This window comes from Chlamydotis macqueenii, chromosome W (assembly GCF_036417535.1).
Source record: "Chlamydotis macqueenii isolate bChlMac1 chromosome W, bChlMac1.mat, whole genome shotgun sequence".
In the NCBI taxonomy this organism is placed as follows: domain Eukaryota; kingdom Metazoa; phylum Chordata; class Aves; order Otidiformes; family Otididae; genus Chlamydotis; species Chlamydotis macqueenii.
Window position 1 is genome coordinate 19,162,582 of NC_141592.1, and position 70,781 is coordinate 19,233,362.

Below are 70,781 nucleotides of genomic sequence, written 5' to 3' on the forward strand. Positions count from 1 at the left end.
GTCTTGGTTCCCTTTTTCCTTATCCTGCTTTGGTTTTAGTGATGGTCTGTTTTGCTTGTAGCGGTGGCTTTAAGGATCCCTCCCTATTCTTGTCTTAAACCTCGGATTTTAGTTTTCTTTCCTCTTATATGCCTGGGGCCATGGCAGCCGCCAGGTGCCCCCACCCCCCCGCCCCTGACATGGTTAACAGATACTCCTGTCTGAGTCAAGCTTTGTATAAGTGGAAGGACCGTTCCCTCTTATAACATGGGGGAAGGGATACGCTCATGTCTTTACAGCAGCAGTAAACAAGTGGATCCCTGACTGTATCATCTGCGGGTATTTCAGAACATGTTTGGTTGACCTGCCAGATACCGGTAGGATGGCAACTCTGTGTAAAACAGCAGCAATCACGAGTGCTGAGTGCTAAAACTACAAAAGATGGAACTTTTTGGGTTTTTTTTTTTAACTATTCAAGAGCTAATATTTCTAGAGGGGTAATGATTGTAAATGCTTTAAGATCTATACATTGCAAAGACACAGCTTGACGTAATCATGCGAGCACATATCAAAATCCAGACAGCATAGAAGACCTAAACGAAGCATACATAGCATTGAATCTGATTGCCAAGATAATACAGAGTTTTGGAAACAAAGTAAAATTATTGCTGCTTCAGTCTTTACACCTGGTGTGGCAAGTGCCTAGGCATTAACTACACTAAATAAATTGGACTGTTGGCTTGCTAAGCAAATAAATACAACTGCATCAGCATTATTAACGCTGTTAACTGATGTAGATTCTATATACTATGCTACTTTACAAAACAGAACCGCTGTTAGCCTGCAGAGCACATATTTTGACAGGCCTTGTTGCATGTGCTGACCACACGTGCAGCAACACCTGGTCAGTACTCTTTCACTGAATCTGCTGAGGGTATCAACAGAGGTGGCTCGGAGCGGAGGGGAGAGGACGGACCCAGAGCACACTTTATTTACAACAGGGGACGCCCTGAAGGTGCTGCGCCTGCCTCCCTTCTCTGCTCTGACCCGGCTGATAACCATCCTCTTGCTCAGCAGTGTCTTTGGCGTAGTTGGGTTAGTAACCGAACAGATCAGCAATATATTTTTTATTATTAGCACAAAATCATGATTGTCAAGATTTTGATGGGCTTTGCTGCATAAATCTGTCTGATCATTTGGAATCTATTCACAAAAGTATTCAAAACTTGCAAAAAGGAGTACAAAAACAGCAACAAAGTGATGGTTTTGATATATTCCGAAATCTTTTGGTGACTTGATATAAGCTTGTTACTAATAGCTGTAGGATGCTTATTCATTCCTTTTATATATGTATTTTGATCCATAATTCTGTGTCTTAAAATGTGTGCAGACTTTAATAGATAAAGCGTTGAAACAAGCCTCTTCTCATAAACAAAGAAGGGGGAGATGTGTTATTTTGCTGAGCCAGTACGGTGTCAGTGAAAGCACATCGACCTTGGGGGAGGAATGCAATCATGCTCTCAGGAAGAAAGCCATGGAATGAGAAGGGAAGCTTTAAGATCCAAAACATTGTTAGCAGAATTTATGGCTTGTTTGAACAGAGGCTTGCAAAAAACTAGTCATTGCTCTTGTAGATAAGAAAGTTACTGGAGTTGTTATGTCTGTAATAGGAGAAGAATGCTGTAGTAGAAAATTACTAGAAAGTAGTGAAACTTAGTTTTGCTTAGCAATCATGAATATGTATAATGTGTGATCAGTAATTTTATTGGCTAAGGTTGTGTGTGGCATAACTGGGTGGTTGCTGTCATTGGCTAAAATCAGAATTGTGATACTAGGCATCATACTAGATATAATCATTAACATTCCGTGCTTGGTCACCTTCCTACAAAGGTGATACAGAGAATACTACATCAGGGCGCGCACGCCATACGGCATCAGTTCCGACTGCCCATCTCACACGCTCGGGCTGTAGTGGCAGCCTGTCCAGCATGTCAAGCAGCAAAGCCGAACCAGGCCTTACACTACCCAGGCATTAACCCCGGGCATATCACAGACTATGCGCTATTTGGCTGTCTGTTCTGGTTTTGTTAGTGAGGGGGGGCCTAAGGTGGTAGCTTCTGTAGGAAACTGCTAGAAGTTGCTCCCCTTTGTTCAGTGGACTCGGCCGGGCCTAGGGCGGACCCACTGCTGGCCAAGGCCGAGCCAATTGGTAGCGGAATGTCCCATGATAACGCCTCTGTGATAACGTATTTAAGACGGGGAAAACAGGAAAAGAAGAGAAGATGTGAAGCAGCTGAGCAGGGGGCAGAGAGGGGGAGGCGCGAGCCTCGTGGACCTTGCAGGCCTCACCCTCTGGCCTCCCGCTGGGCAGCAGACTGGGCCCAACTCAGCCCGGCCTGGCTGCAAGAAGTGGAGAGGAGATGAGAAGTGAATAAGATGTAAAAAGGATCCTGAGAGGCGTCTGCCAGCCTGTTGGGAGGAACGGCTGCAGATGCCAAGGTCAGTTCAGATGTGAGGGGGAGGAGTAACGCAGCTCCTGGCCAAGATTCCTCTGCAACTCGTGGTGAAGACCATGGTGGAGCGGGTTGTCCCCCTGCAGCCCATGGAGGTCCACGGAGGGGCAGAGATCCACCTGCAGCCCGTGGAGGACCCCACGCCGGAGCAGGTGGAGGCCTGAAGGAGGCTGTGGCCCGTGGAGGGCCTGCTGGGACAGCTGTTCTAGAGGGACTGCACCCCGTGGAAGAGATGACCCACGCCGGAGCAGTTTCACAAAGGACTGTGGCCCGTGGGAGGGACCCCACGCTGGAGCAGAGGAGGAATGCGAGGAGTTCTTCCCCCGACGATGACACAGCAGCGTAAAACAACGCGTGATGAACTGACCACGACCCCCATTCCCTTTCCCCACCCTGTGCCGCTTGGGAGGGGAGGTAGTATAGATAATGTTAAGCCCAGGAAGCGGGTGGAGGGGGAGGTTATCTTGTTCCCTGTCTGATTCTCTTGCTAATTTTAGAAATAAATGAGTGTTTTTCCCCAAGTTGAGTCTGTTTTGCCCATAACGGTAACTTTAAGGATTCTCTCCCTGTCCTTATCTCACACCTTGAGCCGTTTTTTTTATATCATCTCCCCCTGTTCTCTCGGAGGGTGGGGGGAGCCTGCATAGTCTGGTCCCGATCGGGGCTGAACTACAACACTGTCTCAAATACATTCATGTTGTGGTTGACACTTGCTCCTGAGCTCTCTTCGTGTGTCCATTCACGACGTCCACGACACAGATGCACCAGAACCGGGCTTTTGCCTGCCTAGGAGTACCTCGAAAGATAAAGACCGACAATGGGCCAAATTATTGATCATTGGTATTCTGCCACTTCCTGCAGACGTGGGGAGACCACCATACATTTGGCATTCCTCTGAACCGCACCGGGCAAGCGATTGTAGAACACGCACACAAAACCCTGAAAGCACAGCTAACGCGCTTAAGAGAGGGGTTCGCCAGAGGTCTTAGTCGATAAAGCACTTGTAGTACTGAATCATATATACTTTGCTGACCCCCAATCCATTTCCCCTATCCAGAACCATTTTTCCTCGTGTCAGCCGCTGTTTGGGGGCAAGGCACTCCTGGGGGACCGGTACCACCTGCCAGAAAACCCATGTTGGGAAGGTCCCGCTGATTTGCTAATATAGGGACGAGGGTATGCTTGTATCTCCACAGGTGCAGGGACCTGATGGATCCCGGCCCGGTTGGTACAGCCATGGCTGGAGGATCGCCAGGGTAACCGAGCAGCGCGGCGCCCTCCAGCTCACCCTAGTGGGATTGATCCTGATTGTGAGTCTTCCAATGCCAGTGATAATGACTAATTTCTGGGAGTGGTTCACGAACTGCGCCGACTCTACTCAGGTTTGCATAGCGCGTGGCCTGTTGGGCTCTTGGGAATGCCAACCGCACAGCCCTCGCCATATCTGAACTGGCGACTGCTTTAGCAGCAGACGACGAAGGACTGACACAAATGAAGATGGCATTAGATTATGCCCTTGCGAGGCCTGGCATCGGTTGCAGCGACCTAGAGGGAGTCCTAGGTCTCCAGGGTTACTGCTGTGTGGACTTCAGCAAGAACGCCTCCTTGGCCTTGGAGAAGACGCGTGTGCATGCTGCCCAGTCGGTATTCAACGTCAAAGTCCTAAAGGACGGGGGGTAGTTTCCAGACCTGTTCGGTTTACCTAGATGGCTAAGAAATATTGTGTCTATAGCTCTGATGATCCTAGCAGTTGCTTTCATAATGCTTTGTTTGTTTCTGTTACTGTTACGTTTCTTGCATGCTGTGATTGAGGGGTCACTAGGCGACTATTCGTGATCAACTATGTTATTGTGGCATCCGCCCCAGGGTACCAGCCATTAGACCAGGATGATTTAGCATAGAGCGGGGAATTGTGGGGTAACGTTAGCAGGGCTGCATGTATGCAGGAGGGGCGGTCCATGGCGATTCGCGCGCTACGTGCGGGTAGGTCCATGGGCGCATGGGCAGGTGCGTGGCAGGCATGGATAGATTCATGGGTGCAGGGGGCAGGTGCCTTCACGTGCGTAGCGGGTGTACGGGTATTTAACCCTGTGTTGTGCAGCATTAAATTGAAGGCTTGGTTTGACGGTATCCGTGTGATGCCCTGCTTTCCCCGGGGTGGGCCTCCGGTGCGTGCGGGGTAGGTTAGCTGGCAAGAGAGCCAGCAATTTAAAGAGGGAAGCAAAGGCTTTGTGTGCAAGCAAAGCAAAATAAGGAATTCAGTCCATGCTTTCCATTGACAGACAGACATTCAGCTATTTCTAGAAAAGCAGGGCTTCATCACAAGTGTCAATGACTTGAGATCACAGTGATCATGACTGTTCCTCTGTCTTTCCTTGAGGTTTTTGTGAAACATGACATCATACAGAATGAAATATCCCTTTGGTTATTTTGGGTCAGCTTTCCCAGCTGTGCCCTTGCCAACTTCTTGGCCAACTTCTTGTGTACCTCCAGCCTACCTGCTGTGGGGGCAGAGTGTGAGAAAGAGGAAGTCTTTGTGCTCTGCAAGGACCATTCAGCAACAGCCAGAACGCTACTGTGTTATCAGAGCTGGATCAGTTACAGATCCAAAGCACTGCTGTGAGGGAATTAACTCCATCCCAGCCAGGTCCAGGACAGAGTTACAGGTCACAGAGTCAGGGTGAGGAATGAACGATGCCTTTTAAATGACGTGAGGAGATCAGTGGATCACAGACCCTGGCTCTGATGGGGGACAAAATCTCCCCAGCATTCACTGGCCAAGTGAGACAGCAGCAGGATGCAAACAGTCCAGGAGGTTTCTTGTGGTGCTTCTGGAACATTTCTTAGCACAGCTGCCAAACCAGGCATCCAGTCTTCTGCTCCCCTGGACATGGTACTGCCAAAAGAGGAAGAGCTTGTGAGGGACGTGAACACCAGTGTCCACCTTGGCTGTAGTGACCATGAAATTGTTTTGTCCCAGATCCACAGGGACAGAGGGAAGGAATCTGGGATTCAGCAAATAGAAAGCTCCTATAGTTTTACAAGAAGTGGGAGTTCCTTTACTGGAGGCAAAATAACTCCATTTCCAAGGGAAGACCGAGGCCTGAACAGCTGAGGAGGGACTCTGAGGAGAAGGGACTGGGCATTAAGAGGGATGCCACATGAGCCAGTGATGCATGCTCACTGTGAATCAGGCCAATGGCACATGGGGATGCATGAGGGGGACTGTGGGCACCCAAACAGGGAGTTATCATCCACTTTCACCCAGCATTGCTGTGACCACACCTGGACTAGCGTATCTGCCTGTGGGGCTCACTGTTCTGAAGGAATGAGGAGGAACTGGAGAGGGTGCAGAGGACATCTGCTAGGATGAGGTTTGGGGCCTTTGTGGAGAGGCTGAGAAACCTGGGCTTCTTTAGCCTGGTGAAGTGGAGGCCAAGGGCTCCATAGCAGCAGCCTGCAATTGCTTGAAGGATGGTTTCAGAGGTGCTGAAACTTTTCTTGGTAGCGGGAAGAGAAGGAAGCTTCCAGAAAGTGCAGCTTGGAAGGTTCAGACTGCAAGGGAGGAATAAGAAATCTCCATCAAAGGGTAACATTGTGGTGCAGGAGGTCTCCCAGAGGGAATCTGGATCAGCCCATGGCTTTGTGTTTCAAGGAATGGCCAATGAGAATGGAGACATCAGTGAAGATATAGAAATGCTGAGGTGAGAGCTAGGTAGGAAAGCAAGATGGATGTCAACAGCCTGAAGGGAAAAAGGTGCATGAAGGGGACAGTATGGGTAAACCTGCAGAACAGATGATCAAGGGCTCTGGCAAGGCTGAAAGACCAAGCTCTTTGTCCTGCTGAATATGCAGTTGCCTCTGCCGCTGAGGCCTACTAGGATGAACCTTATTTTGAGGTTCTGGACTTTGTTTCCTCCTCATCTCTTCTTGGTGAAGCCAGGATGTGCTGTACAGCTTTCCTACACTGGGCATTGCTCACCCTCACACCCCACTGCCCCCAGAGTCACATGTGAGGGACAAGATCAGCCTTCCTAGGGCCTGGGGGTCATGGCTTGGCCCCTCTGCTTCATGAAACAAACCAAGGGTCTTCTCAGCATTACAGCCACCTGCACGGTGCTTTTTTTTTGCCTACTTGCAATCACAGCCTCCAATTATCTGCTCTAATGAGTCCATGGGGAGGCTTTGTCAGTAATAACCCTCAGTGGGGCCCATTAATGCTTCAAGGTACTTTGAGTTTTTCTCCTGACTTCAACATCTTGCGCAATTTGTTCAGTCTCCTCTGAGTATCTGAGGTTCATGTAATGAGCCCCAAAAGCACTGTGGGGCTCATTCAAACACAGAAAGTTCTAACGAGCCATGTCTCTTCCTGTAATTTTCTTCAAGTCTTCAAGACAGCTAATTGGAGAGGTTTCATAGTGTAGTTAAGGAGGAAGATGTCCTAGTGCACCTAAAAAAATGTTCTTGACTTCAAAGGATATTTTTTTGTTACTTTTCAGTTGAAAGAAGAGGTGATAGCGGCAATCTCCAATTGATATTGTTCCAGAGTGTCTCCTCAGGAGGTCTGGACAGGTAGGAATAGCAGTCCCTTGAAGTTCAACACCGTATGGACAGCCTTCCTCCTCACCTCCCTTACCCCACCATTTCTCTTGTTGGCCACCTGGGACTTGCATCACTTTTCCTGACATCAGACTTCTCCACTGAAGTCTGTAGCTGGATGTTACAGCTCCTTTGCACCAACTCCCACCTGCTCTCCTTAGAGAGCTGGCTGCACACAGGCACAGAAGGGTTTGTCCTCTTTGCAAGCAAAGAAAAGTGAAGCCAGATAAAGCTTCATAAAGAGTGAAACACACTCCTCAAGCATATGCTAAGGATGGGATATCTGTAATGAGGCTGCCTTTCTACAAGGGATCTCTTATGAGAAATATGAGAGAGAGAGGTACAGAAAGGTAGATGTAAACACAATGACAGAGTTGGCTAAAGAGACAGCTAGGCCACTGACAGTCAGGTACGATTTAACTCCCTGAAGCTCAGAGCAGCAGCACAGGTGGCACTGTCTGAATGACAAGGAGTAAGGGGAGGAGAAAACTGGACACTAATGAAAAGGGCCTTGGGCTCGACACTCTGCTGAAAAGATGACTTCAGAAATGGTAAATGTATCAGGAAAGGTGACAATATATGAAATATGAGAGAAATTAAATGCAGTGTACAAAAGGCAGAATGGTGGTAATGAAAGGACAGGAGAAGATGGATATTTCTGTGGAATATCCCTTTTGAAAGGTGATAGCATTGGTAGAGGTGTCTTGTGAGTGAGGACAAGCAAATGTTGCATCTTTCTCTGAAAGAAGCCAAAAGTGCAACCCAGGGAACCACAGGCTGTACAAGCTCACATTGGTGAGCTGTAAGCCACTGATATCTCTTGGGTGATATTTCTGGGCACCTAGCAGAGAAAAATGTGTCCAAATGCAGTCAGCATGGACTCACCAATCTGACTGCCTTCACAATGAAGCAACAACTTTTGTGCATGAGGGGAGAATAGTGGATGTTGTTCACCTGAACTTCAGCAAGATTTTTTATATGGTCTCCCTCAATATTCTTGTACCCAAGAGAGGACATTACAGTCTGGAAGGGCAGAGAAACAGGTGAGTCAAACAGCAGTTGGACCCTCTCAGGCTGAGGGAGCAATGCTGAAGGGGTCATACCCTACCTGGAGGCCACTGGGACATAGTGGGACATTATGGGGCAGCATAGAAAACTCTCCTGGGCCCTGTGCAGTTTAACATCTGTATCCATGGCCCAGAGGAGGCAACTCTCACCGTGTTTAACAAGAACAAATGCCGGATTCTGTACCTGGGATGAAATAGTGCAAGGCACAAGAATAGACTGGAATAGGAGTGTCTGGGCACAAGCCCTGCAGAAAGGGATCTGGGGGTGCCGGTCGACAGCAGGCTCAATGTGAGTGAGCAGTGTGCCCTGGCAGCCAAGAGGGGAAACTGCATCCTGGGGTGCAGGAAACACAGTATGGCCAGCCAGTCCAAAGGGGTGACTATCCCGCTGTGTTCAGCATTGGTGCCACCTGTAAGAAACGTTGGTGCTACTGTGTGCAGGGCTGGCCCTCACAATTTTAAAAGGAGGTTAAAGTCCTTGGATGCGTCCAGAGGAGGTCAAGAAAAGTGTTGAAAGGACTGGAAGGCATGTCCTGTGAGGAGTGGCTGAGGACTCTGGACTCTTCGAGTTTTGAGAAAATGAGGCTGTGGAGCTACCTCATCACTCTCTACAGCTTCATGATGACAGGAAGTCAAGAGGGAGGTGCTGAGTTTTTTCATAGTAATCTGTGATAGGACATGTGAGGATGGTTCAAAGCTGTGTCAGTGGAGGTAGAAACTGGTCATTTTGAAGCATTTGTTTACTGAGAGAGTGCTCAAACCTTGGATCAGACATCCTAGAGAGGTTGTCAATGCCCCAAGCCCATCAGAGGCATTCAAACAATGCCCTTGATAACAGGCTTTGTCTCTTAGCCAGCTCTGAATTAGTTAGCCCCCTCCCCTCCCCTCCCCTCCCCTCCCCTCCCCTCCCCTCCCCTCTCCTCTCCTCCCCTCCCCTCCCCTCCCCTCCCCTCCCCTCCCCTCCCCTCCCCTCCCCTCCCCTCCCCTCTCCTCTCCTCCCCTCCCCTCCCCTCCCCTCCCCTCCCCTCCCCTCCCCTCCCCTCTCCTCCCCTCCCCTCCCCTCCCCTCCCCTCCCCTCCCCTCCCCTCCCCTCTCCTCTCCTCCCCTCCCCTCCCCTCCCCTCCCCTCCCCTCCCCTCCCCTCCCCTCCCCTCCCCTCTCGTCCCCTCTCCTCTCCTCCCCTCTCCTCCCCTCCCTTCCCCTCCCCTCCCCTCTCCTCTGCTCTCCAGGGTCCTGTATGTGGGTCAGGGCAATCCCAGACAAAATCCAGGCTGGGCAGAGAGTGGATTGAGAGCAGCTCTGAGGAGAAGGGCTTAGGGGTGCTGGTGGATGAGAAGCTCAACATGAGCTGACAGTGCGCTCTTGCAGCCCAGAAGGCCAACCGCATCCTGGGCTGCATCAAAAGGAGCGTGGCCAGCAGGTCGAGGGAAGGGATTCAGCCCCTCTACTCCACTCTGGAGAGGCCCCACCTACAGTACTGCATCCCGCTCTGGAGCCCTCAACATAAGTAGGATATGGCACTGTTGGAGAGAGTCCAGAGGAGGCCACAAAGATGATGAGAGGGCTGGAGCACCTCTCCTGTGAGGACATGCTGAGAGAGGTGTGGCTATTCAGCCTGGAGAAGAGAGGGCTCTGGGGAGATCTTACAGTAGTCTTACAGTACCTGAAGGAAGGTACCTATAGGCCCTAAAGGGCCTATAGGAAAGAGGGGGAGAAATATTATTGCAGGGCTTGTTGTGAAAGGATGAGGGGTAATAGTTTTAAAGTAGAAGGAGGTAGATTCAGAACTGATATAAAGAAAAAAAATTTGCACTGAGGTTGGTGAAACACTAGAACAGGTTGCCCACAGAGGTGGTGGATGCCCCATCCCTGGAAACATTCAAGGCCAGGTTGGATGAGGCTCTGAGCAACCTGATGTAGTCGGGGATGTTCCTGGCGCTGGCAGGGGGGCTGGACTAGATGACCTTTAAGATCCCTTCCAACCCAAACTATTCTACGATTCTATGATTCAGTTCAATACTATTCTATATATACACCTGTACAGGGAGGACTCCTCCAGCAGCTGGACTCAGGCACTCAGTCACCTCAGCAGCTGCCCCTGGATATCAGCTTCCTCAGTTGAAGGCACCTGGAAATAAGTCTCCGAGGCCACAGCCACTTTCCAGATACTGGTACACACCACCCCAGTCACACATACACTCTTAAGTCCACTCACTCCAGACTCTCAGTTGCTGGCACTAATGACATACTAGTGATCCCCTGGTCCTGCTCCAGTTGCTGCACTCACACTTGTGTACTCATTCATGCAGAAGATAAATTCTCTCACACAGGAATGAGTTAGAAATTAAGTTTAATGAGAGTACAGGACAGACTGCACAGGTCAGTGTCCTCCCATAAACATCCCATAATAAGTCCTCTCCAATCCAAAAATGCTCTTTCCCTGCATCCCATGATATGTCCTACACTCCAGGCAACAAGGCCCTCAGTCCAAATGGTGATCCAGAGAGCTGCTCTCAGAGACTCATCCCAACGGCTTTCCCTCCTGGACCACGGGGCTGACGGCTCTCACAGGGCAGCCCTGGAAGGAGCTGGGACAAGATGTTCATTCCTCAGGAGCCTGTAATTTGGGTTCCCACCTGCCACTGTACCTCTGTGCTCCTCTTGGTTTGTGGAGATGGGCTCTTGATGCACAGGTGGTTCTCCTGTGATGTGCCTGGGAGCAGCCAGGGCAGGGCATTAACTGAGTTACTCCTCCTGTCATTGTTTGTGCCTTCTTCTTGTGTGCAGATGAGCTTCTTATCACTTAACACAATACAGCAAGAACATCTATCACCTGAGGCATCTCAGGTGTTCGGACATTACATACATCTGCACTGGTATTATTCAACACGTGACAGCAGCTCATTGGAATTGCTGTCCAGAAATGCATCACTATCAGGGAAAAAGCTGTGGTGTAGCACAGGCAATGGCTTCCTTCAGGGCCAGTCTCACAGCCTTGTTTCTAAGACTGTAGATGAACGGGTTTAAGAATGGATACAAGACAGTGTTCAGCAAAGCTACAACTGTGTTTGTCTCCAAGGAAACATCTTTGGAAGGACGCACGTAGAAAGCAATGCAGCTCCCATATGCAATGGCCAAGGTGGTGAGATGGGAAGAACATGTCATAAAAGCTTTCTTCCTCCCAGAGGCTGCTGGCAGGTGTAGAACAGAGAAAAGGATGCCCGAGTAAAATGCCAGAGTTAAACATAAGGAACCCAGTATGAAAAATGAAAACAAAACAGAGTCTGTTTTCCAAAGCAGGCTGGTGTCAGAGCAGGACAATTTGAATAAGGGGGAGTTGTCACAAAAGAAATGGTGGATCTTGTTTGAGCCACAGAAAGTCAGCTTGGAGAGGAGGACCAGGTGGTAACTCACGAGTGTGATGCCTAAGACCCAAGCAGCAACAACCAGGCGGATGCAGAGCTGAGGCTTCATGATGGCAGCGTAACGCAAAGGCTGGCAGATGGCAACATAGCGGTCAAAGGACATGACAACAAGTACAACGAGCTCTGTACAGCCCAGCGCAAAATAGAAATAGGATTGGGCAAAGCAGCCGCTTAGTGAGATTGTTCTCCTGCCAAAACCCAGGATCAGCAACAATTTGACACTTGTGGAGGACGTAAACCAGATTTCCAAGAAGGACAGATTGCTGATGAAAAAGTACATGGGAGTTTGCAGGTGGGGATCCACACACACAAGGAAAATGATGGTTGCGTTCCCCATCACTGTTGTCAGGTATACGAGCAGAAGGAGCAGAGACAGAAACAGTTGCAGTCTTTGATCAAGCCCTGAGAAACCCTCCAGGATGAACTCAGTAACTGCAGTTCCGTTTTCTGGTCCCGTGCTGAATTTCAGTTCATCCTGCTGGAACAGGAACATGGCAATGAACAAGCGTGGTGCTTTCACAGTCTGGATGAAAAGTTCTGTCCTTTCTTTTCTGCTTCTTTACCTTCCTGCTGTCTTCCTCTGTAACACAGGCAGAGACAGTCCTTCAAGCATTTGTCATTTCTTAATTTTCCTGGTTTACATTTTAGTTACGGTCCTCAGATAAGCTGTTCTTTCTACCTTTTTCAAACAGTCACAAAGGATTATTTCTCCAGAAGAGAGGACTTAAAAGTGGCTGTTAACTATTTCACCCCATTCCTGGGAAATTCCAAATTTGCTCAGACCCCTTGCAAACATCTATCACACTTACATGCAAAATTTTTCTATTGAAAAAATGTTAAACCATCAAATCAAATCTGATCAAATATATGTCATGAAACCTGTTCCTTCTACTTCTCAGTACTTGCCTTTTTGGACTTGTAATCTCGGAGAATCTGTTGATTTCAAAGTAAGATCAAGTATCTTTTTTGGAATCCCTGGCTTTCTTCCACAACTTCCTGCCCTCTGTTTCTTCAGGAAAGGGAAAGAGGGTGGATGAGGGACCAAGTACGTCTTGCCTTCTTCAGTATTCTAAAGAATGACTGAAATGTGTTGTGGTTCCACTCTGTCCGTCACACAGCCTCATCTGCCTGCACCGAAATGCAGCTGTTTCCAAACACTTGCTCAGTGCTATTCCTGTGAAATGTCCTGACCTCAGTGCAGAGCAAGAGAAGAGTGTCTGGAAGAGATCTGTAACCTTTCTTTTCCATGCCAGTTATAGGCTGGGAGGACCCAGCCTCTGGCGTTTTCTCTTGTCTCTACTGACTACAGAGGGAACCTGGGGAAAACAAGTTCTCGCAGGCACCTGCAGGGAAGTAGGTGAAACTCACCAGTCAAGTCTCCAATCTCTGATTATTATTTGTTTTTAAATTCAAATACACATCTAACAGCAGGAAGCACAAGAAAAATACACACAATAAAGGCTGATGTTTTCTTTTCATCTTTAGATTTCTTTTTAGGCATAGGAAGGAGCAGAGCGGATGACTCCAAAAAGAGGATGATTCAACATGCAATAGGAGGAGAGGGAGGAGAGGAAATGATAGGCTAGCAGCAGAGAAACAAAGCTTCACAGACTGTGTTGCCCCCTCAGGCTCTGTCCCAGGGCAGGATGGGTAGCCTTTGCACAAGGAGTAAAATGGAAGTATCGGGCAGTGCTCCATGTTTGAGGTGATGTTTCAGCCTGGGGCTCAGGCTGGTCTTAGGACCCAAATGCCCAGCTTGATTTTGTCTCTGCTCTGGCATAGGGCAATCTCTGCACTGGCTTCGTCTGGAAAACTTTCTGAGATTAAACCACTGGCTGATTGGAGCAAAAGCTCAAGCTCAGCCACCCACAGCAGTACGAGCGCAGTGAACCAGTGAATCAGAGGGGACAGTCCCCGTTTCCATTTTCTGGGTCCATTCAAATGCTCAAAGGGCTGTATCTTCTCACTCTGTTGGGTGACACCTACATTGCCTAAAATTATTCTTCTCCTGAATGCACTTTCCTAGAGGAATCTGCAAATTTGCAGACAGCTTAGGACAAAGCAGCTTCTCCTAAGGCCTGGCATTGTCAAACCTGCAGCTAGCCTGTGCAATAGTGAGTGAAGAAATACAGGATGTGCAGGTGAAGGATATCCAGGTGAAGAAGGCCTTATTGTGGCTTTGCAGAGAGGTTACCCTCAGCATGGTGCATATCACGTCGGCACAAACCCCAGCTGTCAGTGTGAAGGAGCTCAGCAACACAACGGAGGAGGGAGCAACGCTCATGTTTCACAGCAGCTGGTGCCCATGCGTGCTGCTCTCAGCAAGGGGATGATCCTGCAGAAGAAGCAGTCTCTACACTGGGCACAGAGGGTCTAATGGTGTACAAGATGGTGGGGCTGAGCACGGACAGAGATGCCATTCCCCAGCAGCTAAAGATGAGCCTGGAGCACATCCAAGAGTTCGTAAGGACGGAGCAGCGTGAGGGGTTGCAAATGGTCCTGCAGCAACTCAAAGAAGGTCAGAGAAGGCAGCAGAGAAGGAGGTCTGGCACTTGCAAGCAGCTGCAAAGACACCTTAATCTCCAACAAGAGACTGAGAAACATGTGAGGGGGAATGACCAAAGTGAACTAAATATCCAAGAAGGACAAGGTGCTGAGGAAGTGTGGTACTTGTGATGGAGCCAAACCACGGCAATGGTGACTGCATTCCCCATGACATCCAGCACATAAATCACCAGCAGCAGTGTAAAAAAGGGTTTTCAACTCTTAACTCTTGAATGACTGTCAAGGCCTTTAGGGAAAATATTCTTGTTATGGTACGATTGTGAGGATCCATTTCAGTACCTAGTCGGTTGAAGGTGTGACAAGAGTAACTCATATATACACCTGGTGCAATTCACCTTGTTATCTTTGTCAACCTTCCCTTCTCTTTTCTTAGTCTTCTTTTTCCTTCTTCAAATGGGTGATCAGAACTTCTGCCTTCTTGTGGCCTATCAACTGATGAAACAAAAGTAAAATCATTGTGATCTTCCAAGACATGTGTCTTTCAACTTCTCCAGTAGACACAACCAAACCATGTTCCTGCTGCTGACCTGTCCTGTACTCTAGTGGAAGGGACTTGCCAACTCATATTCAAGGCCTCTTCCCAGAAGGACTCACCAGGAACTTGGGCAGAGAGGACCTCACAATCAGTGTGCCAGCCAGGCACCTTCTGCTGGCCTGTCAGTTTGCTGACAGATGTGAGCTTAGAAGTACCTATCCCAGCCATGAGCTGACCTATCAGCTCCTTCAGAAAGAAGTGACCTCACAGCCCCTTTCCCAGCCATGTTCCTGCTGCTGGCTTCTCAACTCCAAAGAGAGAAGTGACCTCACAGCCTCCCTCACAGCCATGTGCCTCCTGCTGGTCCATGAGATCCTGAGGCACAGCTGACCACACCACAGCACGCTCACCCATCTCCTCCTTGTGGCCTATGAGCTGATCAGATGCAGGTCACCTCACATTCCTCTTCCAACACCATGACATTGCTCTTGGTCCTCACGATCCCTGCCCTGCCCCAAGGGACCACACAGCTGAAGGCAGGGTGAGGAGAGAGGATGATTATGAGCACGTTAGAGTGTGGGAAAGAGGGCTTCAGCAGTTAGGGTAGGGCTGTGGGATTAGAGCTCACCTTTCAGAGTTAGGGATTAGGCAAAGGCTTAGGGGCAAGGTCTCTTGTTCTGCTAAGGGTTCCTGGTTAGTGTTTAAGGCATGGGCTAGCTTTGTGGGCTAGGGTTTTGGTTAGGGCTGGAGCCAGGGCTAAGATTAAGGCTAGAATTTAAATACCAGAGACAAAAGCTAGGGGCTAGGGTGAGCAATAGGGTAAGAGTGCGGGTAAGGGATTGTGGGTTTGAGATTTGGCTTAGATGTAAGGTTTGAGGTTAGGGACAGCTTAACCTCAGTTAGGTTAGTACTGGTGGATTGCTGTCAGGGTGAGGAGTGGCCTTTAGGAACAGGTTAGGGCTTAAGGTTCCTGGTTAGAGATAGTGTCTGGGATTCACATGAATGTTTCACAGCAACATCACTATAACCCTAATCTTTTGGCCAAGTCTCTCCTCCCTTCCTCACATCTCTCATCTCTCTTGCCCAGCCTTCTACTAACCTCCCACAGTGTGTCATCTTGTTGGTGGCAGCTTTCTGATGACCTTCATGACCTCACAGTATCTCTCTCCCTGCTGCTGACTAGTGACCTCACAGCCAGTGTCTGAGGGGAAACGTTGTGCTGCTGTGCTTGAAATTCCTCTTTACAGCCTCTTCATGGCCCACCCAGCAGTGCTGGGGGAAGGTGATGCCCTGCACCATTGCTGAGGTACCCTGCCTGCAACCCAGCTCATGCACCAGAAGGGTTCCTGGGCTCCCTTTCCCACACGGGTGCTCCAGTCAGCCCAGGGTATCTTGGATGCAGTGGCCACCTCTGTGTAAACAACTGAATCTAGCCCAGAATGGGAGTTTTTGAAAAACATTGAAAGCTATGCAGAGAAAGCACTCTGAAATAGCTTCTTTTCTGGCAGCATTAGGCTTTTAATGTGTCGTAGTTCAGCCCCAACGAGGACCAGACTACGCAGTCTCTCTCTCACTCCCCCCCCACTCTCCAAGAGAATAGGAGGAGATTTGACAAACAAAAGAAAACCAGGAGAAAAAAAAAAACCAAACACGCGGGTTGAGATTGAACAAAAAGTAAATTTAACAGTAATGACAGAAGAAAACAATAGAGTGATGGAACACAAATACAGTACAATAGCTCACAACAGATGTCCACATCCAATCTCTTCCAAGTAGCAGGGGGCCTCCCTTCAGCACCCTCCTCACTTATATACTGAGCATGATGTCAGATGGGATGGAATAGCCCTTTGGCTAATTTGGGTAAATTAACCCCAGCTGTTAGCTAATTAGTTAACTATCCCAGCCATAGGGGCTACCAGCTTCAGTTCTCCACCCAGCTCAGGTAAATATTAACTCTATCCTGGCCAGAACCAGGACATAATGATTTTTAAATGAAATTTTGCTGATCTCAGAGGGATGCTGCTAGTATCTGGCTCCTTGGAGGACTGTCTACTACTGACAGCATTTACTCCTGATCATCCAACCACCTTCCTACCAAGCACGTCATCCACCTCTTCAGGCCGCATGTTAACAATCTGCTCTAAGGAGACTAAAGGAGATCACTTTCAAGGACTTGGAAAAGTTCAGGTACACAACACACCCTTCTCTCCCCTCCCACATGGATTCAGCAATCTCTTTCTTGTCCTTCAGATGCCACCAGCACCCTTCTGCTCCTTCCCACACCACAAGCCTTCTCCATATCACACATTTCCAGAGGAGAGCACACAAGGCAGTGCACATCAGTCCAGGTCCTTGGGGCCTGTTCAGGAGAGAACCAGAAGACATTTCTCCCAGCAGGCCCATGACTCCAATGGGTTCTCGGTGTGGCGCAGAGCTTTCCTGAGCATTTTGCTCAGGGTTCCCCTTCCCCCCAGGCTTTCTAGTCTAAAGGCTGTAGATGAAGGGGTTGACAAGGGGTGTGAGGAACATGTAGAGAAAGGACTTTGTCAAATGATCGCAGGAAGACTGTTCTGGGCATGACACACACAAGGTACAGGCGTCATGGAAAACAGTGGCACAAGTGAGGTGAGAGGAGCATGTGGAAAAGGTCTCTACTTGCCTGGGCACGCTAGATGGGAGATCTGCCCCAGGGTGACAGCTCTGATGCACACAGGATGGCCACGTGAACAGAAAGGGGGGGATGGGATCTAAAAAGCAGGTTATGAATGGGAAGAGGATGAGTGTCACGGTGTCATTGTGTGAGAGCTCCACCAATGGGGTGAATTCACAGGAGAAGTGGTCAGCTCTGCCTGGGCCACAGAAATATATCTGGGACGTGACTGAAATGATTAATGTTGATGACAGAAATCGCCCTAGGGAAGGTGCAGTTGTCCTCTGGAGACAGATGTCCCAGTTCATGAGACTTGTAGACAGCAGAGGGTGGCACACAGCCCAGTACTGACCATAGGATATGGTCCCACTCAGCAAGAACAACAAACACAAAACCTAATAAAGGCTGGGGCAGTAAGGAGTTCCACTATGAGTCATACATTGAAGAAGATGGACACACGATCGCATCTCGAAAACATTCAGTCATCATTTTCCACACTGCTTCCTTGAGCTCCTGGTTCCTCATGCTATAGATGAGGGGGTTCACTGCTGGAGGCACCAATCAGTACGAAGCAGCAACCAGTAAATTCAAAGATGGGGAGGAGATGGAGGCAAATATGGCAGTGCTGAGAAACAGGGAAACCATGGCCAGGTGAGGGAGGCACGTGGAAAAGGCTTTGTGCTGTCCCTGCTCACAGAGGATCCTCAGCACAGCCCTGAAGATCTGCACATAGGACACCACAATTAACACAAAACAGCACTGCAGGGAGAAACTGTGGGTGGAAAAGGGACCCTTCGCATGGTCCCTGTGGTGTTGAGAGAGTTCTGTGTTGGTCCGGGCTGCTCACAGCTCCAGGTCACTGCAGGACATTGCCAGAAGCAGCTTTCCAATAAGCACATCAAAGCAGGTGCCACCTGGAAGGAAAGGTGCTTCCTGAAGTCTGTGCTTTCAGTTTCTTGCTGTGTTTGTGGGGGAAAAGAGCAATGGAGCTGTCAGGGTGTCACAAGTGACTGACACTCCCACGACATTGGACTGAAAGGTCAGTGGGTCTGTGAGGAGGCTGATAACGTCCCTTCACCTCTTCCATTGCCTGCTGAGAGCTCCATCACGTGTGTGGTATCACCATGGTTCATCTGAGCTGCTCCTTAGCCCCTGCCAACACAGGGATGCTCCCGGGCAGTGCCCTGCTGCCAGGAGGGGTCTGCAGGGCAGGCTGGAGCACACAGCATGTGGAACAGGGTCTGTGGGCACTGACAGGTAGCAGACACGGGGACAGAGAAGCAGCTCCTGGCAGGGAACCATCCAGGCCCTGGAGCCACAGACCGGGAGGGAGAGAAAAGTGCTGACAGCAAAGGCTGGGAGTGGGGATTTGGGCATCTCCCTGTCAGCCCTGCACTGAACATGTTTTTTCCCCTGACAAGTCTCTCTGTCTCCTCTCACACCTATTACAGCCTCGGCCCTCCGAGCCCTGGGATCCAGGGCAGGAGCTGCCTCCTCTGCACTCAGAGCTCCAGCACAGGAGACTCCTGAGTGCCCCTCTGTCCCTCCATGGCCCTGTTGCCATGGGCAGAAGCATTGGGGCGTTTCTCCTACTTTCTCCACCTGCCCCTGCTGATGCTCTTCTCGTTTTTGGGCTCTCTGGGGGTGGGGGATCAGCAGCAGCTCAGCCACTGACCCTGCAGGACTTGCCTGCTGTAATGCCAGTGTCACCTCTGGAGCTTTCCCAGGAATTTCCTGCTTCCTCAAGCTTCTCTCCTGAATATCTCTTCTTCTTTTCCTGACTGTTGGTGCAGACGGTCTTGGACTTGAAAAGCGCTGTCCTTGAAGACCAGCTCTACTGAGCTCTGCTGCCCTTCTGTGCTGCTCACATGGGCTCCCCCACTACAGATCACAAGACTAGGCCAAAGCCTCCTCCTCGGAGGTCGCACATCTGCACTTTTCTATTTTCCTTCATCATTCTCCTTGGGAGGTGAGACCCTGTTACCTAATGATCGTGACGACTAAGGCTGACTCTGGCTTTCACATCCCTCACCAGATCTTCCCTCTTGGTGAGTAACAGATGCAAATGAGTTTCACCATTGTTGGCCCATCTGACACCCCATCTACAGAGACCTGTTTCCCAAAGTGTCCCAAGACACTCCAGCAACCTCCACAATATTTGGCATGCTGTTTTGCTCCCCTTCCAGGTACTCCCAGGGTCACTGGTCGTGAAATTCTCCATGAGGACTTGAATGGGTTCTTTGTCTCCCACAGCAGTGTGCTCCTCAGCCTGAGGACATTGGTGCATGTTTGGCCTGGAGGTGAAGCCCATCCCAGCAAAGAAAGAGGATTTTGAAAGCGGTTTTGGGTGAGGACATCCTGTGATACAGGAACATTATGAAACCTGTTGGATTAATCCATGATGGTATCATCAATGGGAAGGTTAACCGATGGGGAGAGAAGAACCAGGAGGGTTTGAGAGTGACGGAACACTTGCAGAGACCTCCGTGGGAGATGTTTTGTGTTCATGTGCTGTCATACGTCTACTGGATGGAGAAGGGACAGACCTTGTGTCTCTGCAGTGGTCGGATTCAGTCACTGGCCAAAGGCACTGAATTGGTCTGAGACGCCCTGGCTGGTGCCCGTCACACCGCGGCTCTGAAGGGGGCTGGGGTTCCTGCACAGGGCCGCTGCTGTCTGTGCCAGCTGCATGCAGCTGTGCTGCAGAGCCCTGGCGTCTCGCGTAGCACTACAAGCCCATGCTTGGCCATCAAACCCACATTCAACTGCCCTGATTGAGGTCAGGCAGAGGAAGGACGTATGTGGGACAAGTGCCATTCTACCCAAAGGACAGGTGGAAAATACAGCTGCTGGTGAAGAGAAAGGGAAACTGAGCTCTCCCTGTGCTACTCCACGTGCTCAGCTGAACACCTCTGCACTCTGCCCCGAACAACATGAGTAGGGAAAAGTTCGCTTGTCCTGCATGTGGGCTTCTGCTGTCCTTTCACCTCCTCAAAGGGTTTCCCCACCAGCCCCCAAGAGACACCTTCAGGCGCTGGCCTGTCTCTCAGCACTGCCTCATGACAGCTTGCAGCCAGCTCCATGCAGAGGGATGCAAGATTTGCTTCTTGCTTCCTCCACTCATTATGACATCACAAAATGTCTTGGAACAGCCTTGCTATGACATCATCCTGCTCTCAGAGCATCCTAAGTTCCATCCCATCTGGTGCAATGGACTCTTAAGGCTTGACCTTACCTAAGTAACCTCTGACTCCATCTCCATGCAATGCTGTGTTTTGGCTGGGCTCTGCCTTTTAGGCACACGCAACTGAGAGACCTTGCTGGAGAAGACAAAGGCCGAGAGTACTTCAAACCTATCTATTCCTCCTCTTGCTAAACCCAGCAGTGGCCACACATTCTCTTCATTTCTTCTTGACCTTTTCCTCAAGTAGGAACAGCTGATTGTTGTGCCCCTGAACTCCCTTGCAAGTCTCAACTCTGCAGCTTTCCTAAAACCAACCCTATTTTTGAATTCCTTCTTTGTTTCAAGTCTCCGCATCCATCTCCTGTATGCTTCCTTTTCTCCGTGGAGTTTTCCCAGGATTTTCCTGCTTCCTCAAGCTTCTCTCCTGGATATCACTTCTTGTTTTCCTGACTGCTGGTGCAGACGGTCTTGGACTTAAAAAGCGCTGTCCTGGTGTCCTGTTTCTGGCTAGGATAGAGTTAATATTCACCTGAGCTGGGTGGAGAACTGAAGCTGGTAGCCCCTATGGCTGGGATAGTTAATTTACCCAAATTAGTCAAAGGGCTATTCCATCCCATCTGACATCATGCTCAGTATAAAAGTGAGGATGGTGACAACAGGAGTTTCTTGCTACCTGGAAGAAACTGGGTGTGGAGGTTTGTTGTAAGGCATTATACTGTATTTGTATTCCATCACTGTTTTGTTTTCTTCTGTCATTTTTGTTAAATTTTATTTTTTGCTTAATCTCAACCTATATGGGGGTTTTTTGGTTTTTTTTTTTGGTGTTTTGTTTTGGTTTTTTTTTTCCTGGTTTTCTTTTGTTTACCAGTTCTCTCCCTGTTCTCTCAGAGGGTGGGGGGAGTGAGAGAGAGACTGCATAGTCTGGTCCTGATCGGGGCTGAACTATGACAGTTATTTTTGGTGCCCAATGTGGGGCTCAAACAGTGGTGATAATATCAGTTCTGGCTTTTTTTTTTATTGAAACAAATTTGTTTATACTTGCTCATTGTATTGCTTGTCCGTTATTGGTCATGATGTTGCAGTTGTTGTTTATGTTGTTGTACTGTCTACGCTGCTGTATGTACTGTGTGTTCCCAGTGGTGGTGTTTATTTCCTCAGGAAAATGATGAGAGTTATCCTTCTGTTATACTACACCAAATCCATCTATGACATGGTGTCATCAATGGCCTTAGAGATAAATTGGTATTCCTATGTGGACAGCTTCCCGAATTCTTTCACTTCCAGGGTAGTTAAACCACTTTTTGAGAACTTTGAAGATCTGGGGGATATTCAAGCCACTCTGATGTTTTTGTTACGTATCTTGAATGTGTGCCAAGTCTTGTCTAGGGCTGCAAACCCACTTTTTGGGAATCTCCTCCCGAGATTTACCCTAAGGCAAGATACTAATACGTGGCATGGTATGAGGGAGAACAAACTGACCTGCAATGTAGGGACTCAAACCCCAGCAACAGGCATTGCAGCTGAATCAGAGGGTGAACCCGTGCTGGTATCAGTTGCCCCTGTATCCAAGAAGACTTGGAAGCGGAAGTCAGCTCGTTTAGTGAGGGATGAAGAAGCCCCTTCTAGGAGGGAGCAGGAGGAAGAAGAGGAAGGTTTATTTGCTTCATGCCAAGAAAGAACTTGGCAGGCAGGCTCTTCCTCAGAGGAAGAACTCCTAAAAGAGACAGTGAGCACCCGATTTCTATCGCTGAGCGAGCTGTGAGACATGCGAAGAGATTTTAGCTGTCATCCTGGGGAGCACATTATCAGCTGGCTGCTGCGGTGCTGGGATAATGGGGCCAATAGCTTGGAATTAGAGGGCAGAGAAGCTAGGCAACTGGGATCCATTTCTAGAGAAGTGAGCTTTGACAAAGCAGTTGGAAAAGGGACACAAGCCCTCAGCCTCTGGAGGCGACTCCTGTCAGGTGTGAAGGAGAGGTGTCCTTTCAAGGAGGATGTAATGTGTCACCCAGGCAAGTGGGCCACCATGAAGAAGGGTATCCAGTACCTGAGGGAATTAGCTGTGCTCGACATTATTTATGATGACCTGGACAATGATCAGTTACCTAAGGATCCAGATGAAGTCAGGTGCACATGACAAATGTGGTGGAAGTTTGTTTGAAGTTCACCGTCATCATATGCCAACTCATTGGCAGTTATGACCTGGAAAGATGGAGAGGAAGAAACAGTGGATGAACTGGCTGGCTGACTCCAGCAGTACGAGGAAAGCCCGTCTTCCTCCCTACGGGCCTGTGTCTCGGCTGTGGAGAAACTGTCCCAGGAGTTCCAGCAATTCAAAGCAGATATGTCCCATTCCCCACTGGTGTGGGCCAATATTTCAGCTATTAGGAGTAAACGTTTCCCAGCTCAAGAGAGATGGTATATGTGGCGGGGTACCCTGTGGTTTACCTTGCGTGACCAAGGACAGGACATGACGGAGTGGGATGGGAAGCCTACTTCTGCCCTAGATGCACGTGAACGTGAGTTGCGTGGAAAAACCATTGCAAATATAAGTTCTTTACCTGGAGTACTGTGTCCAGTTCTGGAGCCCCCAACACAAGAAGGACATGGACCAGTTGGAGAAGGTCCAGAGGAGGGCCACAAAGATGATAAAAGGGCTGGAGCACCTCTCTTATGAGGACAAGCTGAGAGAGTTGGGGCTGTTCAGCCTGGAGAACAGAAGGCTCCAGGGAGACCTGATAGCGGTCTTCCAGTACCTCAAGAAGGCCTACAAGAAGGATGGGGAGAGGCTGTTCAGTAGGGCCTGTTGTGATAGGACAAGGAGTAATGGTTTTAAAATAGAGGGGGGTAGATTTAGATTGGAAATTAGGAAAAAAATTTTTACGATGCGAGTTATAGAACACTGGAACAGGTTGCCCAGAAAGGTGGTAGAAGCCCGATCCCTGGAGACGTTCAAGGCCAGGCTGGATGAGGCTCTGAGCAACCTGATCTAGTCAGGGATGTCCCTGCTCCTTGCAGGGGGGTTGGACTAGATGACCTTTGAAGGTCCCTTCCAACCCTAACCATTCTATGATTCTATGATTCTTCCCAGAAAATTGTTGCACTAGTCTCCAATAGGCAGAGTAGAAGGAATAGCTTTGGTTCTGACCCTCTTGAAGGGACCTCTCGTGCATATTTAAAAGAAACGAAAAATGAATACTGTGGCCAGGATTAGAGAGGCCCTGCCTCCAGCCAGGTGGAGAAGAGGGACAACAGAGTTTATTGGACTGTGTGGATCCGATGGCCTGGCACATCAGACCCACAAGAGTACAAAGCTCTAGTGGATACTGGTGCACAATGTACCTTGATGCCATCAAGATATAATGGGTCAGAACCCATCTGTATTTCTGGAGTGACAGGAGGATCCCAAGAGCTGTCTGTTTTGGAGGCTGAAGTGAGCCTGACAGGGAATGAGTGGCAAAAGCACCCCATAGTGACTGGCCCAGATGCTCCATGCATTCTTGGTATAGATTAGGGGGTATTTCAAGGACCCAAAAGGTGGGCTTTTGGTGGAGGTGCTTTGGAGATGCAGGAAATTATACAGTTGTCCACCTTGCCTGGTCTGTCAGAGGATCCTTCTGTTGTGGGGTTGCTGAAGGTTGAAGAACAACAGGTGCCAATTGCTACCACAACTGTGCACCGGTGGCAGTATCGCACCAACCGAGACTCCCTGATCCCCATCCATAAGCTGATTCATCAGCTGGAGAGCCAGGGAGTGATCAGCAAGTCCCGCTCACCTTTTAACAGTCCCATATGGCCAGTGAGAAAATCAAGTGGAGAGTGGAGGTTAACAGTGGACTATCGTGGCCTGAATGAGGTAACACCACCACTGAGTGCTGCTGTGCCAGACATGTTAGAACTTCAGTATGAACTGGAATCCAAGGCAGCCAAGCGGTGCGCCACCATTGATATTGCCGACGCGTTTTTTTCAATCCCATTGGCAGCAGAATGCAGGCCACAGTTTGCTTTCACTTGGAGGGGGGTCCAGTACACTTGGAATCGACTGCCCCAGGGGTGGAAACACAGCCCCACTGTCTGCCATGGGCTGATCCAGAGTGCACTGGAAAAGGGTGGCTCTCCAGAGCACCTGCAGTACATTGATGACATTGTCGTATGGGGCAACACAGCAGCAGAAGCTTTTCAAAAAGGGGAGAAAATAATTAAAATCCTCCTGAAAGCTGGGTTTGCCATAAAATGATGTAAGGTGAAAGGACCTGCAAGAGAGATACGGTTTTTGGGGATAAAATGGCAAGGTGGGCGTCGTCAGATTCCAATAGATATAGTCAACAAAATAACAGCTATGGCTGCACCGACTGACAAAAAGGAAACGCAAGCTTTCCTGGGTGTTGTGGGTTTCTGGAGGATGCATATTCCAAATTATAGTATGATTGTAAGCCCTCTGTATAAAGTCACCTGAAAGAAGAATGATTTTAAGTGGGGCCCTGAACGACAGCAGGCTTTTGAACAAATTAAACAAGAAATTGTTCACCCAGTGGCTCTCAGGCCAGTCCAGACAGGGCAAGAGGTAAGAAATGTGCTCTACACCGCAGCTGGGGAGGATGGCCCTACCTGGAGTCTCTGGCAGAAAGTGCCAGGGGAAACCCGTGGTCAACCCCCTGGGTTTTGGAGCCAGGGATATGAAGGATCTGAGGCCTGCTATACTCCAACCGAAAAATAAATTCTGTCAGCATACGAAGGAGTTTGAGCTGCTTCAGAAGTGATTGGTACTGAAGCGCAGCTCCTCCTGGCACCCCGACTGCCAGTGCTGGGCTGGATGTTCAAAGGAAGGGTCCCCTCTGCGCATCATGCAACGGATGCTACGTGGAGCAAGTGGGTTGCACTGCTCACACAGCAGGCCCGAATAGGAAACCCCAATCACCCAGGCATATTAGAAGTAATTACAGACTGGCCAGAAGGCAAAGATTTTGGAAAGCCACCAGAGGAAGAGGTGCTGAAGAGGCCCCACCATATAACAACCTCCCAGAAAATGAGCAGCAGTGTGCCCTATTTACTGATGGGTCCTGTCGTATTGTAGGAAAACATGGGAAGTGGAAAGCTGCTGTGTGGAGTCCTACACGACGAGTTGCAGAAGCTGCTGAAGGCCAAGGTGAATCGAGTCAGTTTGTGGAGGTGAAGGCCATCCAGCTGGCTTTAAACATTGCTGAACGGGAAAAATGGCCAGTGCTCTATCTCTACACCGACTCATGGATGGTGGCAAACGCTCTGTGGGGGTGGTAAAAGCAAAGGAAGCAGAGCAACTGGCAGCGTAGGGGCAAACCTATCTGGGCTGCCACTTTGTGGCAAGATACTGCTGCCTGGTTAGAGCACCTGGTTGTAAAAGTACGTCACGTAGACGCCCACGTACCCAAAAGTCGGGCCACTGAAGAACACCAAAACAACCAGCAAGTGGATCAAGGTGCTAAAATTGAAGTGGCTCAGGTGGATCTGGACTGGCAGCATGAGGGTGAACTATTTTTAGCTCAGTGGGCCCATGACACCTCAGGCCATCAGGGAAGAGACGCAACGTACAAATGGGCTCGTGATCAAGGGGTGGATTTAACCATGGACACTATTGCACAGGTTATCCTTGAATGTGAAATATGTGCTGCAATCAAACAAGCCAAGCGGTTAAAGCCTCTGTGGTATGGAGGTCGATGGCTGAAGTATAAATATGGAGAGGCCTGGCAAATTGATTACATCACACTCCCACAAACTCACCAAGGCAAGGGCTATGTACTTACAATGGTGGAAGCAACCACTGGATGGCTGGAAACATATCCTGTACCCCATGCCACTGCCCGAAACACCATCCTGGGCCTTGAGAAACAAGTCTTATGGCAACATGGCACTCCAGAAAGAATTGAATCAGACAACGGTACCCACTTCCGAAACAACCTCCTAGACACCTGGGCCATAGAGCACTGCATCGAGTGGGTATACCACATCCCCTATCATGCACCAGCCTCTGGAAAAATTGAAAGGTATAATGGGCTGCTGAAAACAACTCTGAAAGCAATGGGTGGTGGAACCTTCAAAAATTGGGATAAACATTTAGCAAAAGCCACTTGGCTAGTCAACACTCGGGGGTCCACCAATCGAGCTGGCCCTGCCCAATCTGAACTTCTACATACTGTGGAAGGGGATAAAGTCCCTGTGGTGCACGTAAGGAATATACTGGGGAAGACAGTCTGGGTCATTTCTCCCTTGGGCAGAGGCAAACCCATGCATGGGATTGCTTTTGCTCAAGGACCTGGGTGTACTTGGTGGATAATGCAGGAGGATGGGAAAGTCCGATGTGTACCTCAAGGAGATCTAATTTTAGGTGAAAAGAGCCAATAATTTGAAGTGCTTGATGTCGGTTACTATACAGTACTGTATGTCATTATCTAGCTATTAAATGTCCCTCCTTGCTTTTTCCTGCTCCACACCCTGAGAGACTTGTGTCATAGAATCATAGAATCATAGAATGGTTAGGGTTGGAAGGGACCTTCAAAGGTCATCTAGTCCAACCCTCCTGCAAGGAGCAGGGACATCCCTGACTAGGTCAGGTTGCTCAGAGCCTCATCCAGCCTGGCCTTGAACGTTTCCAGAGATGGGGCCTCCACCACCTTTCTGGGCAACCTGTTCCAGTGTTCTATAACTCACATCGTAAAAATTTTTTCCTAATTTCTAATCTAAATCTACCCCCCTCTATTTTAAAACCATTACTCCTTGTCCTATCACAACAGGCCCTACTAAACAGCCTCTCCCCATCTTTCTTGTAGGCCCCCTTCAGGTACTGGAAGACCACTATCAGGTCTCCCCGGAGCCTCCTCTTCTGCAGGCTGAACAGCCCCAACTCTCTCAGCCTGTCCTCATAGGAGAGGTGCTCCAGCCCTTTTATCATCTTTGTGGCCCTCCTCTGGACCTTCTCCAACTGGTCCATGTCCTTCTTGTGCTGGGGGCTCCAGAACTGGACACAGTACTCCAGGTGGGGTCTCACCAGGGCAGAGTAGAGGGGGAGAATCACCTCCCTCAACCTGCTGGTCACACTCCTCTTGATGCAGCCCAGGATGCGGTTGGCCTTCTGGGCCGCAAGGGTGCATTGCCTGCTCATGTTAAGCTTCTCATCCACCAGCACTCCCAAGTCCTTCTCCTCAGGGCTGCTCTCAATCCATTCCCCGCCCAGCCTGGATTTGTGCCTGGGATTGCCGTGACCCAGGTGCAGGACCTTGCACTTAGCCTGGTTGAACTTCATGAGGTTGGCACGGGCCCACCTCTCCAGCCTGTCAACGTCCCTCTGGATGGCTTCCCTCCCTTCCAGCGTGTCAACGGCACCACACAACTTGGTGTCGTCGGCGAACTTGCTGAGGGTGCACTCTATCCCAGTGTCCATGTCGCCGACAAAGATGTGGAACAAGGCCGGGCCCAGCACGGACCCCTGAGGGACGCCACTCATGACCGGTCTCCACATGAACATTGAGCCGTTGACCACCACTCTCTGAGTGCGGCCATCCAGCCAACTCCTTATCCACCGAGTGGTCTGTCCATCAAACCCATGTCTCTCTAGTTTAGAGAGAAGGATGTCATGCGGGACAGTGTCAAATGCCTTGCACAAGTCCAGGTAGATTATGTCAGTTGCTCGTCCCTTGTCCACCAATGCCGTCACCCTGTCATAGAAGGCCACCAAATTGGTCAGGCACGATCTGCCCTTGGTGAAGCCATGTTGGCTGTCACCAACCACCTCCTTGCTCTCCATGTGCCTTAGCATGGTTTCCAGGAGAATCTGCTCCATGACCTTGCCAGGCACAGAGGTGAGGCTGACCGGCCTGTAGCTACCCGGGTCTTCCTTATTCCCCTTTTTAAAAATTGGGGTTATGTTCCCTCTCTTCCAGTCATCGGGGACCTCACCAGACCACCACGACTTCTCAAATATGATGGCCAGTGGCTTGGCAACTTCATCCGCCAGTTCCCTCAGGGCCCGAGGATGGATCTCATCAGGACCCATGGACTTGTGCACCTTCAGGTTCCTTAGATGATCCCGAACCTGCTCTTTGAGTACAATGGGCAGTTCTTCATTCTCGCAGTCCCTGCTTGCACCTTCTACAGCTTGGGCGGTGGGACAGGAACTCTTGTCAGTGAAGACTGAAGCAAAAAAGTCATTGAGAACCTCAGCCTTCTCCATGTCCTGGGTAACCAGGACACCAGTTCCCTTCTGGAGGGGGCCTACATTTACCCTGGACTTTCTTTTGTCCCCTACGTACCTATAAAAGCTCTTCCTGTTACATTTTATATCCCTGGCCAGATTCAGTTCTGCCAGGGCTTTGGCCTTCCTTACCTTATCCCTGGCCACTCGCGCAGCCTCTTTGTAGTCCTCCCAGGCTACCTGTCCCCACTTCCACCCTCTATAGGCTTCCTTTTTCACTTTCAGTTGGTCCAGGAGCTCCTTGCTCATCCACGCCGGCCTCCTGGCCTTTTTGCCCGACTTGTTTTTCATAGGGATGCACCTCTGCTGAGCTTGGAGGAGGTGCTGCTTGAATATGGACCAACTTTCCTGGGCCCCTCTTCCCTCCAGGGCTGCCTCCCATGGCACTTGGCCCATCAGGTCCCTGAAGAGGCTGAAGTCCGACTTCCTGAAGTCTAGGGCAGAGAGCTTGCCGTGTATTTTCCTTGCTGCCCCGTGGATCTTGAACTCCACCATGTCATGGTCGCTGCAGCCAAGGCTGTCCTTTAGTTTCACATCCCCCACCAGTCCCTCCCTGTTGGTGACCACAAGGTCGAGCACGGCACCCCTCCTTGTCGGCTCCTCTATCGCCTGCAGGAGGAAGTTGTCATCCACGCATTCCAGGAACCTCCTGGACTGCCTGTGCCCTGCCGTGTTGTCTCTCCAACAGATGTCAGGGTGGTTGAAGTCCCCCATGAGGACCAGGGCCTGTGACTGTGAGGCTGCTCCTATCTGCCTATAGAGCACTTTGTCTGCTCTATCCTCCTGGCAAGGCGGCCTGTAACAGACCCCTACCGTGATGTCCCCTGTCTGTCCCCATCCTCTAATCTTGACCCATAAGCTCTCTGTCAGCTCCTCCTCCATCCCCAGGTGGAGCTCCACACACTCCAGCCGGTTGCTGATGTAGAGAGCGACACCCCGTCCTCGTCTCCCCTTCCTGTCTTCTCTAAAAAGCCTATACCCCTCCATGTTGACGCTCCAGTCGTATGTGTCATCCCACCACGTCTCCGTGATGCCAATGAGGTCGTAGCCCTGCTCGTGTGCAAGCATCTCCAGCTCTTCCTGTTTATTCCCCATGCTGCGTGCATTGGTATAGAGACACTTCCGCTGGGCCCCCGACAAAGCTGACTTGCTGGCTGGAGCGACAGGGGTGCTATTGCACCGCAGTTTAGGTTTATTTGCACTTATCTGTGATCCCTCCTCAGCTTCTGGACCCTCGGTGCTGGCACTGGCGCCATGCTGACCACAGTGGGCTGAACTGTGCTCCCCCTCCCCCAGCAACACTAGTTTAAAGCCCTCCGGACGAGCCTGGCAAGTCTTTGTCCAAGCACACTCTTCCCCTTCTTGGTTAGGTGCACGAGAAGGACCATGCAAGGACCACCGTAACCAAAGGGGTTCTTCAGGGCAAGGCCAGAAGACTGGATGCCTCTTCCAAAGCCAGTGTCAGGAATAGATCCAAGGAGCAGCTCCCTCAAAAACAATTTTCCTCTTCTGGGGTTCGTGATGGTTTCAGGGAGACAAGCTCGGAGCCACAATTGGACATGTTAGGGACCCAGGGCTGGAGAGAGACCTCCCTTCTTAGCTGCGCATGTTCAAGCAGACAGCAACTGGTCTTTGATTTATCTGCCTGGCACTGTCCCACCTGCAGTGGGGCTGATGGCAGATGCCATCCTGGAGAGGAACTGGGAGCTGCCAGGAGAGCTCAGGGGATCTCCAGGGACAGTATGTGAGTCTGGGTGGGCAGTGAGTGGCACCCCATAAAATAAACAGCCAACCAAGGCAGAGTCTTCTGGAGGATGAGGTGAACCTGAGGACACCATGGGCTGATGAGGGCCCTGCAATGCCAGGAGAGGCTGTGAGGAGCCAGAAGGCAAAGGGACACAAGACTGGAGAGTGGTTCAGGGCACCCTTTTGGAAACCCCGTGGGCTGGATCTAGTGAATCCCTCCCTTGCCCTTAGTGCCATTGGAGACACTCCATAGTCCTGCTAAGCCTTGTCTTTGGCTCTTGGTCCATCAAGGGAAGATGGAAAGGGCCTCAGCAGCACTGAACTCTGTCTGTCTGGATCTACTTCCCACCCTCATCAGCACGGTTAGGGGACAGTAACTCTGTGGCCCCAGGGCATCATAGTCCTCTTGCTCTGCAGAGCAGCACTGCAGAATCAGGGTCCTGCACAGAGCATGAGGAGGGAGCCAGGCACAGCTGACCAGGCCAGCACAGACACGCTCAGCAGGGAAAGGCTCTTGGGGAGCAGGGATGACTCTGGAGAAGAGCAAGGGAGCATTTCTGTGCCTGCAGGGAGGAATCAATGAAAAGGAGAAACCTCCTTCTGCAGACACAAGGGCAGGACATGCTGCTCTGTCACCTGCCCAGGACTCTTGTGCTGGCCTGGGGAGAGGAGTCGACACTGAAGAGGGACAGTCAGTCTGTGGTGGATATCTCCTGGTCCCGAGACCAAGGGTACTGGAGTTTCACTGGCATCCATTTCCTCATCCCATGGTGAACCTCCATCCCTGGGCCTGAGACCCCTCCCTGCCCCGCAGGAACTGCTGTGCACTTCAGAGGAGCTGGGGGGTTTATGGCCAGAGCTCTGCAGCACCTTGCAGCAAGCACTGCCATGGGGCCAGCCCAGACTGGGCTGCTCTGTGGGGCTGGGCTGGGGAGCAGGCAGGGGAGGTGGGAAGAGCTGGAGAGGGGCTAGACTGGGCTGGAAAGTGCCTGGGAGAGGCCAGCACCAATGTTCACGTAGATGTTTGACCATGCAGAGCGAGGACACACTGCAGTGGGTGTGTGGTGCAGAGCCCAGTCTCCTGGAAGGCAGCTGAGACAGACAAGTGCAGGAAAGAGGAGGCTGGTCCGTTCCCTTGGTGGCATGGACAGTCCCAGAAGGTGCCCCAGGGCACCCATCACCACCCAGCCTCCTTTGTTACATATTTCTAGCACTGGCCACTCACACCAGTTTGTGGGTGGTTTTGCTCTGTGGCCATCTCCATCCTCCTGCTGGTCTCAGCACCTGTGCTGGGGGAAGATCCAGCCCTGCCCAGCCGCTCTTCTCACCCAGACCTTGGCAGACCCTAGAGCAGGGCTGTTGGTGAGCCCTTGCATGGACACAGCTGGGGCTTGGCTGGATCTGGGCACTGGGGGACTACAAAAGAAGGAGGGCTGATGGGGATGGACACTGAGGTCTGGCATGGGGGCTCTGGTGACAGCAGTTTCCCCACCCCAAACACACCCTGTCCTGTGCAGTGTCTGATGAAGGGACGGTGGGGGTGTGTGTTGGGCAGTGGGGCTGGGCTGGCTCCGGAACGGGTCACAGATTGGAGCCACAAGACAACAGTCAGGAGGTGGAAGCAAGAACAGGCCATGAAGCAGAAATTTGGAAGTGTGACCTCAGCGTACAGGCACGTGTTTAGGAAAGCTGACAATCACCTGGAGCTGATGGGGGCTGCAGGAAAGGTCAAGAGAAAAATGAAGAGCTTCAGTCACTGAGTTTGCAGTGAAGGCTGAGCAAGGAACAAGCTGCTGAGTGATGGGGTGGAGGGGGCATAACTGCAGAAACAGGCGGGGCTGAGGCACTCGATGCCTTCTTTGCCTCAGGCTTTGCTGATAAGGTCTCCCAGGCCTCTCCTTAGTGACAGGGCTCAAGGAGGAGGAGAGGGTGTATTGAGAGGAACCTGGGCAGATCCCACAAGGACAAGTGCCCATTCCTGCCCCTGCAGGGCACTCACCCTGGCCGTGGCACAGGCTGGGAAGCAGCTCTGAGGGAAAGGACTTGGTGGGCAGGGAGCTGGACAGGAGGCAGCCATGTGCCCTGGTAGCAAGACAGGAGAGCGGTGCCCTGGGCTGTACAACCAGGAGCATGGCCAGGAGATGGGGGGAAAGCACTCCCCCTCTATGTGGAGGTTGTTAGGCCACATCCAGAACACTGTGTCCAGTTTTGGGAACCCCAGCACTGGAAAGGTGTTGGCAAGCTGGAGCAGGTTTAGTGAAGGGCCCTGAAGATGATCAGGGGGCTGGATCACTTTCCCTGTGAGGAAAAGCTGATGAAGCTGGGCTTGTTCTGCCTGCAGAAGGGATGGCTGAGGGGAACCTCACAGCAAGGGGGAGGGCTCATCTTTTTTACCATGAGGCTAGCCAGACATTGGAACAAGCTTTGGTCACCACGAGATATTGTGAAGTCCTCCATCCTTGGAGATTTTCAAGACCCAGAGGGACCAAGCCCTGAGCAACCAGGTGTGACCATATATCTGACGCTGCTTTGAGGTTCTACAGATGTCCCAAGGTCTGCTCCGAATCTCAATGTTTTTATCATCCTAGGATCTCTTGTCTGATATCTATTCAGCAGGTGAGAGAACAGATGTATATGGAGCACAAATCCTCCTCTGTTTTATGTGACCATGTAAACCAAGTCAGGTGAACTTCTCCTCCACTCCATTGACTGCAAGGGGAGCCTGGGAGGCACTGCCTCAGACAGCTCCACATTACCCCTGAAGCTCATAGCATCCAGTTTTAGCACCCTCAAAGGCCATGGTCTGGACCCTGAAGCTCTTACCTGTTGATTTTGGTGGGTGCTCAGAGAAGGTCTCCCAAGATGGGATTCAGAGCTTCAAGCTTATGATCTATGTATAGAGAAGGAGAGACCTGGGCATCTTTGGCCCAGTGGCAGACAGGCTCAGAGCAGTGTAGGAGTAGCCTGAGAGTGCTTGAAGGGTGGTTTCAGAGACGGTGGGCCTTTTCTTCACAGTGAAAAACAACATGAGATAAAAAGAAAAGGAGAAAGTACAGCTTAGGAGGCCGAGATTTGACACGAAGAGAAAGAAATGTCTCTCCAAATGCTGTTCTGTGCTACAACAGGTCACTCTGAGGGAATTGAGCTTAGTCCGTGTCTTTGTGTTTTGAGGAACAATCCGGGAGCACAGAGATCAGTAATATTAGGGATATGGTCTGGTGAGATCAGGAGAGGGAAGCAAGGAAGGTTTTGACAGTGTGCAGGGAAAGAGCCGCAGATGTGAGACTCTGTAGGACAGGCTGTAGTGGAGATGGTCAAGGGCTGTGGCAAGGCTAGAAGCTCCCAACAGAGCCAAGGTCTTTACCCCTGTTGCCTGGACCACCAAGGCCTGTCATGAGACACCAAAACTTGATGGCACCAGGACATGAAGGCCTCCTCATCCTACCAAGGAGAGATGCATAAGCATCGCACCGTACTCCTGCACATGGCACCACCCATTCCCACATCACACTGCCCCAGGAAAAGCCCTGAGCAATGTGTGACCCACAGGATCTCCCTTCCCAGGGGCTGGGGGTCAGGCCATGGCCCTTTGTCTTCATGCAACACATTGAGGTTCACTCAGCATCAGAGCCACCTTTACATCGCATTTGCCTGCCTCTCATCTCTGCCTCCAGTTTTCTCCTGTAACCAGCCCCCAGGGAGGCTTTGTTGGTAACGATCCTCAGTGGGACCCATTAATATTCCCTGAGACTGTAGGGATTGCTTCTGACATTGACTTCTTCAGGGGTTTGTCCAGGCTCTTCTCAGTGTCTGAGCTTCATGGTCTCAGCAACAGGTACACCCTGGGGCTCATTAAAATGCAAAAAGCCATGTCTCTTCCAATTATTTCCTACAGTCTTCAAGTCTTGGACAACTACTTGGAGAAGTCTCCAGAGTGTAGGTAAAGGGGAAGTTTTCACTGAGTATTCAACACAAAAGCATTTTTTACTTTTTAGTTTCTTAATTTTCTTTCAATTTTATTATTTTTTTCAGTGGTCAGAAGGAGTGATTGCAGCATTGTCCAGTCAATATGGATGCAGGGCATTTGCTAATGGTATCAGGATGGGTAGGACCAGCTCCTCCTGGAGGTCAGACACTGCATGGACAACCTGATTCCTCACCACTCCAGCCCCACCATTTCTCTCATCACCCCCCTGGGACTTGCATCACTTTTCCTGATATCAGACTTCTCCACCCAGGTCTGCAGCTGGAGGTGACAGCTCCTCTGCACCAACTCCCACCTGCTTTCCTGAGAGACCTGGCTGCACACAGGCACAGCAGGGTTTCCTTCATTGCAAACCAACAGAAGGAGAGGATGGTAAAGTTTAATAAACAAGAACCCACACTCCTCATCTGTATGCTAAGTCTAAGGTGCCTCCAATGAGGTTCACCACCCACAGGGGATAACCACACTGGAGATGCTTTTCACAGGTAGATACAAACACAGTGAGGGAGCTGGCCGAAGAGATAATCCTATTGCTGACAGACGAGGCGAGGCTTCTGACTCCTTGAAGCTCAAAGCAGCACCTGGGTACTTGAGAGGGATCTGATTCTGATCAAGGTGCAAGGGCAGGAGGAAACTGGAGAGCAATGGAAAGGCCGTAGGTCCCCTCATGGCATCTGGGCTCTTGGCTCCTGAACCCCTCCTGCATGCTGCAGCTGCACCTTGCTCCGGAAAAGTTCAATAGAGATGGGAGCTTGGAAAAACAATTTTGAACTGGTTTCTTTATTGTGTCTCTCTACACAAGGAGTCTAGCTCCATTTGTACATGAGGTGTTTGGATCAAAAAAACTCAGGAATCGAATGCCAAGAATAATATTATTTAAGCAGAAATTTTAGAATCATAGAATATTTAGGTTTGGAAGGAACCTTTAAATGTTGTCTAGTCTAACACCTCTGCAGGGAGCAGGGACATCTTCAACCAGATCAGGTTCCTCAGAGCCTCATCCAACCTGGCCTTGAATTTTACCAGGTACGGGACATTCACCACCTCTCTGGGCAACCTGGGCCAGTGTTCCACCACCCTCAGTTTAAAAAAATTTTTCCTAATATCTAATCTAAATCTCCCTCCCTTGTCAGAGACTGAAAAGGTTAATTAATGTCTCAACATAGCTAAACGGTGGATGGAACCGAGCAAAATGTCGATAAACCATAATACTAAAAACTTCAATAACTGTGAAAGAATGTCTAGACAAATATCCTGTTTTTGTAGCTGAAGCAGCAACACGTGCTTAAAAACTCCAAGAACTGCAAAATGGGGTATCTTGTTTTTGTACCCTTCTCCCAGAACAGAGCCAAACCCTGTGCATGAGCTCAGGCCCTGGATGATACCAAACATGCACAGCATTGCCAAGTGACTGCACAATGGAGGCCCGCTCTGGGGGATGCAAAATGACTTTGTGGACACCGTCTTGCTGGACATCAGGTAACAATATGCTTCAGGTAACCTCACGGCTTACAAAGAACAAGCGGGCCTTGCATTTGCAGAGAGCTAACACCCACCACCACAGAGACAGATCAGCATGATGCAGCAATCACAAGCTAAACCACAGGCAGGAAGCACCTGACCTCCTAAGATGGAAAGACTGGTAAAGGCCCCCAAAATATCAAGAAGGGAGGGCTGATACAGAGGACTATAAAAAGGGTCGCCACATGAACCCATGTGTGGACCTCCACCCCACTCAGACGGACCTTTGGGATGCCGATTCTCAGTGGTGGCATTGTCATCCTCTTGAGGCGCCCACCCCACCCACTATATAACACGGACTTTCAGGAGGCTGACTCTCCATGATGGTATATTCTCCACTCTTTTTTTCTCTTTTCCTCTCACTCCTGTCTTTCTCGTTCTCTCCCCGTGGTTACCGTTTGTGTGTGAATGAAAAAAAAACCAACATATGCGTATGACACCGTTGTGTCTTAATTCTGTACCCGAGAAATTCGTACCTTTCACAACCGGATATTTATCGGTTCGTGACAGGAAGGAAAATAGAAAAGTACAGATGCCCGACCTCAGAGGAAGAGGCTTTGGCCTAGTCTTGTGATCTGTAGTGGGGGAGCCCATGTGAGCAGCACAGAAGGGCAGCAGAGCTCAGTAGAGCTGGTCTTCAAGGACAGCGCTTTTCAAGTCCAAGATCGTCTGCACCAACAGTCAGGAAAACAAGAAGAGATATTCAGGAGAGAAGCTGGAGGAAGCAGGAAATTCCTGGGAAAGCTCCATGGCAAAAAGGAAGCATACAGGAGATGGATGCAGAGACTTGAAAGAAAGAAGGAATTGAGAAATAGGGTTGGTTTTAGGAAAGCTGCAGAGCTGAGACTTGCAAGGGAGTTCAGGGGCACAACAATCAGCTGTTCCTACTTGAGGAAAAGGTCAAGAAGAAATGAAGAGAATGTGTGGCCACTGCTGGGTTTAGTAGGACAAGGACTAGATAGGTTTGAGGTACTCTCAGCCTTTGTCTTCTCCAGCAAGGTCTCTGAGTTGCGTGTGCCTAAAAGGCAGAGCCCAGCCGGAACACAGCAGTGGATGGAGATGGAGTCATAGGTTACTTAGGTAAGGTCAGTCCTTAAGAGTCCGTTGCACCAGATGGGATGGATCTTAGGATGCTGAGAGACCAGGATGATGTCATAGCAAGGCTGTTCCGAGACATTTTGTGATGTCATAATGAGTGGAGGAAGCAAGAAGCAAATCTTGCATCCCTCTCCATGGAGCTGGCTGCAAGCTGTCATGAGGCAGTGCTGAGAGACAGGGCAGCACCTGAAGGTGTCTCTTGGAGGCTGGTGGGGAATCCCTTTGAGGAGGTGAAAGGACAGCAGAAGCCCACATGCAGGACAAGCGAACTTTTCCCTAGTCATGATGTTCAGGACAGAGGGCAGAGGTGTTCAGCTGAGCACGTGGAATAGAACAGGGAGAGCTCAGTTTCCCTTTCTCTTCACCATCAGCTGTATTTTCCACCTGTCCTTTGGGTAGAATGGCACTTGTCCCACATACGTCCTTCCTCTGCCTGACCTAAATCGGGGCAGTTGAATGTAGGTTTGATGGCCAAGCATGGGCTTGTAGTGCTATGCGAGACGCCAGGGCTCTGCAGCACAGCTGCATGCAGCTGGCACAGACAGCGGCGGCCCTGTGCAGGAACCTCAGCCCCATTCAGAGCAGCGGTGTGACGGGCACCAGCCAGGGCACCTCAGGCCAATTCAGTGCCTTTGGCCAGTGACTGAATCCCACCGCTGCAGAGACACAAGGTCTGTCCCTTCTCCATCCAGTAGACGTATGACAGCACATGAACACAAAACATCTCCCACGGAGGTCTCTGCAAGTGTTCCGTCACTCTCAAACCCTCCTGGTTCTTCTCTCCCCATCGTTTAACCTTCCCATTGATGATACCATCATGGATTCATCCAACAGGTTTCATGATGTTCCTCTATTACAGGATGTCCTCACCCAAAACCACTTTCAAAATCCTCTCTTTCTTGGCTGGGATGGGCTTCACCTCCAGGCCACACATGCACCAATGTCCTCAGGCTGAGGAGCACACTGTTGTGGGAGACAAAGAACCCATTCAAGTCCTCATGGAGAATTTCACGACCATTGACCCTGGGAGTACCTGGAAGGGGAGCAAAACAGCATGCCAAATATTGTGGAGGTTGCTGGAGGGTCTTGGGACACTTTGGGAAACAGGTCTCTGTAGATCGGGGGTCAGATGGGCCAACAATGGTGAAAGTCATTTGCATCTGTTACTCACCAAGAGGGAAGATCTGGTGAGGGATGTGAAAGCCAGAGTCAGCCTTAGTCGTCACGATCATTAGGTAACAGGGTCTCACCTCCCAAGGAGAATGAGGAAATAAAATAGAAAAGTGCAGATGCACGACCTCCGAGGAGGAGGCTTTGGCCTACTGTTGTGATTTGTAGTGGGGGAGCCCATGTGAGCAGCACAGAAGGGCAGCAGAGCTCAGTAGAGCTGGTCTTCAAGGACAGCGCTTTTCAAGTCCAAGACCGTCTGCACCAACAGTCAGGAAAACAAGAAGAGATATTCAGGAGAGAAGTTTGAGGAAGCAGGAAATTCCTGGGAAAGCTCCAAGGCAAAAAGGAAGCATACAGGAGATGGATGCGGAGACTTGAAAGAAAGAAGGAATTGAGAAATAGGGTTGGTTTTAGGAAAGCTGCAGAGCTGAGACTTGCAAGGGAGTTCAGGGGCACAACAATCAGCTGTTCCTACTTGAGGAAAAGGTGAAGAAGAAATGAAGAGAATGTGTGGCCACGGCTGGGTTTAGTAAGAGGAGGACTAGATAGGTTTGAGGTACTCTCAGCCTTTGTCTTCTCCAGCAAGGTCTCTCAGTTGCGTGTGCCTAAAAGGCAGAGCCCAGCCAAAACACAGCAGTGGATGGCAATGGAGTCAGAGGTTACTTAGGTAAGGTCAGTCCTTAAGAGTCCATTGCACCAGATGGGATGGATCTTAGGATGTTAAGAGACCAGGATGATGTCATAGCAAGGCCGCTCCGAGACATTTTGTGATGTCATAATTAGTGGAGGAAGCAAAATACAGGTCTTCTGTCTATCTTCTAAAAAGACCCAAGGACTGACCAGGGGAATTGCAGGCTGCAGTGGCAGAGGCCAGGAGTTGTGTGGCTGGGCAACAGCTCTGTGGGAAAAGGCTGTGGTGGTCCTTCATTTTCATGAGGGAAAATATGACCCAGCAGAGAAGGTGGCCAACAGCATCCAGGGCTTCATGAGAGCACCACAGCCAGAAGAAGTGATTGTCTCCTTCTGCTCAGCACTTTTTACACTACATCCAAAATTGTTCAGGTTTAGACGCTGTGCAATGGTGGTGAGACCTTGCTGTGATGAGGAGGTTGGCTTAGAGACCTCCTGAGCTGCCTTGCAGCACCAGTGATGGTGCATTTCCTTCCACCACAGGTCTTCCCTTGACCATGCTAGGGAAAGCACTCTGGTTCCTCATGGCCATGGAAGTGAGCAAACATGACTTTGGTCAGATCATCTGTCTTGTCTTCTGCAAGTCACCGCTGGTCATATGCAGAGCTGCTTGGCAGGTACTTCCATACATCCTTGATCATGCCCTTTGCTTCATCTGCTGTTTCCTTTTCCCCTCTTTTCCCCCACCAGAGATCTTCCCTTAGATCATCCTTAGCTCCTCCCATACAAACAGCCCTCCTTTGTTTGCTCTTTCCACACTGGTCTTGGCTTGGCTTGCTTTGTAGCTCTTTCTGAGGTGGTCAGCAGGGATAATTCTATATTTGAAAACAATTTCATTGAATTAATACCTTAATTTAGTATTTGTAGTGCCCTGCAACTCATAATGTTTTCTTGCGAGAGACACCAATATCAGGGCGAGCCAGCTGCCTGCAAGATTAACAGCTGTCGCAATGGAGCATCAGTCTGGGAGAACCCTGAGAATCTCTGGGATTCGGTCAACAGAAACATCCTGAAGTTCACAAGGAGAAGCAACAAGTCCTGCATTGAGGGGAAAGAATAACCTTGTACCTCAGGGCAGGCTAGGGCCTGGCTGGCTGAGCAGGGACCCTAAGGAGGAGGGCCTGGGCCCAAGGAGGGATGCCATATGAGCCAGTAGAACATGCTCACCATAAGTGAGATCAGCTGGGTAGGCTGATGGTAGGAACCATGTGGCCACTCAGAAAAGGGGAGTTACCATCCCCCCTCAACTGAGAACTGTTGTGGCCACATTTTGACTGATGCATTCCTCTGTTGGGTTTCCTGCTCTAGAGAACGTGGCAGGAACTGGAGAGTGCCCAGAAGAGGTCTTCCAAGGTGGAATCTGGTTACATGCCCTCTGTGGGGATGCTGAGGCACTTGGGCTTTCACCTGCTGAGACAGAGGCTCAGAGCAGCACAATCAGAGACTTCAGCTCCTTGAACAATGGACTGAGAGTGGATGGATTTGTGTGTGTGTGTCCACCGAGAGGGATTTTGGACCAGCCCAAGTCTTTGTGTGTTGAGGCACAGCCAGGGACGGTGGAGAGAAATCAGTAATGGTAGTGAGATACTCAGATGAGAACAAGAAGAGGATTAGGTGTCCACAGCTTTCAAGGAAACAGGTGCAGGCGTAGGGCAGCAGAGGACAGGCTGTGTTGGAGATTGTTGAGGGAGCTGACAATGCTGAATACCCTCATCAGAGCTGACATCTTTCTCCCCTTGGCCATGGCTGTTGTCTGTGCCGCCTAGGAGAAACTTTATCATGACAGCACCAGGGCCTCATGGACTCCTCTTCCCCACTCAGGAGCAGGGAGGTGTCACAGCCTCTTTTTGCACTTGGCATTGCACATCATCCCCACATCACACTGCCCCAAGAAAGAGTCTCAAGGAACGTGTGAGGGACAGGATCTCCCTTTCCAGTGGCTAGGGGTCAGGGCTTGGCCCTCTGGCTTAATATAACACATCCAGGTTTACTCAGCATCTGTTCCACCTCTACATTTCCTTTCCCTTCCTCCAGGTTTCTGCTCTCACCAGCCCCAGGGAGGCTTTGTCAGTAATGTCCCTCAGTGGGACCCATTAAGGCTCCAGGAAACTTTGGAGTTTGCATCTGACTTTGACTTCTGGATGGGTTTCTTCAACTTCCTCGCAGTGTCTGAGGTTCATGGACTTGGCCCCAAAACCACCAGAGAGGTCATTACAATGCCTTGGTCTGGTCCTCTGCTGCTGAGCTGATCCAGGCTCCTGGAACGAAGGGAGCTGATAGCAAGGAGGCAGAACGGCAGAGAGACAGCTCTGCCCAGGAGCAGCTGCTCTGCAAAGCGCAGCAGGGCTGAGGGCACTGCTGCAGGCACTGGACAGGCAGGGCAGAGAGAGGTTAAAGGCAGCCTGGGCTGAGACCTCACTGGAGGAGAAACCTTCACAGCCCTCTGCACGGTAAGTCTCTGGCTGCAGGGCAATGAACAGGAGCTTCCTGGAGGGGTCTCATCAAGCTGCTACAGCCCACAGAGATCTCTCTGCAGTGTAGAGGAGGAGGAGGAGATGCTCCAGAGCAGGGCTTCCCTGCTGCACTCTGAGAGGGACAGGGCACGACGGCTGCCTTCTCCCACGGACGGCTGCAGGGTGTGAATGTGTGTGTGCAGCCAGGGGTGCCCAGGGCTGTCCTTCAGAGCAGGGTCCCTGCGCCCCAGGGGCTGTGTGCTGGGGCAGGGACTCTGCCTCTGCCAGGCTCAGCACTCAGCCTGCCCGGGGAGCTCCCCATGGTGTTTGGGGAGAAGCCAAAGGAGACTCCTATAGCGTTACACTGATAAATCAGCAGGTCTGCAAGGAACTTGATAAAGCTCCTTCATCCATTCCTTTGCCTACAGAAAGCTCAGTCATCTCTTCAGTGGTTTTCTGACCTGCTCCTTAGGGCTGGCCAACAGAAAGATGGGCCTGGGCAGTGTCCTCCTGCCAGGAGGTTTCTTGAGGGGAGAGGTGAGCACACGATGGGTGGGATGGGCTCTGTGAGTTGTAGAATCTGCAGCCAGAGCTCCAGCACAGGAGACTCTCCCCAGTGCCCCTCTGTCCCTCCCTGGCCTTGCCTCCCTGGGCAGAAGCACTGGGGCATTTCTCCTCCTTTTTCCACCTGCCCCTGCTGCTGCCTCTCTTGTTTTCGGGCTCTCTGGGGCTGGGGGTTCAGCAGCAGCTCAGCCACTGACCCTGCAGGCCTTGCCGTGCAGATGTGTCCATGGGAGCAAGGTGCCCAAGCCCTCTTCTGGCCTGTGGGTCTCTGGGCAATGCAGTCCAGAGGGTGGGGACGAAGCCAGCTCTTTTTGCCAGGCACCCCATCTTCAAAGGGTCACAAAGCTCACAAACTTTTACTGAGGGGTGTTTTAAACTGAATTCCTCTGCTCTCTGCAGTATTCAATTTTCTTTTCAAGGCAACAGCTGGGTGTGATCATCCTCCAGAATAAAGAGGTGCAAGGCCAGGGCAGCTGGGAGAAAGTCTGATGGACTCCTTCTCCACTAAGTGTCTGCCTGTTTGCATCTCAGCTCTCTCAATGTAGCACTTGTACTGTGTCAGAAATTTCAAGGCTGTCTGCCTTCAAAAAGTAAAACAAACACAACCAACTTCCACAGCTCTGCTCTGCAGTCAGGTGAGTTGGGAGGGACAGTGCTGAAATGTCATTGATTTCATGAGGGATTTAAACAGAGATCACTGCTGGTTCCTACCTGCCTGTTGGTGCACAGCAGCACTGACTCCTCAGGAGCCCACAGCTGAATCCTCTGCTCCCCATTGCACCCTCAGCCAGCAGAACCCAGAGCTCAGCCAGGGAGCTGCATGACGGTCTTTCTGGAAGGACCAGAGTCTTTGGGAGGGGGGGTGATGGTTCTATGAGAAATTGAATAAGTTTTTCTCAGATAATTCAGTCCTAACCCTTTACTGTTTTGTCTTGCTTCAACAGGCCCCCATGTTCAGAGAAAGGAAACGTTCAACAGCAGCTCCATTATTAAATTTCAACCCCTGGCATTCACAGACACATGGGAGATGCAGCTCTTGCACTTCTGGCTCTTCCTGGGCATCTACCTGGCTGCCCTCCTGGGAAACGGCCTCATCATCACTGCCATAGCCTGCGACCACCACCTCCACACCCCCATGTACTTCTTCCTCCACAACCTCTCCCTCCTTGACCTGGGCTCCATCTCCACCACTGTCCCCAAAGCCATGGCCAATTCCCCCTGGGACACCAGGGCCATCCCATATGCAGGATGTGCTGCACAGGTTTTTTTTTTTCTCTTTTTTATAGCTGCTGAGTTTTATCTTCTCACTGTCATGGCCTATGACCGCTATGCTGCCATCTGCAGACCCCTGCACTATGGGACCCTCCTGGGCAGCAGAGCTTGTGTCCACATGGCAGCAGCTGCCTGGGGCAGTGCGTTTCTCCATGCTCCGCTTGCACACTGCCAATACATTTTCACTGCCACTCTGCCAGGGCAATGCCCTGGACCAGTTCTTCTTGTGAAAGCCCCCAGATCCTCAAGCTCTCCTGCTCAGACTTCTACCTCAGAAAAGCTGGGCTTATTGTGTTTAGTCTCCGTTTCTCATGTGTGTGTTTTGTTTTCATTGTTGTGTCCTATGTGCACATCTTCAGGGCTGTGCTGAGGATCCCCTCTGAGCAGGGACAGCACAAAGCCTTTTCCACGTGCCTCCCTCACCTGGCTGTGGTCTCCCTGTTTGTCAGCACTGTCATATTTGCCTGCCTGAAGCCCCTCTCCATCTCGTCTCCATTGCCAAATATGGTGGTTGCAGTTCTGTACTCGGTGGTGCCTCCAGCAGTGAACCCCCTCATCTACAGCATGAGGAACCAGGAGCTGAAAGACACAGTGCAGAAGCTGATTCAATCAGCTCTTTCTCAGAAGCATTAAGTTGCCCATGTCTCTGCAGAAGTGATTGCAAGTTCTCCCGTGCTTTAGACAGTTTATCTGTGATAAGCATGTTTCCCCATGCCTACATGCACTCCACTTCACCCTAGGCATGGACCCACCCTGTCTGACCCAGAGGTCTGTCCACATGTGTCTGGCACATGGCACATAGCCTCCCATGTTGCATCACTGTAATAAAAGAGAGTTTCTACATTATCAGTGTCTGGAGGTTGGGCTCTTCTTCCAAAGCTGAGGTCAGGCTGAAGGAATTGCCCCGACAGTGCCATGCTGCTGTGCTGGGGTTCTCCATGGGATGAAGGGAGGAGGGCGTGCAGCAAGGTGTTCAAGAATGGGCCTGGGCTGAGCCTTAACCTGTGGGTGTCCAGTTCACCTGCAGATCATGCATGATTGACATTCCAGACAGTCCCAGTAAATGGGACTCTCATCCCATTTACTCACCCCTTTAATGATACTGTCTAGGAGCAGACCAACAATTTTCCTAGTGGGCCTTTTAGCAGGACCTTGTCACTCGTGGATATCACCTTCAGCTCCACCAAAGGTCCTCAGGGGCAGCAGAGACACCGCTGACAGCAAACTTATTTCATTGCAGCTCTGCACTTCCCAGCCCTGTTTCTCTCTGGCCTTGGGGACAGCAGGGTTTCCTCACTCTCTTTGCACCCAATTTCAGGTTTAAGTTCCTGCCTGCCAATCACTCAGCCATGTCTCTGCTCTCAAGCAAAGCTTTTCACACATGGGGACTTAGACATTTGATACCAGGTTTCCCTAAGACAAGTCAGAGCTTGGCCTGCAGCCACACCTGAGGTGCCACAGCCCAGATGTGCACCAATGTCCTCAACCAGGGGTGCAGGCAAGTTGACAAGAGCCTGTGCTGTTTGACATTGGTGGGGTAACTGCCAAAGCATGGTGGGACAAGTCACACAGCTTGGAGTGCTGCCATGGATGGGTACCAGTTTTTCAAGAGAGACAGGCTGGAAGGCCATGGGGTGGAATTCTGTGAAAGCAAGAATTTAACTGGCAGTAGGGAGTTCCTTATGGGGTGAGTGACAAAGGTGTTGAACCCTTGTTTGGGAGGGTCAGAGGAGAGTCCAGTAAAGGTGACCTCTCATGATGGGAGATAGCAAACTACAGTCAGGATGGGGAAGTTGTAGTCTTTTCAAAGGACCCCAATGAAGTCTCTTGATGTAGAAGCCTGGGTCTCTCTGAGGACTTTAATGACCATGCCATTTTCTGGAAGGAGAACACTGCAAGATGCAAACAGTCTCGGTGGTTTCTGGTGTGTTTTGGAACAAGATCTTAGCACAGCTGCCAGATGGGTCAACAAGTGTAATGCAAATCTGGATCTGACACATGCCAGCAAGGAAGATCTGGTCAGGGATGTGAACATTCACTGTTGTGATCCTGAAAGAGTGGGATCCCAGCTCCCAAGGGGAATGAGGAAGCAGAATACAAGACCTCAGGTCCTGGACATCAGAGGAGCAGACTTTGGCCCATTCTGGGGTGTTACAGTGGGGATCAAATGGTTAGGAGCACCGAAGGACAACAGAGCTCAGTAGAGCTCAGGTCTTCAAGGATGCATCCTTGAAACACAGCAGTCATCACCTATATCAAAACTCAGTTGAAACTTGACAAGTAAGCCAAGGATTTCATAGTAACCTGTTACTGTTTCAGAGACAGTTAAAGATGAAAAAATAATGTGTGGTCACTGCTGAATTTAGTAAGAGTAGGTGGAGAGAGAGCTGAGATACTCTGTGTCCTCTTTGCCTCAGTCTTCACCAGCAAGTTATCCTAAGACTTTGTGCCTCATGGCAGGGCTCTGGAAGAAAACGGCCAAAGGGTGTGTCGTGGTTTGGCTACAGTCAGCAATCGAGTACCACACAGCTGCTCAATCATCCTCCTACTCCTCAGGGGACGGGGAAAGAATAAGGAGAAAAGAATACTCATGGGTTGAGATAAAGACAGTTTACTAGTATAGCAAAGGAAAACATAGTTTTAAATATATATATAAATGATAATAATAACAACAGATGATAATAATAACAACAGATACTAATAATAAATGAAACAAAACAAACAAACAAACACCCAAATGATGCACAATTTCTCACCACCTACAACCCGACGACTGATACAGCCCATCCCAAGCAATAATGACAGAGTAGAAAAAAATAACCCTGTAAACGATCCTGGAACAATTTTGAACAGCAAGAGAAAAAAAAGAGAGCCAACTCATTGGCTCACACCCCACTTAAGTACTGAGCATGACGTTTATGGCGTGGAATATTCTCTTTGGCCGGTTTGAATCAATTATTCTGGCTATATCCCTCCCAGCTTCCTGCACCTGCACATTAGTGAGACCTGGGGAGCCCAACAGTGTCCTTGGTCTCATTGGCAACACCTCATAACATCAGTGTGTTTATCAACATTCTTCTCATACAAAATCCAAAACACACCGGCTACTGAGAGGAAAATTTACTCCATTCCAGCTGAAACCAGGACAGTACCCACCCCTTATTCCATACAATCTCTCATGTTTTGATATGTACACATAAATATCATTCTCTCAGTCTATGTCGAATCCCTTCAAAATGTCTGTTTAGTTCATTTGGTCTGTGACTTTGGGTTCCATCGGTCATAACAGGCTTTCAGAGCAGGAGACATTTTTATGTAGTATTGGATTGTTGCATGCTGCATCTGGAGCTTCAGCTGGTACATCTGGCGTGACCGGTGTGTTATATCCATGATCTGCAAGTTGTAGATGTTGCTCTCGAAGAAGTTGTTCAGTGCCAGTTCTGGTTCCATCACTGCTTAGTTTCATCAAAGTTCATTCCTCACTGATCCAGGTGATTCTTGCTGCAATACCTTTGATATGACATATAACTATGGAAATGATGACGTACAGTGTTATACAGCGATTAACATCATCCAGTTCAAATTATTGGCTATTTTAACCTAAAATCAAATCTCCTTGAGGTACATATCAGACTTCCCCATCCTCCCACATCACCCACCAAGTACACCCAGGTCCTTAAGCAAAAGCAATCTCACAGGTGGGTTTGCCTTTGCCCAGGGGAGGAATAACCCAGGCTCAGTTTGCCATCATCAGAGACACGGGAGAACCTGGAAGATGATCCACCTCTTTCTGAGTGCAACACTGAAACAAGGACAGAAATTCAGCCTGGGTCTCTTTTCAGCCACTGTTTAGTAGGTCTGTGTGGAAAAGATTTTGTCCCAGATTCAGGACACCACTCAGACAGGAACAGACTGTGGCAAGTCTCCAGTCCTCCCTCCTGCTTAAAGCAGGTTGCCCGCTGATTTCAAGCCAGGTTACTCACAGATTTGGCCAGTTGGGTGGTATTGATCTGAGTAGTAAAAATCTCCAAGAACAGAAACTCCACAATGTTCCTGTGACTCTGTTTCAGGGTTGGATTGTTTCCTTCATTTTTTTTTTTCCTTTATGTCAAGTTAGTCAAGAGTTACATAGCTCAGTGAAAGATATCTTAAAGGGGAAGAAGAAGTTCACGTCTTTTAGGGTTTTTTAGTTGATTCCACTGAGAGACACTGTGGATAAGCTGTGTGGTCTAGGCAGTGATTTCTCAAACCTGAGGGTAGTCATCTCTTCATTGGATGTGTCATTCTCTAGAGGTCTTTGACAATTGACTATGCTTTGAATATTGACTATGCTTTGACAGTTTCCTTTTAGCAGTAACTGTGTTCAGACACAGCTTGAACCAGTTATTTGCATTGAATTATCCAGGAGGACTGAAGGTCCTCTAAAGTACAAAGAACCTAGGTGGAGCATGACATGACAGGAACACCTCAGGAGACCACTTCCCTTCTTGAAGATGATCAAAGCCAGGCAGAACACTTGATTTTTTTTTGTTTTTAAACAGATAGGAGATGCCAATGATCAGACAATGACGAACCTCACCAGGACATTTGGTACTACTTGGGACTATTTTGACTCCACTGTTGTATCACTTTCTCCATAGGAATCTCTGCAGGGCAATTCTCACTTCCTTGTTTCTCAGACTATAGATGACAGGATTAAACACAGGGGTCACAATTGTGTAGAACAGGGCAAAGTATTTGTCAGTTTCTGCAGAGTCCCTTGACCGTCGCTTTAAGTAGACAACTGTGGCAGAGCCACAGAAGAGAGTGACCACACCAAGGTGTGAGGAGCAGGTGGAAAAGGCTTTGCGTCTACCCAGAACTGAAGGCATTTTCAGAATTGCCTTGATAACTTTAGTGTAAGAAATGACTATTAAGCAAAAGGGAAGGATTCCAAAAAACAGGATGATGGTGTACAGCTTCACTTGGTTCCAGAAAGTGTCTGCACAAGCCAGTTCCAGCAGAGGGGGCACATCACAGAAGAAGTGGTGAAGGTCATGGGATGCACAGAAGGGCAAAGTGAACACCTGATATGTCTGTCCTACTTGCACTGGTACGACAACCAGCCATGACCCCACTACCAGTCTGACACAGAGCCCTCCATTCATGGTGAGGGTATAGTGCAGGGGGTCACAGATGGCTATGTAGCGGTCATAGGCCATGGCAGCCAGGAGAAGGCATTCGGTACTGCCCAGTAAAACCAGGAAATACAGCTGGGCATCACAGCCAAGGAAGGAGATCCTGCCATCATCCGTCAGGAAACCCACCAGCATTTTTGGCAGAGTGACAGATGTGTAGCAGATCTCCAGGAAGGACAAGTTCCTCAGGAAGAAGTACATGGGGCTGTGAAGGCTTGAGTCCATCACTGTGATGAGGGCAATCAGGCTGTTCCCGATGAGGACCACGAGGTAGATGATCAGGAATACTGTGAAGCACAAGCCCTGCAGGGGTGGTCAGCAAATCCCAGAAGAATGAATCCAGGTCCAGCAGTGTGGTTCTCTAAGCCTGTTCTTCCGGGCATTTTTCCTGCAGAGAGCAATCCAAACAACATGCTCTTGAGGATGCTGATGGCCTGTCCACCATTACATACAACTTAAGCCTACAGAGAGACTACAAACGTCAGCATATACGCGATTGCATATTATATGAGTTTGACCAAGATCTGCATGGAAATTTGGAAATCTAACATGAGATTCTTGCTGCAGCAAGGTTTGTAAGGAGAGGACTGAACAGAATGCTTGAGTCAGAATGACTGGTTTTTGTCATACAGATAAAACGGCCTTATCTTTCTTTTTTAGGTGAGGTTTAATTACACAGAATATGTGGTGATAGATGAGAAACAAAGGAAGACAATGAATAAAGAGTAGCCCCCTTAAGAACAGCCTTGCTTACATTCCTTGTTCAGATTGTGAAAAAGTTACATTTAATGTCAGGCCATCAAGAAGAAATAGGGTGAATAGGAGGAAAGAGGTGAAAAGGGAGAAAAGTGTCAAGGCAAGGTAAGGCAAGACTTGACCTGGTTCTTAGACCTTAGTGAGAGAGATTCATTCTCACTCTCTTCAGGTGTAAGACATCATCCCTTGAAGCTCTGTCTACACACAGAGATCTGAGACACTAGCTTAGAGACTACCTTAGATCTGAATTACTCATTTTTACATGGCTGAAGGGTGAATTCCCTCAGAAGTAAAATTCCCTCAGAAGTCAACCAGGCTTCTGTCTTCCAGTGCACCCAGTGACAATGATGCAACCGTGGGACACATTAACAAGATGGATTAGCAGCCATTAATGCAGAAATTACAGGTTTCAGGGTGCTAACAGGCATTTTTATGCAAGCAATCTAATGCCTGCCTCATGCAGTTTTCAGGTGTACAAAGAAGGAAGTGATCAAAAATCAGTGATCTCCTCAGGATGCTCAGTTGTCCCGAACAGGTCAGACTTTTGTCACTTCAGAATGAACCCGATCTAGTTTACTGTTCCTAACCTTCCTGCTGTGTTGCTTGGTTTTGTGGTAGCTTCCGAATCTGACCAAGAGTTCACTCGCTCTGATCCCAACCCAGCAGTGCTTCCCAGTCCCCAGCAAGCCCTCAGAGAAGCAGAGCAATGCTCTGGCTCTCTGGGGATCTGAGCCTTCTCTTTGCATTTCCCACCTTCCCGAAGCACAAAGGCTTCTTGCTGAGTATGTCTGAAGGATGTGAGCTGGAAGCGAGCAGCTCTGCAATAACAGGTTAGTTCTTCGTAAGGTTCTTATGAAGAAGACATTCTGCTGAGAGATGTTAAAGAATCTCAGTTTGACTTGGGGAAGGAACATTCTCTCCAGTGGGACAGGATTGACGGTGCTGGCTGTGTCTCTCCAGCTACCACTAACTCCCTCCAAGAAGCTCTACAGTATTCATGATGAAAACAGTCGGTTAGAAAACACGTGATAAAAGCATTCACATTACCCAAGCGAAAAACACAAGATGGTTTTCTCAAGAGAAAAATCTGAACTCACAAAAATATGTTGTCTTAATAGTTTAATAGTTTGGGTTGGGTTTTTGGTTTTTTTTTTTTTTTGGTATTCCTGCCATTTTCACTGAGTTTTTTCTCTCTCAAAGAAGTGCCATTCAGAATTTCCAAGATAAAATTAGAACTCAATTGAGGGAAAAGTGACTGTGAGCCATTATCTAACCTACCTAGTTATGCATATGAAGGTACAGGAAAATGCAATGGTTGTTTATTTTTCTGAAAAATTCTGAGATACTCTCATTTATTTTAAGTTAAAATTTTAAATCAGAGCAACCCTTTACATGCAGGTTATCCACATACCAGCTTTTCCTGCTGATTTCAAAACGCCCTCAAACCTACAGCCTCTTCTTTTAAACTCTCCGACAACTCAGTGCTTCACAAAATCAGAGGCACAGTTCAGGCTAGCTTTGCTAACAGGAAACTGCCAGAGCACTTCTCGTGCGGTGGCTGTCTCACGGGCAGATTTCTGGAAGTCCGTTCCAGTGAGCCCAGTCAAGCTCACAGATGGCTGCAGCTGCTTCTGGTGGCAGCTGTACTGTCACGCTATCTCAGCATTTCAGGGCACGCCAGAAGGGATTTACTGTTGTCAGGAGCCAACAGGCAGGAACTTGCTCCTCAGTCTGTGATGCTGCTGGAGGCAGTGGAGATCTCTTTTCCTCTCTGTCATTTGCCTTGAAACCACCTGGATGTTGTTCTCCAGACGCATCTCTGCCACTCACATCTCGTTATAAGCAAGCAGCCTCAGGAGAAAAAGTCAGGATGCTGGTGTTGCCAGTGCTCCTCCGCTGACATTCACGGCACCAGGAATGATTTTAGAAAGAGTGTCAGAATCGTGGATGTTAGCCTGATTGGCAGCTTTGAGAATAACTATATGTCTTTAAAAAGTGGAGAAATTGAGAAGTGAGGTTTAGCTGCTCAAGGGATAACCCCCAAACTTGTGGAAGGGGAGGCAGGGGATGGGAGGGGAGCAAGAAAGCAGAAAATAAGCCAATTAAATATGGGTTTAATTTTACTGTGCAGCAACAGAAAAGGCGTCTCTGCACCTCCACTTCTCTGAGTTCCAACCTCTGCCCGTGCCACACATTAGCCCCATGTTAGATGTAGTTGGCCCCGAGAGGCTGAACTGTTTGTAGTTGGCCCCTGAGAGGCTGTTTGATGACATTCAGAAAAGGCCTGGAGACAAAGGTTGTGGTTGAGATGTGTGCATGAGAAGGAAAAAGGACTGTGTCATGTCACTACACTGCAGATCTCTATATTTGTACAGAGTGATCTTGCCCCAATGCCTGAAAACTGGTTGACTGATTCTCACCAGAGTTACCTTGGCTAGCTTTGTAACCAATAGCACAAATAACCCCTTCCAGAAGAAAGTATCTCCTGCCATTGTGTGAAGTTAATGTGCTCCCGGATTTCTCTGAAACCCTACGTGTAACTCAACCTGTCCTTTTGGGTTGACCAACAAAGTCAGGATTAAGACAGCAAAGTCATCTCTCACGAGGACCAAGAGACTACCTAGTCAGAAAGGTGTTCAAAGAACGCGTAGACATGGTACTTTGGGACATAGTTTAGTAGGCACGGTGGTGTTACATTGACGGTGGGACTTGATGATCTTGGAGGTCTTTTTGAACCTTAAAGATTCTATGATTCTATGATTCTATTTCTAAATTCCTCCTTGACTCCTTGCACCCATCTCCTGAATGCTTCTTTTTTTTTCTACAGAGCTTATTGATTATTTCTTTCTTTAGATGAGCTACTCTCCTGAAATATCTGGTTATTTTTCTATTTATCACTCTGGACAGCTTTTGTGCTTGGCAGTTTCTTTCCAGAAAGACCAGCTGTACTGAGCTCTGCTACCCTTGAGTGCTGCTGCCCATGAAACTAGCACTAAAAATCCCCTGAAAAGGCAAAAATCTTCTCGCACTGTTTCATGGCCAACACAGGCCAGGCTGATACTAGTTTTCACATCCACAACAGAAACTCCTTCTTTTGCAAGGACTGGATTCAGGTGAACATCACTTTTGTTGGCCTGGCACCTGGGCAAAGAAGTTGTTCCAAGAGACCCCAGATACCTGCTGGACAGCACGCATCCTGCTGGGCTCCCCTTTCAGTGAGTGTCAGGGTCATTTAAGTCCTCAACAAGACCTGGAAGCATCGATCTGGAGACGTCCATGTATAGCTTAATTACGACTTTCTCCGTTTCCTTACCCTGATAGCAGGTTCTTTGTCTCCCACCAGGATGTCACACTAACAGGCCTCTCCTCTCACCCTCACCCAAAAGGGCTCAGCCAACCTTTTGCACATCCCATAGAGGAGCTCCACATGTACAAGCTCCTGCACATGGAAGGCAGCCCCCTCCTCATCTTCCCAGCTCGACTCTCCTGAAAAGCCCGTGTGCAACACTGCAGCATCTCCAGCAGTGTGAGCTGTCCCACCACACCTCACCGTTTATGCCACCGATGCCAAAAGTCTGTGGTGGCACATGGGACTCCAGCTCCTGCTGCCCGTGCCCCAGGCTGAGGGCATTGGTGCCTGGTTGGGCTGCAGCACCTCAGCTGTGGCACCAGGGCCAAGCTCAGACTTGTCACAGGCAAGCATGGTATCAAGTGCCCAAGACCCCACGTGTGCAAATGCTTTGCTGGAGACCAGAGACATGCTGGAGTGCGTGGCACATGACAGGGTAAAGATGAAATGAGGGACCCACAGAGGGAGCAAACCCTGCTGTCCTCAAGGCCAGAGAAAAGCAGGGGTGAGCTGTGCAGCCTTGGCAGGAGAAGGCTTTCCTGTGTGTAGTGTCTCTGCTGCCCCTCAGGGCCTGTGGTAGAGAAGCTGATCTCCAGGAGTTCAACGTGCTGCTGAAAATGTCCTTGGCTTCGGACATGCTGTGACCCAGAAAAACTCTTTAAACCATTAGACTCTTCCTTGGTTGTATCATCAATGTATTGAGCAAAGGTTTGATGGAAAGAAGAACCAACAGAGTTTGGGAGTAGCCAGATTTTTCAAGACCCAGGTGTGATGAGATTCCTGTTCATAAACAGATCTGCATGTGCTGGATGACCTTGGGGTGGGTTATACCTTGCCTCTCTGCAGTGGTGGGATTCAGTCGGCAGCCAACTGAAACCAAATCTCTCTGAGATGCCACCTCGGTTTTGCAAAGGCATCAAATGCATTGGTGATGCTGTCTGGGGTATCTGCCCTGCACCTGCTCTGACAGGAATGGCAGAATTTCCCACAGGGCCTGTGCTGTCCCTGCCAGCCCCATGCAGTTGTGCTGCAGCGTGCTGGCATCTCATGTAGCACTACAGGCCTGTAGTTGAGCAGCTGCCCCGAATCAGGTCAGGCAATCTGGGGATGTCCATGAGAAAACTGCCACTACAGGCAGTGGAGATCTAGGAAACAGAGCTGAGGGAGACTTGATTCCATTTGGTCAGCTGATGCCTCTGTAGTCTACTTCAGACATAATGCAAAGGGGAAGTTTTAGTTGTCCTAACTGCTGTCATTTCCATCTACCAAGCAAATTTCCCTCCAGGCTCCAAAATGATGCCGCAAGATGCTGTCCTCTTGTCCTGGTTTCAGCAGGGATGGAGTTAATTTTCTTCTCAGTAGCTGGTGTGTTTTGGATTTTGTGTGTGAAGAATGTTGATAAAAACATTCTGATGATACGAGTTGTTGTTAATGAGACCAAGGACACTGTCTGGCTTTCCAAGTCTCGTTAACGTGCAGATGCGGGAAGCTGGGCAAAAGACAGACAGAATAATTGATCCAAACTGGCCAAAGAGAGTATTCCATGCCATAAACGTCATGCTCAGTATATAAGTGGGGGTTGCCCATGGGAGGGGGCATCATTTTCAGTTATTCCTTTTCTTGTCGGGTATCCGTTTGAGCACCCTTGGCATTCTTTTCTTCTCTCTTGCTTGCTGGCATCGTTCCCTCTACCTTGCTAGCTTGCTCTCCCCCTTTGCTTGCTGCCCGGTGTTGTTCCTGTGATCGCTGCTCAGGACGGGCTGCGTCGGTCATTCGGACATCGGGTGGTGAGAAATTGTACATTGTTCATTTTGTATATTTTGTATATATTAATATCCTTATATCCTGTTAGCTTTGTAGTTTTTAGTATTTTTAGTAAACTGTTTTTATCTCAACCCACGAGTTTTCCTTTCTTCCCAATTTCTCTCCCCTGTCCCACTAGGTAGGGGGAGGGTGAATAAGAAACTGTGTGGTGATCCGGGCTAAACCACCACACCTCTCTATCAGCACTGTCACAATTAGAGCTTGCAGCTGCCTGCACACCTCTTGGACAAACTCTGGTGTCACTTCAAATGTCACCAGGTGTTCACACCTGAACAACACCCTCAGTCACCAGGAATTACAAAGGGAGCTGAGAAAAACAGCTCACATGCAGGTGCAGCTCTTTGTGCACAGCTGAATGGAGGCAAGAGGCATCCCACCTCCTCTGGGTCTGAGGTGTGCGTGGGAGGGAGATGAGTCCTGTTCCAGCCCCAGGACTGCAAACCTCAGCAGGGGTAAAGGAGATCCCTCCTTGTCACTGTCTGGGTACCCTGCCTAACAGAGAGACAAGGAAAGGTGATTCTCATGGCTAACTCTTCTCCGGAGAGGAGCAATGACGCTGCTGGAAGGAAGTGTCTCTTCCCAGCTGAGGGAGGGACCATCAGTGATGGCTTCAGGCTGTTTCGCAGCAGGATCCCTTGCAGCCCCAGGGACAGCTGGAGGGAGCCCAGAGGGGACAGAGAAAGTGCTGCCTTGGGCTGGGCCTCTGCTGCTGAGCTGGGCCGGGCTCCTGGGATGGAGGGAGCTGATGGTAACAGGGCAGCGCTGCAGAGAGACAGCTCTGCCCAGGAGCAGCTCCTCTGCCAAGCGCAGCAGGGCTGAGGGCACTGCCTGCAGGAGCTGAGGGGAGAGGAACGAGGCAGAGAGAGGTGAAAGGCAGCCTGGGGTGGGAGGATGCCAAGAGCTCAGTGAGGCAGAAATCTTCCCAGCCCTCTTTACGGTAAGTCTCTGTGTGCAGAGCATGGAAGCTGGTGTTCCTGGAGGGATCTCCTCGAGCTGGTTCATCCCACAGCCGATAGGAACTGCCAGGAGGGTTCTCACAGTTTTCCCTGGTGTAGGGGAGGAGGATGAGCTCTTGAGCAGGGCTTCCCTGCTGCACCATCAGTAGGGCAGGGCATGATGTCTGCCTTGTGTGGGGGGTGAGTGCAAGGGTGCAAAGCTGTGTGTGCAGCCAGGGGTGCCCAGGGCTGTCCTTCCAAGCTGGGTCCCTTCACCATGGGGGCTGTTTGATGGGGCAGGGACTCAGCTGCCAGGGCCATGAGAAGAAGCTGTGGGTGGAAGGAGAGACCCCTGACAGGACAGGGAGGGTCTTTCTGCTGTCGAGAGTGTGTTCCATGGGTCAGCGCTGCTCTAAGCTCAATGCTACCCCGAGGTCATTTCCAAAGGGATTTGTAAAGGGGATGCTCAAAGTGTGGTTTCCCTGAAAGGGAAGGAGTCTGTGCTTTGGGATCAGTCTTCTTGTTTGACTGGGTGGGAAGTGGGAGACAGGAATTTATTGTTCCGCTCCTGAGGAGACACAGAGATGCCCGTTCTCTTTAGGACTTCTCTGAGCTGCTCCTTAGCCCTTGCACAGACAGAGCTGCCCCCGCAACAGTTCCCTGCTGCCAGGAGGTGTTTGCAGGGCAGAGCTGAGCACACACGGAGTGGGATGGGGTTCTGGTTCTGTGAGCACTGACAGGGAAGAGACCTGGGCACAGAGAAGCGGTTCCCAGCAGAGACAGCTGCAGGTGGCAGAGACATTGTCAGAGAGGGAGAGGGAGCTGATCCCAGAAACGTGGTGGGAGGGGGGATTTGGGCACCTGCCTGCCATCCCCTGCAGTGCAGGGACTGTTCCTGGAGCAACTGTGTGTCCTGTCATGCAGATTTTTCCATAGGAAGCAGCCAAACTCTTTTCTAAACTTTCGGGCTCTGGCCATTGCAGTGTGCAGGGCTGGAAAAGATCAGCCCCTCCCTTCAGGCCACCCCATCTTTAGCATGGACTCCCTCAGGAATCCTGCTGGGCTCCAGGTTGCCCTCTGCAAGGGCACAGCTCTTCCACGGCTCCTCTGGTTTTCCAAGTGCCCAAAGGAGAAGACCTTGCAGGGTTAAGGCCATGGAAATGCTGCTGGGCTGCTGTATGCGAACAGCTGTAAGAAGCCCCCTGTGACCCTGGCTGGGAGGGCAGAGCTGAGATCATCCTTGGTTATGATGAGAAGGGGTGAGGGACTGGGAGAGCTATGCTTAGAAACTGTATTCTTCTGCTCTCAGCAGTGTCCAGGTTCTTTTGGGGAGAACACCTGAGTGTGATTGTCCTCCAGCGCAAACAGCTGCCAGCACAGGCTATCTGAGACCAGGGCTGATGGAGAGACAGGGTCTGTCCTCATCCCACACTAAGGGACAATCCCTTTGCCTCTCAGCACCCACTGGATTTCACCTGGAGTGCAGCAGGAATGCCAAGGACTCCAGTTCTCCTCAGCTGTGGTGCGGTAACCAGAACAGAATCATAGAATCATAGAATCATTTGCCGTGGAAGGAACATTTAAAGATGATCTAGTCAAACCCCTCTGCAAGCAGCAGGGAAATCTTCAACTGGATCAGGTTGCTCAGAGCCACGTACAAACCGGCCTTGAATGTTTCCAAGGATGGAGATGGAGAGCAAATAAATAATTACCAGGCCAATAATAAATAATGATAATAATAAATATTACCAGACCAAGTGCAAGGTCCTGCATATCGGTCATGGCAATCCCAGGCACAGATACAGGCTGGGTGGAGAATGGATTGAGACCAAACATGAGGAGAAGGACTTGGGAATGCTGGTGTATGAGAAGCTCAACATGAGCCGGCAATGCGCGCTTACAGCCCAGAAGGCCAACCGCATCCTGGGCTGCATCAAGAGGAGAGTGGCCAGCAGATCAAGGGAGGTGATTCTCCCCCTCTACTCTGCCCTGGTGAGACCCCACCTGGAGTACTGTGTCCAGATCTGGAGCCCCCAACTCAAGAAGGACATGGACCAGTTGGAAAAGTTCCAGAGGAGGCCACAAAGATGATCAGAGGGCTGGAGCACCTGTCATGTCAGGCCAGGCTGAGAGAGTTGGGGCTGTTCAGCCTGGAAAAGAGGAGGCTCTGGGGAGACCTTATAGAGGTCTTCCAGTACCTCAAGGGGGCCTACAGAAAAGATGGGAGAGACTGTTCAGTAGGGCCTGTTGTGACAGCACTAGGGGTAAGGGTTTTAAAGTACAGAGTGGTAGATTTAGATTGGATATTAGGATTTTTTTTTTTTTTTACACTGTGGGTTATAGAACACTGGAACAGGTTGCTCAGAGAGGTGGTGGATGCCCCGTCCCTGGAAACATTCAAGGCCAGGCTGGATGAGGCTCTGAGCAACCTGATCTAGTTGGGGATGTCCCTGGTCCTTGCAGGGGAGTTGGTCTAGATGACCTTTGAAGGTCCCTTCCAACCATAACCATTGTATGATTCTATGATTCTATGATCCCTGTACCCATTTACCTATTGCCACAGTGCAGGACTGAATCCTACAGAGCTCACAGCAAAGCCTTCTGCTCCCAATGTCACCCTCAGCCAGCAGCACCCAAAGTTCATGGAGGGGACCTGCAAATGTTCTTCCTGAAAGGCGAGAGGCAATCTTGGAGGTTTCTCTGGGAAACTGAATAGATCATTCTTAAATAAATCTGTCCTAACTTATTGATGTATTTTCCTCCCTGAACAGGCTCCATTCCCAGGGGAAAGAAAATGTTCAATGGCAGCTCCATCACTGAGTTCCTCCTCCTGGCATTCGCAGACACACGGGAGCTGCAGCTCTTGCACTTCTGGCTCTTCCTGGGCATCTACCTGGCTGCCCTCCTGGCCAACGGCCTCATCATCACTGCCATAGCCTGTGACCACCGCCTCCACACCCCCATGTACTTCTTCCTCCTCAACCTCTCTGTTCTTCACCTGGGCTGCATCTCCACCACTGTTCCTAAATTCATGGCCAATTCCCTGTGGGATACAAGGGCCATCTCCTACCCAGGGTGCGTGGCCCAGCTCTTTTTCTTTGCCATTTTTATCACAGCTGAGTACTGTCTTCTCACTGTCATGGCCTATGACCGCTACGCTGCCATCTGCAAACCCCTGCACTACGGGACCCTCCTGGGCAGCAGAGCTTGTGTCCACATGGCAGCAGCTGCCTGGGGCAGTGGGTTTCTCTATGCTCTGCTGCACACTGCCAATACATTTTCACTGCCACTCTGCCAGGGCAATGCTATGGACCAGTTCTTCTGTGAAATCCCCCACATCCTCAAGCTCTGCTGCTCAGACACCTACCTCAGGGAAGCTGGGGTAATTGTGGTCAGTCTCTTAGTATCCTCTGGGTGTTTTGTTTTCATAGTTGTGTCCTATGTGCAGATCTTCAGGGCTGTGCTGAGGATCCCCTCTGAGCAGGGACGGCACAAAGGCTTTTCCACGTGCCTCCCTCACCTGGCTGTGGTCTCCCTGTTTCTAAGCACTGCCATGATTGCTTACCTGAAGCCCCCCTCGATCTCCTCCCCACCTCTAAATCTGGTGGTGTCATTCATGTACTCATTGGTGCCTCCAGCAGTGAACCCCCTCATCTACAGCATGAAGGACCAGGAGCTCAAGGATGCCCTATGGAAACTAGCCGAATGCACATCATTTCACTGACAACAACCTACCTCCCCTTCTATATACATTTCCCAGAGTTTATCTTAGGCCATATATTTTTCTTCCCTGTGATAATTCTACTTATATATAATTTCCAAGGTTTGTACTGCTTCTGTTGAGGCTTGATCCTCTTGTGTCTGAGGCTTGCTCCTCTTGTGTCTGAGCCTTGCACCACAGTGTGTCCGATGTCACCTGTCCAATAGCAGCCTCTATAGAGTTTCCCTCTGGATGTAATTCTGTCTCACTGCATCTTTCTGTTATCTCCAAGCCCCATGTGTAAGCAGGGAGATACTATGACCAAAGAAGCGCTGTTGGACTGATGGAATGGCCGTGTGTCTTTGTGGGGTTCCAACACCTTGAGAAGAGGTGAGAGATTCAAGTGTCTACATCCAAGTTCAGTGGACAGCACTTCTCTCAGCAGTGTCTGGTGGCCTTTCAGGATAAACTGGGGAATGTCATTGTCCTCGATCAGAGAAAGGTGTGATCCAGGGCAGCTGCGAATAAGAAAGAGCTCACTGTGCACTGAGCCACAGACAATCCTTTCCTTTGCAGGTGTCTCTGTGGGGCTTCCCATTCTGGAGGAGAGGAGCAGAACTGGAGATGGTCTGGGGTAGATCTGCTAAGATGGGGTTAGGGACCATGTGTTGGGAAGCTGAGAGACCTGGATTTTTTAGGCCCGGTGAAGTGAAGGCTCAGGGAAGTATAGTTGGACTTTGATAAAACCTGAAATTGGCTTTCAAAGACTGCTGGGGGTGATGAATATCAGAAGCCCTGAGACTGAAAAATAAGGGACTTAAAGAGAAGCAAAATCAAGGACACTGGTGGTGGGAAAAAGATAAGGGACACCTGGTGGTGGTTAGAGGAACTATGGGTATAAAAGAATGGAAACAGTAGCAGTAGTTAGCTCTCTGCCTAGCTTGCAGTAAGGTGTGAGACTGTGTTCTACACAACTGGACTATGCTCTAAACAACTATTCACCGCTAAGGGATGGAACATCTGTGATGACTTCAGCCTGTTTCCCAGCAGGTTCAGTGTTCAGAGAGGGACAATCAGGGATTACTTCAGTCTGTTGCAAATGCTGTTCCCCAGGGATGACCCTTCTGCCTGTCAGGAGCTGTCAGCCCTGGAGCCCCAGGGACAGCTCTGTCCCCCAGAGGGGACAGAGAAAGTGCTGCCTTGGGCTGGGCCTCTGCTGCTGAGCTGGGTCGGGCTCCTGGGATGGAGGGAGCTGATGGTAACAGGGCAGCGCTGCAGAGAGACAGCTCTGCCCAGGAGCAGCTCCTCTGCCAAGCGCAGCAGGGCTGAGGGCACTGCCTGCAGGAACTGAGGGGAGAGGAACGAGGCAGAGAGAGGTGAAAGGCATCCTGGGGTGGGAGGATGCTGAGACCTTGATGAGGGAGAAATCTTCCCAGCCCTTTTTACGGTAAGTCTCTGTGTGCAGGGCATGGAAGCTGGTGTTCCTGGAGGGATCTCCTCGAGCTGGTTCATCCCACAGCCTGTAGGAACTGCCAGGAGGGTTCCCAGCATTTCCCCGGTGTAGGGGAGGAGGATGAGCTCTTGAGCAGGGCTTCCCTGCTGCACCATCAGTAGGGCAGGGCATGATGTCTGCCTTGTGTTGGGGGTGAGTGCAAGGGTGCAAAGCTGTGTGTGCAGCCAGGGGTGCCCAGGGCTGTCCTTCCGAGCTGGGTCCCTTCACCACTGTGGGTAGTGTGATGGGGCAGGGACTCAGCTATGAGGGCTGTGGGGAGAAGCTGTGGGTGGAAGGAGAGACCCTTGAAAGGACAGCGTCCTGCTGCTGCTGAGAGTGTGCTCCAAGCTTCGTACCACCCCCAGGACATTTCCAAGGGGACTTTTCAAGAGAAAGGTCAAAGTGGAGGTTACCTGAAAAGCTAAGGAGTCTGTGCTTTGGGATCAGTCTTCTTGTTTGGCTGGGTGGGAAGTGGGAGATGGGAATTTATCGTTCCCCTCTTGAGGAGACACAGAGATACCCGTTCTCTTTAGGACTTCTCTGAGCTGCTCCTCAGCCCTAGCACAGACAGAGCTGCCCCCGCAACAGTTCCCTGCTGCCAGGAGGTGTTTGCAGGGCAGAGCTGAGCACACACGGAGTGGGATGGGGTTCTGGTTCTGTGAGCACTGACAGGGAAGAGACCTGGGCACAGAGAAGCGGTTCCCAGCAGAGACAGCTGCAGGTGGCAGAGACATTGTCAGAGAGGGAGAGGGAGCTGATGCCAGAAAGGCGGTGGGAGGGGGGATTTGGGCAGGTCCCTGCCATTTCCTGCAGTGCAGGGACCTTTCCCAGAGAAACTGTGGATCCTGTCATGCAGATTTTTGCATAGAGCAGCAACCAAACCCTTTCCCAAACTTTGGGACTTTGGCCATCACAGTGTGTACAGCTGGAAAATATCTGACCCTCCCTTCAGGGCACCCCAGCTTTAGGATATTTGACTCCTCCCATGGGGAGTCCTGCTGGGTTCCAGGTTGCCCTCCGGAAGGGCACATCCACAGCTCCTCTGGTTTTCCAAGTGCCGAATGGTGAAGACCTTGCAGGGTTAAGGCCATGGAAATGCTGCTGGGCCGCTGTATGCGAACAGCTGTAAGAAGCCCTCTGTGCCCCTGGCTGGGAGGGCAGAGCTGAGATCATCCTTGGTTATGATGAGAAGGGGTGAGGGACTGGGAGAGCTATGCTTAGAAACTGTATTCTTCTGATCTCAGCAGTGTCCAGGTTCTTCTGGGGAGAACACCTGAGTGTGATTGTCCTCCATCGCAAACAGCAGCCAGTACAGTGCAGCCGAGACCAGGGCTGATGGAGAGACCAGGGTCTGTCCTCATCCCACACTAAGGGACAATCCCTTTGCTTCTCAGCACCCACTGGATTTCACCTGGAGTGCAGCAGGAATGCCAAGGGTGCCAGTTCTCCTCAACTGTGGTGGAGCAACTAGAAAAGAATCATAGAATCATTTGTGTTGGAAGGAACGTTTAAAGATGATCTAGTTGAACCTTTCTACAAGCAGCAGGAACATCTTCAACTGCAGCACATTGCTCAGAGCCCCTGCAAACTGGCCTTGAATGTTTCTGAGGGTTGATACAGAGAATAAATAAATAAAAATCCCAACAGCCCTGCTCCACAGCTGGCAGAACTGGAAGAGATAATGCTAAAAAACTCTTAGATATCAAATGTGGATTTAATCTGAAATCATCTGTGTTCCTATTTACCTGTTGCCATAGTGCAGGACTGAATCCGTCAGAGCCTGCAGCAAAGCTCCCAATGTCACCCTCAGCCAGCACCAACCACAGCTCATGGAAGGGACCTGCAAAACATCTTCCTGAAAGGGGAGAGGCAATCTTGGAGGTTTCTCTGAGAAACTGAATAGATCATTCTTACATAAATCTGTCCTAATTTATTGATGTGTTTTCCTCCCTGAACAGGCTCCATTCCCAGGGGAAAGAAAATGTTCAACGGCAGCTCCATCACTGAGTTCCTCCTCCTGGCATTCGCAGACACACGGGAGCTGCAGCTCTTGCACTTCTGGCTCTTCCTGGGCATCTACCTGGCTGCCCTCCTGGCCAACGGCCTCATCATCACTGCCATAGCCTGTGACCACCGCCTCCACACCCCCATGTACTTCTTTCTCCTCAGCCTCTCCCTCCTCGACCTGAGCTCCCTCTCCACCACTGTCCCCAAAGCCATGGCCAATTCCATCTGGGACATCAGGGCCATCTCCTACATGGGATGTGCTGCACAGGTCCTTCTGGTTTGCTTATTCCTTGGAACAGAGTGTGCCCTTCTCACTGTCATGGCCTATGACCGGTACGTTGCCATCTGCAGACCCCTGCACTATGGGACCCTCCTGGGCAGCAGAGCTTGTGTCCACATGGCAGCAGCTGCCTGGGGCAGTGGGTTTCTTCATGCTCTGCTGCACACTGCCAATACATTTTCACTGCCACTCTGCAAGGACAATGCTGTGGACCAGTTCTTCTGTGAAATCCCCCAGATCCTCAAGCTTTCCTGCTCAGACACCTACCTCAGGGAAGCTGGGCTTCTTGTGTTTAGTGTCTTTGCTGGATTTGGCTGTTTTGTTTTCATAGTTGTGTCCTATGTGCAGATCTTCAGGGCTGTGCTGAGGATCCCCTCTGAGCAGGGACGGCACAAAGCCTTTTCCACGTGCCTCCCTCAGCTGGCCGTGGTCTCCCTGTTTGTCACCACTGCCATGGTTGCCTACCTGAAGCCCTACTCCTTCTCTTCTCCAACCCTGGATCTGGTGGTGGCAATTCTGTACTCGGTGGTGCCTCCAGCAGTGAATCCCCTCATCTACGGCATGAGGAACAATGAAATCAAAGCTGCCCTGTGGAAACTCTTTGAACATAAGCTACTTCACATTAATGTGTCCATTATTCTACTATGACTCTCTCTGTATCTCAGGAAAAGCTAGGCTTAAGTTTTATTCTGTGTGTCTTTATTATAACTTTGTAGGGGTGGTTGTTTGGGTTTTGGTTTTCTTTCTTTTACACCTATAATTATCTTATTCTCGGCCTCCTACCTTTTTTTTTTTCCTGACCCAATTACCTCATGTACATAAAGATTCAGACTCCCTGTTTAGATAAATTCAATACAGAAAGTAGAAGAAAATTATTTGTCTTTGCTCCCATCTCTTCAGCTCTCCTCTGGAGCTGTGAGAGCCAGAAGCCCAGAACACAGGATGGATTCAGGAAGCAAATACCCAGCTGAGACATTGAGAAGCAGCCCCTGTTGCCCTCAGGGCTCCCCCTCACTCCATGGTGGGCACGGCCTCTCGACTGCTTGCGAATGGGGACTAATGCTTCCCTGGAGCCGTGGCCAAGGACAGCAGAGGACATGGCCTTTTCAGTACTGATGTCTCACTTCCACACTGTCCTGTTGTGCCCTTGCATTTGGGCTACCTCCAAGGTCTTGTGTAACTTTGGACACGCCCGTTGTGTCCACAGTGGCGTCCCTGTGGCTGCAGGCAGGAGCAGGAAGTGTGAACCACTGTGTCAGAGCTGGCCTCCATGCAAGGACCACCATAACCAAAGGGGTTCTTCAGGGCAAGGCCAGAAGACTGGATGCCTCTTCCAAAACCAGTATCAGGAATAGATCCAAGGAGCAGCTCCCTCAAAAAGACTTTTCCTCTTCTGGGGTTCGTGATGGTTTCAGGGAGACAAGCTCAGAGCCACAACTGGACATGTTAGGGACCCAGGGCTGGAGAGAGACCTCCCTTCGTGGCTGCACATGTTCAAGCAGACAGCAACTGGTCTTTGATTTATCTGCCTGGCACTGTCCCACCTGCAGTGGGGCTGATGGCAGATGCCATCCTGGAGAGGAACTGGGAGCTGCCAGGAGAGCTCAGGGGATCTCCAGGGACAGTATGTGAGTCTGGGTGGGCAGTGAGTGGCACCCCATAAAATAAACAGCCAACCAAGGCAGAGTCTCCTGGAGGATGAGGTGAACCTGAGGACACCATGGGCTGATGAGGGCCCTGCAATGCCAGGAGAGGCTGTGAGGAGCCAGAAGGCAAAGGGACACAAGACTGGAGAGTGGTTCAGGACACCCTTTGGAAACCCCGTGGGCTGGATCTAGTGCAGCCCTCCCTTGCCATTAGTGCCACTGTAGACACCCCATAGTCCTGCTAAGCCTTGTCTTTGGCTCTTGGTCCATCAAGGGAAGATGGAAAGGGCCTCAGCAGCACTGAACTCTGTCTGTCTGGATCTACTTCCCACCCTCACCAGCACGGTTAGGGGACAGTAACTCTGTGGCCCCAGGGCATCATAGTCCTCTTGCTCTGCAGAGCAGCACCGCAGGATCAGGGTTCTGCACAGAGCATGAGGAGGGAGCCAGGCACAGCTGACCAGGCCAGCACAGACACGCTCAGCTGGGAAAGGCTCTTGGGGAGCAGGGATGACTCTGGAGAAGAGCAAGGGAGCATTTCTGTGCCTGCAGGGAGGAATCAATGAAAAGGAGAAACCTCCTTCTGCAGACACAACGGCAGGACATGTCTCTGTCACCTGCCCAGGACTCTTGTGCTGGCCTGGGGAGAGGAGTCAACACTGAAGAGGGACAGTCAGTCTGTGGTGGGCATCTCCTGGTCCCGAGACCAAGGGTACTGGAGTTTCACTGGCATCCATTTCCTTATCCCATGGTGAACCTCCATCCCTGGGCCTGAGACCCCTCCCTGCCCCGCAGGAACTGCTGTGCACTTCAGAGGAGCTGGGGCTGGGGGGTTTATGGCCAGAGCTCTGCAGCACCTTGCAGCGGGCACTGCCATAGGGCCAGCCCAGACTGGGCTGCTCTGTGGGGCTGGGCTGGGGAGCAGGCAGGGGAGGTGGGAAGAGCTGGAGAGGGGCTAGACTGGGCTGGAAAGTGCCTGGGAGAGGCCAGCACCAATGTTCACGTAGATGTTTGACCATGCAGAGCGAGGACACGCTGCAGTGGGTGTGTGGTGCACAGCCCAGTCTCCTGGAAGGGAGCTGAGACATGCAAATGCAGGAAAGAGGAGGCTGGTCCGTTCCCTTGGTGGCATGGACAGTCCCAGAAGGTGCCCCAGGGCACCCGTCACCACCCAGCCTCCTTTGTTACATATTTCTAGCACTGGCCATTCACACCAGTTTGTGGGTGTTTTTCCTCTGTGGCCATCTCCATCCTCCTGCTGGTCTCAGCACCTGTGCTGGGGGAAGATCCAGCCCTGCCCAGCCGCTCTTCTCACCCAGACCTTGGCAGACCTTAGAGAAGGGCTGAGCAAGGAACAGGCTGCTGAGTGATGGGGTGGAGGGGGCATAACTGCAGACAGAGATGGGGCTGAGGCACTCGATGCCTTCTTTGCCTCAGGCTCTGCTGATAAGGCCTCCCAGGCCTCTCCTTAGCGACAGGGCTCAAGGAGGAGGAGAGGGTGTATTGAGAGGAACCTGGGCAGATCCCACAAGGACAAGTGCCCGTTCCTGCCCCTGCAGGGCACTCACCCTGGCCCCGGCACAGGCTGGGAAGCAGCTCTGAGGGAAAGGACTTGGTGAGCAGGGAGCTGGACAGGAGGCAGCCGTGTGCCCTGGTAGCAAGACAGGACAGCAGTGCCCTGGGCTGTACGACCAGGAGCATGGCCAGGAGATGGGCGGAAAGCACTCCCCCTCTATGTGGAGGTTGTTAGGCCACATCCAGAACACTGTGTCCAGTTTTGGGAACCCCAGCACTGGAAAGGTGTTGGCAAGCTGGAGCAGGTTTAGTGAAGGGCCCTGAAGATGGTCAGGGGGCTGGATCACTTTCCCTGTGAGGAAAAGCTGATGAAGCTGGGCTTGTTCTGCCTGCAGAAGGGATGGCTGAGGGGAACCTCACAGCAAGGGGGAGGGCTCATCTTTTTTTACCATGAGGCTAGCCAGACATTGGAACAAGCTTTGGTCACCATGAGACATTGTGAAGTCCTCCGTCCTTGGAGATTTTCAAGACCCAGAGGGACCAAGCCCTGAGCAACCAGGTGTGACCATATACCTGATGCTGCTTTGAGGTTCTACATATGCCCCAAGGTCTGCTCCAAATCTCAATGTTTTTATTATCCTAGGATCTCTTGTCTGATATCTATTCAGCAAATGAGAGAGCAGATATACATGGGGCACAAATCCTCCTGTGGTTTATGTGACATGTAAACCAAGTCAGGTGAACTTCTCCTCCACTCCATTGACTGCAAGCAGAGCCTGGGAGGCACTGCCTCAGACAGCTCCACATTACCCCTGAAGCTCATAGCATCAAGTTTTAGCACCCTCAAAGGCCATGGTCTGGACCCTGAAGCACTTACCTGTTGATTTTGGAGAGTGCCCAGAGGAGGTCTCCCAAGATGGGATTCAGGGCTTCAAGCTTATGATCTATGTATAAAGAAGGACAGACCTGGGCATCTTTGGCCCAGTGGCAGACAGGCTCAGAGCAGTGTAGGAGTAGCCTGAGAGTGCTTGAAGGGTGGTTTCAGAGATGGTGGACCTTTTCTTCACAGTGAAAAACAACATGAGATAAGAATAAAAGAAGAAAGTACAGCTTAGGAGGCTGAGATTTGACACGAAGAGAAAGAAATGTCTCTCCAAATGCTATTCTGTGCTACAACAGGTAGAGGACTAGATCGGTTTGAGGTACTCTCGGCCTTTGTCTTCTCCAGCAAGGTCTCTCAGTTGCGTGTGCCTAAAAGGCAGAGCCCAGCCAAAACACAGCATTGCATGGAGATGGAGTCAGAGGTTACTTAGGTAAGGTCAGTCCTTAAGAGTCCATTGCACCAGATGGGATGGATCTTAGGATGCTGAGAGACCAGGATGATGTCATAGCAAGGCTGTTCCGAGACATTTTGTGATGTCATAATGAGTGGAGGAAGCAAGAAGCAAATCTTGCATCCCTCTCCATGGAGCTGGCTGCAAGCTGTCATGAGGCAGTGCTGAGGGACAGGCCAGCACCTGAAGGTCCTTCACGGGCTCCAAGTGTATCTCTGCTCCTCCGTGGATCTCCATGGGCTGCAGGGGGACAAGCTGCTCCACCACGGTCGTCCCCACAGGCTGCAGGGGAATCTTGGCCAGGAGCCGCATTACTCCCCCCCCTCACTTCTGAACTGACCTTGATGTCTGCAGCCGTTCCTCACAACAGGCTGGTAGATGTCTCTCAGGATCTTTTTAAAATCTTATTCACTTCTCATCTCCTCTCCACTTCTTACAGCCAGGCCGGACCGAGTCGGACCCAGTCGGCCGCCTGGCAAGAGGCCAGAGGGTGAGGCCTGCAAGGCCCATGAGGCCTGCGCCTCCCGCTCTGCGCCTCTGCCCCCGCTCAGCTTCTTCACATCTTCTCTCCTCTCTTTTTTTTTCTGTTTTCCCCTTCTTAAATATGTTATCACAGAGGCGTTATCATGGGACGTTCTGCTACCAATCGGCTCGGCCTTGGCCAGCAGCAGGTCCGCCCTAGGCCCGGCCGAGTCCACTGAACAAAGGGGAGCGACTTCTACCTGTTTCCTACAGCAGCTACCACCTTAGGCCCCCCCACACTAGCAAAACCATGACACATATGCATATATATTTATAGACTTGTGTATAAAGACAGTTATTTTGTTCAGAGAAACTACTACATCTATATTGACACAATTAATATTTCTACTTCTACCTCTTACTCCTTCCTTCCTTTTCTTCAGTCCTGTTGACTTTTTGAGGAACTCAGGGTGTACAAGACATCTGAGCATCACCTAGGTCAGCTAGGCGGACATGAGATTTCTCAGGGGTTCCCTCTCCATCTGGCATCATCCACAAACAAGCCGAGTGTTTACACTGTTCCCTTGTTCGGGCCATCAATAAAGATATCAACCACTGTTGCCCTAGGTGTTGGTCGCTGATGGAGTCAGTCACTAGTAACTGGCTGCACTGTGAGTGCATGGCTCAGTCAAGTTTCCACCTACCTATGATCCATTCACCCACTCCAGAGCTCAGCGGTTTGGATACAGAGAGATCAGGGGGCCTGTGTTAAAGGCCTTAGTAAAGCAATGGCCCACTAAGTGACATTCTTCTTCATGGAGAATGCAACTGGGCTGGTCAAGGGTGATTTTTATTTGCCCTTGCTGACTCTTCCCAATCTTGTCCATTTCAGGCCTGGAACCTTCTTCCAGGAAGATTTATTCCACTATGTTACCAGGGAATGAGGTGAGGCTGACTGGGCTGTAGTTCTCCAATTCCTCCTCCTGACCCTTCTTGAAGATGGGTGCAACATCTGCCTTTCTGCAGTCAACAGCCTTCCCAGATGGCCCTGAAATTTCAAGGACAGACAAGCAAGGACACTGTCCAGCTTCCCCAGCACCCTTGGGTGTATCCTGTCCTTTTCCATGGACTTGTTTTCTCGCATGAGTGGAATGCGCCTCACTCAAAAGAGAGAAGCTGTAATACGTTTTCTTGAGGCAAAATAATAATTAGACAGAGTTTGACATATTGGATGGAATTTAACAAAGTTTCACAGTGGTTTACCAGGACAAGGAAAAGGAAAAGGATAAGGAAGTCTCTTTTGCCAAGTCATGAAGTTCAGAGTGGATCCTCTTGCTTTAGAAACTCCTTGTGAAACCTAGGTGCTGCAAGGGCCAATCTTACTTTCAGACTTGGACAATGGTTTATGTAAAGTGGAATTATCTGTACAAAGTTTATGATAATTAAAATTGAGTAGCTACATGGATTAGTAATGTTTCATTAGGATTAATTCAGCATGCTATCAGTCACTTAGCAGGGATCCGTCCTCAGTAAGGCATCTCCCCTCCTTGGGCAGAGATTTATGCCAAGATAAGATCCCTTACTCTTTTTACCAAAACTAAGATCCCTTAGTCTCAGGTGAGGGATCTCAAACCTTGAGAGGTGTCCCTGCTCAAAGGGAGAGTCACCTGGCATGCAGTCCTGCTGCCATTCAGGGAGAGCTCAAACTGGGCCCATCCTGATGGTAGTATTTATAGAGCAGTTGGCTGCTAGTCAATAGTACAGACAAGATAGACGTCATCATTTTAGCTCTGGTGTCTTCTTCTGTACTTTAATTATCTTGCATTTTTGGGGCTTCAAGACCACCTCTCAAATATTTTTTCTGAGGCACCTTCTCTCCCTTGTGCGTGAGGCAGGACCTAACAGCTCGCAGGTTCACTGCAGGCCATGAGTTATCCTTAGTTGACTGACTTAGGCTCCTCAGTCAACCCAAACTAGAGTACAGCTAGGGGTCCAGTGTATCCGTGACAGAGACCTTGCTGGTGAAGACAGAGGAAAAAAAGACACAGGGTACTTCAGACCTAGCTCATCTACTGTTCCTAAATTTGAACACAGTATAACCAGTCGGTCAGAAGAAGTGATTATCCTGCTGTATTTAGTATTGATATGGCCTCAGCTTGAGCACTGTGTAGGTGTGGGACCCACAGTTTAAGAAGCATTTTAAGGTACTTGAATGCATGCAGAGGAGGGCAACATGGGTGGAAGGCATGTCCTATGAGGAGCAGCTGAGGACAAACTAGGTTTGTCTAGTTTGGAGAGAAGGAGGCTGAGGAGCGACCTCAATGCTCTTTACAGCTTCCTGAGGAGGGAACGTGGAGAGGGAGGTGCTGAGCTCTTCTGCCTGGTATCCAGTGACAGACTGTGTGGGAACGGCTCAAAGCTGCACCAGGGGAGTTTTAGACGGGACATGAGGAAGAATTTCTTTACTGAGAGGGTGGTCAAACACTGGAACAGGCTTCCTAGAGAGGCAGTTGATGCCCCATGTCAGTGTTTAAAAGGCATTTGGGCAATGCCCTAACAGCATGTTTTAACTTTTGGTCAGCCCTGAAGTGGTCAGGTAGTTGGAACAGATGATTGCTGTAGGTCCCTTCCAATTGCAAAATTCAGTTCCATTCAGTTCAGTTCAGTTCTGTTCCATTCTATTCTATTCTAAATTCAACTGTGGCCTTTTTCACATTTATTTGGGGGTTTTTTAAGTGTTAAGGAAGCAGTAGTAGCTCATCTTGTTGCCCTTTGACATTCCTTGCAAGCTTGAATTTTGGGGAGCTTTAACTCCCCTAAGATAATCCCTATTTCTCCAGACAGCTTTTCTAAACTCCACCTTTGCAGGCTGTCCCTGCTTCCCGCTCCTGCGTGCTGCCTTTTGGCACTGGAGCTGAGCTGTAAGGCTCCTGGTTAGCCCAGCCAGTTTCCTGAGATGAAGGCTTGTTTTCCTGAGTATCAGGACAGACCTTTCCTGTGCTTGGAGGAAGATGTCCTTAAAGGACTCTCAGCTTTCATAGATTTTTATCTTTCAGAGCTTCCTCTCCATGGGATCTCCTACAACAACAACCCTGAGCAGGCCAATGTCTGCTTCTCTGAGATCT

The 70,781-nt window shown here is 50.2% G+C and overlaps 3 protein-coding genes across 3 annotated transcripts; 1 reads left to right on the forward strand and 2 right to left on the reverse strand.

Moving 5' to 3' along the window:
- Positions 1-11,091: 11,091 nt before the first annotated feature.
- LOC147596605 (olfactory receptor 6E1-like) lies at positions 11,092-12,075 on the reverse strand. Its single transcript, XM_086769743.1, has one exon. It carries the CDS (start codon positions 12,073-12,075, stop codon positions 11,092-11,094), a length of 984 nt encoding a protein of 327 aa, XP_086625869.1.
- Positions 12,076-47,804: 35,729 nt separating this feature from the next.
- On the reverse strand, positions 47,805-48,739 carry LOC147596606 (olfactory receptor 10AG1-like). Its single transcript, XM_086769465.1, is given in 2 exon segments — positions 47,805-48,670; positions 48,673-48,739. Coding segments are annotated over 2 exon segments (933 nt in total).
- A 9,275-nt stretch (positions 48,740-58,014) lies between these two features.
- On the forward strand, positions 58,015-58,944 carry LOC147596607 (olfactory receptor 14C36-like). The gene has a single exon (XM_086769466.1). It carries the CDS (start codon positions 58,015-58,017, stop codon positions 58,942-58,944), a length of 930 nt encoding a protein of 309 aa, XP_086625592.1.
- Positions 58,945-70,781: the final 11,837 nt, after the last annotated feature.

Bases quoted from the DNA above. Each gene is read 5' to 3' on its own strand.
- LOC147596605 (XM_086769743.1), bottom strand. From the start codon at position 12,075: ATGTTCCTGTTCCAGCAGGATGAACTGAAATTCAGCACGGGACCAGAA.
- LOC147596607 (XM_086769466.1), top strand. From the start codon at position 58,015: ATGTTCAATGGCAGCTCCATCACTGAGTTCCTCCTCCTGGCATTCGCA.